This window comes from Plecotus auritus, assembly GCF_963455305.1.
Source record: "Plecotus auritus genome assembly, chromosome: 5".
In the NCBI taxonomy this organism is placed as follows: domain Eukaryota; kingdom Metazoa; phylum Chordata; class Mammalia; order Chiroptera; family Vespertilionidae; genus Plecotus; species Plecotus auritus.
In genome coordinates, this window is record NC_137776.1 from 143,866,683 (window position 1) to 143,938,771 (window position 72,089).

Sequence of the window (72,089 nt, forward strand, 5' to 3'; positions counted from 1 at the left end):
TTATAACAGATATAAGCATTAGGCACAAGGGATGAGAAGGGGCAGTCACTCAGTTGTTTTGTGTGTGGGGGTCAATGCATTTAATTTGTTTTCGTTGTTCGGACTTGGGGACATGTTTGGCCTACATGACCGTAATTTCAACCTCTACTTTCGATGTCTAAATATGGTAACTCAAAGCAATGACTATCTATGTGAAGAAATTAAACTACATCCAAACATAAAATCTACACTTTTATTTCATGGTCAAAGAAGAGCTGAGCATTAAGTGAACAGGAGACAAATGAGAACATTATTTCTCTTACATGTCACATTTTTACCAGAAAAAAACAACAACAGCAATAGTTTTTGTGTTTCAAATGGGGCTTTAAATTATTACAGCTATTACTGTAAGAACCAGAAAATGCTTGGATCTAATGTAAAATTAACATAATTATAGGGTTTACAAAACATATAATTTTAAAATCCTATTGAATTTAGTAGTTTTGATACTAATATAAATTCCCTAAGACAGGAAATATTTAGTATTTGAGGTGACAAATTATCAATACCTCCTCTCCTGGCTTCATTTTGTACTGACTGAGGAGTAGACCAGAGATCAATAAGACAGAAAAATGCCAGCATGAACATTGATGGAGATTTTTGACAGCATATCTTATATGGATGGAAATGATGAGCAGCCTTGTTACTTTCAAAGATGTTATTGAAGATTTTAAGTATCAGATGAAAGTATAGACCAGACAAATTTAATATTTCTTCCAAAAATGTGAATGACCTATTCTAACCCCAATATATTCACTGGATTATTTGATACTATTCATATTCATGAATCAATTAACATGATTTCACTGAATCCCTAGGCATTTAGTAAAATGAAAAATCATAAAGAATATATAAAAAATACTTAATTTTTTGGCATAAATACTGGGTTGAACAAAAGTAGGTTTACATTTGTGAGTATGCAAAATAGTTTTTCTTGTATTATTTATCAACTATATTATTTTCCATATGAGCAACTGTAAACCTACTTTTGTTCCACCTTGTATAATTCCTACAATCAAGTAGTTTTCATTTAAGTTGTGAAGAGTAACATATTAAACAAGTAGTTAAAAATATTAGCTTCCATCAAATGTACTGACTTGACAACAGAATATTATTTAAGATATAAATTATGGTGGACTGCAGTAAAGGGAGAGTCCTCATATTGGGTTTGACCTAAGGGATAGTGAAGGTCTGTGAAAGACTAGAGAATCCTAACAGAATAAGAAAACAAGTGCACATACATACACATAGTAGGTGCTCATTGTGTACTTGCTGAATGAGTCAAGTGATGTTTGCAAAGGAGAGGGAGTAATTTATGCTGGAAGAGAACACAAAAGGTGAGGATCAATAAGTGACCTGGACTATGAGGGGAAATAAATTTACAGGTGCTTGAATGGCAGAAAAAAATGCTCTTATGTTCCTGTCTTGGATCTTACATACAGACATTACTTTAACAATATTGTTCCTGAGGGGAGAAACTAGAGAAGGAATAAACAACAAAAAGGCTGTTACGGGAGTACAGGCATGAAATAATGAGGGCCTTGCTTAGTAGGACAGCAGTGTAGATAGAAAAGGGTGAACCTGAGAGACATTTATAGAGCCAAGATACTACAAAGGATCTAGTGCAGGGGTGGGCAAACTTTTTGACTCGAGGGCCACAATGGGTTCTTAAACTGGACCGGAGGGCCGGAACAAAAGCATGGATGGAGTGTTTGTGTGAACTAATATAAATTCAAAGTAAAGGAGCAGAGGGGAGAGCAAGAGAACCAGATAGAACAGCCGGATCCGGCCCGCGGACCGTAGTTTGCCCACGGCTGAAGTGGCTTATGCTTGTAGAAAATATTTTAACTACAAAGTGTTCTATCTAACCCAAGTCGAAAGCTCAGGGGTCAATAGATAATGTATGAATTTATAAGCAAGCTAGAGATGCAGTTCTGGATATTTTTCTAAGTTGTGAAGCATGAAATCTTATTCAGAGTGAGAGAGAAAATTCTCTGACCCAGCAACGGGACTTGTTTATTTTCTGATACTCCCCTCCCCGAATTAGTTTCAATCGAATGAGTGCAATTATAATAAAACAGAAGAGAGTTGCAGTGTGCCCAAATCCAGATTGAAAAGGACAGATCTAGGATTGCCAAAAGGTTCTAATTGGCTTTCAAGGTGGATGAAAGACTGCAGAATACATCCTTTGTAAACTAGGGTGCCTCTACTTATTCAGAGGATGGTTAGACTCTTCCAGTGGAGGAGCAAGTGTGGTAAGCAATAAGTGCCTTTGCATTTTAACTTAAATAAACCAAGTATAAATGGTGTCTGATTATTTATAATTATTTGTAAGTTCCTCCTCCTCATAATACCACATTGCTCCTCATCATGGAGTTTTATTTATGATACCAACCTATGTTATCAACACATGTATCTGACTCAAAATATTTACATCGGATCTAATTTTTTAAAAGTCTGCCAACAATATATTGCAAGTGACTCCCTCATTTTCTAAGTGCAACTTGAATGTATTTGCAAAGAAAAGATTCTATTTTGTTCTTGAGCAATCTTCATAAGTACCATCTAATTTATCATAATTCTCAGACACAAAGAGAATGCACCTGCAGAGCCATCCGCTTTAAAATAAAAGAAATAATGCTGCATTTCAACGCTACTCCGTTTTATAACATCTATGCTTGTGTTATATATTTCTGTGATTAATTTTAGCTTGAGACACTTTATGCATTCATTCACAATTGCCTGCATCAAGTTTTAAATACTTGTAACTTGTTAAAATGTGCTCTAAAAGCCAAGTGTGCCAAAGATTTTAATACTCTTAAGTTTTTATTAACAAAGTTTAAAATGGGGAAAAATGATTTTCAGTGCATATTTCGCTCCATTGTTATATCTACCGGCTGATTAAATTATGCTAATGAGACAGTAGCTCCTGTAAAACCAGCACTGGGCATCACTTTGCAATAAACGGAAACAAAAGTCTATCAATTTGGTACTTGTCAATTTGTGTTCTCATAAACAACAACAATAACAACAAAGGGTAGGAAGAGCAAAGGTGAAGAATTTGCAATTTCCAAATTGTCTGAGTCTGGGTGTTCTTTTGGAGCTCATGGGTAAGGTCAGCTGATGCAGGATTTCCAAGGCAATTAGAGTAAATCAAAAGGCAGAATGTCCCCCTGGGCTAGTTTGAAGATACCTTAAAAAAGGAAGCTCTTTTTTTTTTCCCTCTAACCCTGGTTGCTGCCACATCTAGCAGCTGCTTTCTTTTTGACAATTCGTCACTCCTGAAAAATGTTTGCAAGCAGTTTGGATAATTTCCAATTCATTCTTGCAGGAAATGAGGATTTGCTTCCTCACTTGGGATACCTGCTGCTAGGTTTATTCACTAATAAGCATGATAAATGTTTTAGCCTTTGATCAGTGCTAATTTAACAAGTAAGCTCCCCAGAAAAAAAGTCTTTGAGGCTCAGGGGCTCAAGACAGCCTATGAGTTGGAAATATGATTGATTGCGTTGCTGTGAGAAATTTCCATAAAAAACTTTTATCACACTGCTATGTTCTAAACAATTAAATCAGAAATGAAAGATAGTTACCCTCCAAAGAAGGACAGAGGCAGCCCAGCAAACTTCACAAGACTTTTTTTTTTTAAGTAGCTCAGACTAATTTTCCAGAGAATATCAGTCTTCTTATTATTACATTCTGTTCACATTACTATATCCACTTTTTTCCTCATTGAGACCCATCTTCCTCCATGATTCTTTTTCTCCCTCCTTGCTAGACCTGTAATTAATATTTCAAACAAACTTTAACATTAGTTATATCATGAAAACTGAGCAAGTCAAATGGAGGAGAAATTGGTGCCTGGGTGTTGTGTGTTAGAATCTCCTGCTGTCAAAGGGCTCAGACAAAATCTAATACCTAAATAATGGAATTTGCTGCCATTTGTTAATTGAAGATTAGTAGTCCACACATCCAATCACCGAAACTAGACACCAATAGTGATCAAAGGCAGACAATGCCAAGTTCCCTTGGTTCCAAATTTTGAATTCTCCCCAGCATGAGACTATAGAATTTTACCCACAGTACAAAGAAATTATGTCTGTAGTTTACTATGATGAAGAAATGCTGGACTGCCTACTTTAAATCAGTTCTTAGTACAGCAAAATTTCTACTATAAACTGCTCTTCAATCAACATTTCAAAATATTTAACTTTTAAAAATAAAAGGTATACAAACAAATGAGTCATTCCTTTGCCATTCAATACACTCAACAAAATACTCTCTATGAGAGAAATAGGCATACAGGTCAAGGTGTGCAGGTAGAATATAGTCGGCAGTAATCATAATAATTTTCTATTATAAAGGCTTACACTCTAGAGTGACAAAGTTAGGAATTAATTTCATTTTAAAAGAAGAATCTGGAAAGGAAAGTTGAGAAAGAAAACTGTGCAGCCATGATCCAAAGACATGCGGGTAGCTAAAATATTATGATAATACTGCTCCTTTTTACTATATGTGAACATATGTGTATGTAGTAAAAAAAATAACAATATAGAAAGGGTAGTGGTTACCTCAGGCAATAAAGGAGGGAAGGGGCAAATGTATCAGGAAGGATTATAAGGGGGGCTCCCCTTGTATTCATGTTGTTTTATTTTCAAAAAACAATCAGAACATTTGATAATAGTTAAACCTTGGTAGTTATAAAAGTATTCATTAAACTTTCTTCTGAGCTTTTCTGTAGATTTGAAATAATTCATAATAATACATATGAAATGTTACATTTATTATAGTTTATATAATGATTACTCTAAGTTGAAAAGAGAAATACTTGAAAACAGACTGAGGAAATACTCTGAATTTATTTCATTTTGTTGACTGATTTAACAATATTTAACTTTTCCTCATGGAAACGATGGAACAGCATGTATTGAAAATTTTTAAGTGAAGATATCTGTACTTTTTAATGATGAGATTGTCCTAAAAGTGTGTTTATTTCTATAACCTGTCAAAGGAATAGACAGAGGAATTTTACAGGCTCGATAACTAGACATGTGTAACTTAAATTATCAAAGGTAGTTTTAGGGGGATATCAGGTTTCTAAAAGCTGTCATGAAATGCATGAGGCTTCAACATGTGGAAGAGGAGTAGAATGAGCAAATCCTTAGTATAAAATTAGCATCAGTGGGGAAAGTTAAAATCAGATACATTTTGATTATTGGGTAAAACTGAAAGAACATTCTAGTTACATAAAAATAAGATATTTGTGCTTATGATTTGTGCTTATGATTTAGAGGCCTGGTGCACAAAATTTGTGCACTTGGGGGGCGGGGGGGTAGGGCCCTCAGCCTGGCCTGTGCCCTCTTGCAGTCTGGGAGCCTTCAGGAGATGTCCGACTGATGGCTTAGGCCCTAAGCTGTCAGTTGGACATCCTTAGCGCTGCCATGGAGGCAGGAGAGGCTCCCTCCACTGTCACTGCACTTACCAGCTATGAGCCTGGCTTCTGGCTGAGTGGCCCTCCCTCTGTGGGAGTGCACTGACCACCAGCGGGCAGCTCCAGCATTGAGCGTCTGCCCCCTGGTGGTCAGTGTGCAACATAGCGACTGGTCGTTCCACTGTTCAGTCAATTTGCATATTAGCCTTTTATTATATAAGATAAGTTGTTAGACATGTGCCAGAGTATAGCACTTTACATTCTAAGAGTCTAGTTAATGATAATATTCATTTATCTAGAAATGGATATATTATGTAGTCTTTATGATTTGATTATCATAAACTTGTAATTAGATAATTTGTTGTTTAAGATTATGGGCTAAATGTTCTTACACTTTCTACACACTCATTATCAACTTCCTAAGTAAAGTGGGCTGCTCAGAGCTAATGTGGAAGGGAAAGCCTGTGCAATACCGTTGAAAAGATATTTGCTAACTATCACTAATGAGATATAGAGAGATGAACAAATAGGAAAGAAGCATGACCCTGGCAGGGTAGCTTACTTGGTTATAAAGTTGTCTCATTATGCCAAGACTGTAGGTTCGATGCCCAGTCAGAGCACATCCAAGGAGCAACTAATGAATACATAAATAACTAGCAACAAATTAATCTCTCTCTCTCTCTTTCTCTTTCTCTCTCTCTCTCCCTTTCTTTCCCTCTCTCTCCCCTCTTTATTTCTAAAAAGTCAATACTTTTTATAAGGAATAAGAAAGTTATTTTTTTAAATAAATCTTTATTCAGATTATTACAATTATTTCTCCTTTTTCCCCCCATAGCTCCCCTCCACCCCTTTCCCACCCCACCTTCTGCCCTTACCTCCCCCCCACTGTCCTCATCCATAGGTGTATGATTTTTGTCCATTCTCTTCATGAACCCCCCATACTCCTTTCCCCCTGAGAATTAACAGTCCACTCCCTTTCTATGCCCCTGATTCTATTATATTCACCAGATTATTCTGCTCCTCAGGTTTTTAATTCACTTGATTTTTAGGTTCGCTTGTTGATAGATATGTATTTGTTGTTCATAATTTTTCTCTTTACTTTTTTCTTCTTCCTCTTCTTTAAGAATACCTTTCAGCATTTCATATAATACTGGTTTGGTGGTGATGAGCTCCTTCAGCTTTTTCTTATCTGTGAAGCTCTTTATCTGCCCTTCAATTCTGAATGATAGCTTTGCTGGGTAGAGTAATCTTGGTTGTAGATTCTTGCTATTCATCACATTGAAAATTTCTTGCCACTCCCGTCTGGCCTGCATAGTTTCTGTTGAGAAGTCAGCTGACAGTCGTATGGGTGCTCCCTTGTAGGTAATTAACTGTTCTTCTCTTGCCGCTTTTAATATTCTCTCTTTGTCTTTTGCTCTTGGCATTTTAATTATGATGTGTCTTGGTGTGGTCCTCTTTGGATTCCTTTTGTTTGGGGTTCTGTGGGCTTCCTGGACTTGTAAGTCTATTTCTTTCACCAGGTGGGGGAAGTTTTCGGTCATTATTTCTTCCAATAGGTTTTCAGTATCTTGCTCTCTCTCTTCTTCTGGCACCCCCATAATTCTGATGTTGGTACGCTTGAAGTGTAAAAATCAGGTCTTTTTGTTTGTGTTCAATGTTTCAATATTATATTAACAATGGCTATGTCTGTATGTCTACCTATTCACTATAAATTGATAACTATTATATTTTTGAAAACACATTTAATCTATTAATGTAAATTATTTTTAAACATGTAAATTAATACATATAGTTATACTCTATAGTGCATCTATTGGAATGAGAAGAATTTGACTTAATGAGAAGTTCTATTTATCACTTGTGTTTCCTACTGGGCCTTTCATCAAATTTAAACAGAGCTGTTGAACTCCTCAAGTCTAGGGTCATGGTACAGTCTTCTTGCTATCGAATAGTTGCATATATCCCATTCAGTTCTCTTAGAGAACTTATGGATTGCTGTTTTGTAGCAGTGATAATATCTAGTATCATAATCCACTATATGTTAACTTGTCAATTAAATGTATGTATACTGGTAACAATCAATAAGGAGCTTTAAGAAAGCTGATAAACAGACCTGTTATAATAAAATTCATGATAGAAAAATGATTTATTTGGGACACTATAACAACTGCTATTAATTACCAAATAGTTCTCATATATGTTGTTTATTATAATGGATGCCAATTTGTGAGTTCTGGGACATATGAAAAACTATCTTCCTTGGAAAAAAACACCTATATTTTTTCTTAAGATAATCTGTAATTCAAGAGATTTTTCAGAAATAAACAACCTTTTGAGGTAGGAGAAAAATGCGTAGTCTAATAGTATTGACTGAAGTTTTTCAGGGACACTGGGGATATCTGCTTAATAACTTTGGCTTTGAGTCTTGAATTTCAACCACAATCATCATATCCTTGTGTTTTTATTTTTTCATTTGAAAATAATTTAAATTTGCTGCAAAATCTTAGAAATGAGAATAGCACAAAGACACTTGTACCCAGTCACCTATTATAAACATTTTATTCCATTTGCTTTGTTATTTGCACTTTTGAGAGAGTAAAATTGCATACAACATGGCCCTTTACCCCTAAGTATCTCAGGGGCATTTCTTAAGAACAGGGACATTCTCTTACATTACCACAATATAGTGATCAACTTCAGTAAATTTAAAATTGATGTTACAGTTACCTAATTTACCATTTTTATTGCAATTTTCTCAACTGGCCCAAATAATGTTCTTTATAATATTTTTTACATACAATAAATTTCATACCAACAATTGCATTGAGTTGTAATGTCTCTGATCCTTATGAATTTTATATATTGTAGCAACTTAATGTTTAAATATATCCTAAATGTCATAGCAGTAAAATAACTGTTACAATATTATTAAGTAAAGATAAATTTTAAAACCCCACAAAATCTCTTCCAGCCCTAGCCAGTTCCATAGCATTATTCTTTCATCTTTTCTTTTCCCCTTGCTCAACCAAACTTCTTAAAAGTATTTTCTACTAGAGGCCCAGTGCACAAAATTCGTGCATGGGTAGGGTCCCTAGCGGCTGCCAGCTGCCGGCTTGGGCCTTCCTTCATTTCGAGCTCCCCCCCGGTGGTCAGCGCACGTAATAGCGAGCGATTAAACTCCCAGTCAGTCGAACTACTGAGGGGACGCTTTGCATATTAGGCTTTTATATAGAGGCCGGTGCACGAAATGCATGCATGGGGGGGGGGGGTGTCCCTCAGCCCAGCCTGCACCCTCTCCAATCTGGGACCCCTCAAGGGATGTCTGACTGCCCGTTTAAGCCCGATCCTGGTGGGATCGGGCCTAAACGGGCAGTCGGACATCCCTCTCACAATCCAGGACTGCTGGCTCCCAACTGCTCACCTGCCTGCCTTCCTAATTGCCCCTAACTGCTCCCCTGCCAGCTTTTTTCCCCTAACTGCCCTCCCCTGATGGCCTGGTCACCCCTAACTGCCCTCCCCTGAATGCCTGGTCATCTCTAACGGCCCTCCCCTGCATGCCTGGTTCCCCCCAACTGCTCTCCCCTGCAGGCCTGGGTCCCCCCAAACTGCGCTCCCCTGCAGGCCTGGTCGCCCCCAACTGCCCTCCTCTGCTGGCTTGGTCACCCCTAACTGCCCTCCCCTGAAGGCTTGATCGCCCCTAACTGCCCTCCCTTGCAGGCCTGGTCCCTCCCAACTTCCCTCCCCTGCTGGCCATCATGTGGTGGCCATCTTGTGTCCACATGGGGGAAGAATCTTTGACCACATGGGGGCAGCCATCTTGTGTGTTGGAGTGATCGTCAATCTGCATATTACTCTTTTATTAGATAGGATAGAGGCCTGGTGCATGGGTGGGGGCCAGCTGGTTTTCCCTGAAGGGTGTCCCGGATCAGGGTGGGGGTTCCCTTGGGGTGTGGGGTGGCCTGGGCGAGGGACCTGTGGTGGTTTGCAGGCTGGCCACGCCCCCCGGTGACCCAAGCGGAGGCCCTGGTATCTTGGGTTTATTTATCTTCTACAATTGAAACTTTGTAGCCTGGAACAGAGCCAAGCCTTCTGCTTGCTCTGTGGCAGCAGCCATTTCTGTTGGGATTTATGTGTCTTCTATAATTGAAACTTTGTAGCCTTAAGTGGAGGCCTGGGCTGGCCAGGGTGTGCAGAAAGCTTGGCTTCCTCCATTGCTGGGGGCAACCCTAGCCTCCTGATCTCTCTAGCTCTGTGGCTGCCGCCGTTTCTGTTTGGGTTTATGTATCTTCTATCATTGAAACTTTGTAGCCTTGAGTGGAGTCCTAGGCCGGCAAGGGCAGGTGGAAAGCTTGGCTTCCTCCATTGCCGGAGAAACCCAAGCCTCCCTCCTGTTCTCTGTGGCCATAGCCATCTTGGTTGGGTTTATTTGCATATTCGCTCCTGATTGACTTGTGGGCATGGCTTGTGGGCGTGGCTTGTAGCGGAGTGATGGTTAATTTGCATATTACTCTTTTATTAGATAGGATATACTCCCTCTTTTTACCTACAGATAGCTTAATGTTCTGTCATCTGGCTTCTGGCTTCACCTATGTGAAAATTTGTTGAAATTTGGCAATGACTTCAGAAACCCAATGATCTTGTACTTTAACTCCTCCTGATCATATCTTCAACAATTTTTTTTTACTACTTACTATCTCCTTGATACTGGATGCCACTGTAACTCCCTCGACTGTAACTGTGTATCTGCTGTTTCTCTCGAAAGTCTAGGAGGTCCTCCAGGGCATTGGTTTGATCCTTTTTTTTTTTTTCAGCTTTCATCCATCTCATTTAATGCTTCTTCAGTCTCTTAAAAACAAAATCTTTTTAAATCTCTGTCTTGGTACTCTGGCAAACCCATGAACTCAACAATTATCATCATTTATGCAAAAGTTAAACAGATAACACAAATCTAATCCATGCTGATTTTCAGCCTTCTACTTTCAATTTGTCATCCCATCAGCACTTCAAATTCATTGCCCAAATGTTGCTCACAGCCTGCCCTCTCAAGCTGACTCCAGCCTTGCTCTACTTATTTTACTGTTTCACTTAACTTTCAGAATACCTGGGGCTCTCCCATCTCTTTTGCCCATAACAACACCCAAGTTTTCTATTTCTACCCTTCTTATCTTATTCATATCTCTAACATTCTTACCTCTTAAACCACTATTACCCAAGTTCAAGGCCTTTTTATCTTTAAACTTCTTTAACTTATTTCCATGAATCTATTTGCATCTTCATTGTAAATAGAAAAAAAATTCTCCATTCTCATGACAAAATTAATTCATAATATTATTGAAGAATATTTCTGATCAAGTTAATTCCTATTGAAAAAATTAATGTCACTTTCCTGCATAGAGAATACAGTACAAAGTCTTTTACCTGATCATTAAGTCTTTCAATAATATTGTCCCATATATTTTGTCAAATTCTTTTTAGTGGTGTTTTTGCTTCTTGGTCTCATTTCATGTTTTATTTTTCTCTTTCTCCACATTATCTATAATTCAGAATCCAAAACAAATGCCTCCTTAGTCAAGAAGTTTCCTTGAAATAAATTTTATAATAGCAGAATGTCCTTGGTATTCTTCTTTTTTACATCATAAAATCTCTTGCACACAGTAGCTGTTTGATAAATATTTGTTTCTTAATGTATTAATAAAGTGAATAAAATACCAATCAGACTGCAAACTTTTAGATTGAAAAATATTTACTCTACAGGACTTTTAGTTTAAAAATGATTTATGGTAATAAGATTTGAGATTTCTAATAAGTATCTTTACAATTTTATCTCCAAATTATAATAACTTTCTAATTGCTAGAGGGCTGGAACGTATTTAACCTAACAGACCCTTCAGTATCAGTCCCCTGCACTTTCAGTGAGCAGAAATAGAAAGGGACTAGAGGGTCTTAATATGAACCCTTTCATACATGTCCTGGAATCCTCCTGAGAAGTTGAGTGGCGAGATGGCTAATCCTCTTGTAAGAGCTCATTGACACCAGATGCTGCAATTGAGATGAGTTTCCAAAGGTTAATGAATTATATGCATAACTATAAATAGCATGTTCTCCTTCAGCAACCGGTTTTTCTCTAGCAGTGAGACTTTGGATCAGTACTTTCCAGTGCTGTTCCTCTGTGAAGTAACTTTCCCTAAGAGTTCACCTCTAGGGAGGCTTTTGAGTCAACAAGCATTTGATGAGAAGTGAGTGCAATGCAATGACTATAAATTACTGACGGTGACAGTGATAAAGATTTCATATCTGAGATCTTTATTTGTCTTGGAAATACTTAGATGGTTTACCTTACAGAGCTTAAGTCCTTCTATTTTTTTTAAAATATATTTTATTGACTTTTGACAGAGAGGAAGGGAGAAGGATAGAGAGTTAGAAACATTGATGAGAGAGAAACATCAATCAGCTGCCTCCTGCACACTTCCTACTGGGGACGTGCCCGCAACCAAGGTACATGCCCTTGACCATAATCAAACCTGGGACCTTTCAGTCCACAGGTCGACGATCTATCCACAGAGCCAAACCGGTTAGGGCTTAAGTCCTCCTATTATACCTTTACCATCTCGTAGTTTATTTCATGCCGAGCATAAAGTGTGAGATACTGTAATTTAGCAATTCTCAAACTTTAGAGTGCCTCAGTGTCTCTCAAAGGACTTGTTAAAGCTCTGCAGGGGAGAGAGTGAGATGGGTTGCCCTTGGAGTTTTAGATTCAGCAGGTTGGTGGGTATAAGAACTTGCATTTGGTGGGATTTGATAATTTGCATTTTTAGCATTCTCTTACACAATATCGCCACTGCTGTACAAGAACCTCACTTTGAGAACCACTGTTCCAGTTACCTGATTCTCAACTCAACCACATATTAAAACTGCCTAGAGAGCTTTTAACATTCACCACCCCTTAACTCCCCTTCCCCCTCCACTGCAAGCTCCTAAGATTCTGAATGACATAGGATATGGCCTGGTAATGGGGATCTATAATGGAGTTGATCACAGTTGCAGGTGTGATCCACTGCAGTAGCATCTGATTGGTTATTTTAGATTGAGATTAGGAAGTCATTCTCCAGAGTTGAACCACAGGGACAGGAAATGACTCAGGAAAGTCAAGAGAAGGTTATAGTGGCAGCTTATTGCTATTCCACACCAGTAAAGCCCTTTGTGGGGCAATAAATACTCCCCAAATAAAATCACATTATCCATATAGAATAGGTACTGTTTACATTTTTTCTTCTTACATCATCTATTAAAATTAAATATACAATCATTATCTGGAAGGAATTCATAGATCCAAGCTTCTTTAGGTCAATAGTTCTCTCACCTAGAGGTGCTGTTAAAACAGAGTTGCTAGGTCCTGTCCCCACAGTTCCAGGGGACCATGAATTTCATTTATATTTCTAAGAAATTCCTTGGTCATGCTGAGGCTGCTGGTTAGGTACTATACTCTGAGACAAATTACTCTGGAAATGAGAAGTTCCACAAGACCTTCAATATAAAGGCAGTTCTTTATATGTCAAACAACCAGACTAGTTATCCTGGAGATCTCACCCAACTGGTTCCACATTAACCAAGAATCAGTAGTGAAGGTCACAGAAGTGTATGTAGATAAGTGAGAAATATTATATACTAATTAATTCTGTATTGTGTCAGCACATTAAAAGCTTAGTGTTATATATTACATACTAAATTTTCTTTAAAATTATTGGAACAAAAGAGTGCTAAACACATCATACACATTGAAGGAGTTGATGAATTCTATTTTTGTCTAGATCCCTTTATTAACTCGTTAGTAATGTTCTGAGCTAATAGGCAAAGGAAGGAAAGATGCCTACTACCTCTTTGTCTTTACTGCTGTCATACTACCCAACCAGCAGTAGATCTTTTTGCATATCTAAAATTGACTTATATTTTTCAATCAATATATGCTGAAATGTTTGAGAAGCCCTAAATTTGAGAATTGCTCTTTGGCACATAATTCACCTATTCATGAATCAAGAACCAGACATTCTGCTAAGCATTAATGATAAAACAGTCAATTAAAAATAAAATATATTATGCCTGTCTTCATGGAAGTTAATGGGGAAGATAGGCATTAATCAACTAATTCACTAAGTATATCATTACAAACTGTGATATTGCAATGAGAAAAGTTTATAAATGATTTATATGTTATTGGGAGTGTTTGAATACTCACAACACCACCCTGTGCTATCAAGCTGAGAACATTAACGAGATAACACACACTCTGAGAGTCACACTCTCTGCCTGAGTAACTGGCACAATAGGCCAAGAGGGTTTGAATCTGTGCCTCAACAAAATTACAAATCAATATGTGCCATTGGTTTTCAGGAAATATTCCTAGTGATTGTAACTACCAGTGTTAAACCCACATATGCCAAAGGTCTACCCTGCTCGGGCAAGCTGACTTTTAAGGAGATATTTGCAGTCTTGATTAAAACTGCTTTTAATCAGTGTCAAATTGCAGGCCATTTTTAAAAATCAAAACCAATACATATGATAGTGACATTTTAGCAACAACAATAATGAATTTAGGTTAAATAGTTTTAATCCAATAGGTTATACTCATATTTGTACTCAAAATAGAGGCAGGAATCCCTGAAAACAAGTAATTTATTATTGTATATAGCAGCAGCTCTATGAATAGGTAATATGTAATAATAATGGTTTATAGTTCTACATTTTTATCCTCCTTTCTCCATTTCCTACTTCATATTTGTGAAATTTTCATTAAAGTATAAAACAGACTGAGAATAGTATAAAACATTCATGTATAGGGCAATAAATTTTACTAAATAAACAGCCATTTCAAGAGGTTTAGAAGATACCGAAGTCTTTCCATTTAGTTGTGCTAAATTACACTCCACCCAGCAATAGAGAGTGTCTCAGTAGCTTCATATAACTTCTAATTCTTGATATTTTCTTCCATTTCAATCATTCCGGTGAAGTATAATAGCACTGAATTGTGGTTTTAAATTGTTATTTGCCTTTGGATGTTCTCTTTTTGCGAGCTATTAACTCTTGTGGTTTTTGTCTTTTACTTTTTGATTGGCAAGTTGTTAATGTATAGTTTGGTACAAGTACGTAATATATACTTTGGTACAAGTACTTTGTCACCTATATGTATTGCAAATATTTTCTCCCATTCTGTGGGGTCTTTTCACTATAGCGACTTTACCTTCCCAGCACTTTATCTTCTATTCTGCTATCCAAATATTTAGTGGCTACATTTTCTAAGTTCCTATTTTATGCAAATTCAAAATCTGACAAGGGCATTAAGGGCAAAATGCTACCATTTGTTTGAGCCACCTACGTCACCAATTTTGTCACTAGAGCCCCATGAACATTCCAACATTTTGTAGTACCTTCACCCCATGACCTCCAGCAGTAACCTTGAGCATATCTTTGATGCCATTAATCTTCTAAAAAGTTCCCCCAGCTTTTCCTTTTGTTCTCAATGGAACTGTCAAGCTTTCAGAGGCTACACTACACTACCTGAAAGTGGATGTCTATACCATATGTCAAATCTTACTCATAAAGCACCTCAAATACTGGGTGAAATAAGTAAATATGAATATGTGAGAGACTAGGATTACCAACTCATTTTCTGAGTTGAAAATGAGGAAGAAATCATGGGCTAAACTAGATAGTAGTATTCAGGAATAAAGAGGGTAATTTGAAAAGGAAACTAGTAGGGATTAATTTATCATTTGAACTATTTATTTTGGTGTCTGTTTCTGTTTATGATTTGCTGTGTTTTTGAGAGGGAATAAAACATAACAGCCTCCACGAAGCCAAGAGACTCAGTTTTTAGAGCTTGCCCTGTTAATAAAACTGTCATTTCATCTCTTGGGACATCTTTTTGATCTCTAAAATGAGAACTTTAAGCTAAATCATCTGGAGGGCCTTTTTTTTTTTTTTTTACCTTCAAAAATTGTTTCTGCAATATTTCCACATGTTTCTCATTTACAACTTATTTTTGACTCTAGATAACTACATTTCAATATTAGATGTCACTGGGCAAAAGAAGCAAGCAAAAAGGGAGTAATTTATTGCTAGCGTGAGATGACTGATAGTGTGGCATATTTATTGGGGACATTTTAAGTATAAAGGGTAGTATAGTACAATAATTAAGAGCAACAACTGTGAAGCCAGACTGCTCAGATTCAAATCCCAGCTTTAACACCTACTAGATGTGGGACCAGGGCCAGTTGCTGAACTGCTTTATGAACATTTAATATGAACATTTCATGAATCAACATGTAAAATGCTCAGAATTGTGTCAGGCAAATGTAAGTTAATATAAAGTTTGTTTAAAAAAGAAATAATATTGCCCTGACTGGTTTGGCTCAGTGCATAGAGCGTCAGCCTTCGGACTGAAAGGTCCCAGGTTCGATTCTGGTCACCGGCATGTACCTTGGCTGCGGGCACATCCCCTGTAGGAGTTGTGCAGGAGGCGGCTGATCGATGTTTCTCTCTCATCGATGTTTCTAACTCTCTGTCCCTCTCCCTTCCTCTCTGTAAAAAATCAATAAAATATATTCAAAAAAAAGAAATAATATTATACGTTTTAGAAGATATAATTCACCTGACACTTGACAATTAGTAAATAATATTTTTTTGTGGAAAATTCCTTTTTTTATTAAGAAAATTAAACATAGCCATGCAAATGCATTGTTACTCAAAGGAGCTTCACTCAACATGTCTGGGGTCATATTTCATTAATCATCAATAAGTAGGCTTTTGTTTTCTTAGTTCAGAATGTGTCTGCATTGTAGTCACAATGTCAAGAAAAAGAAGAAAGCAAAATAGAAGTCATTCTCTGAATCTTCTGCTCTTAATATTATGTAATCCTGAAATACTTTTTGCACCTCAGGGGAGAATAAAAAGTTTAGAGAGCTACTTACATTATTTTTTTCACATCTGTATTTCTATTTTTTTTCTTTTTCAAGTATCAGTCAGACTCCTAAACTAAAATCCAGAAATACACCTAGAAAGGTAGATCTGATGTTGGGAACAAGCAGCTCTAAATCCTTAGACCTACCCTCCCTCAAAATCCCCTGCAATGTTTCCCTTATTACCTGGCCTTCTTTAGTCCTTGGAACACTTGGCATCACAGTCTGAAGAATGACAGAAAAGGAACTGAGAAAGTTTTAGGTAGAACGCAATCCCACTGTATATTGTCTGAAGTGACGTATTGGACTTTATTTGGAACTGTCATGTTTAACATTTTTTTTAAAGCAGCAAATTAGTAGCAAATGTGGTTTTGTTTGTTTGTTTTCAGTTTCTGGATTTATTTTAAAATGTTCCATAAGCAGTCTTGGGAAGGTAGATCAAAACTTCATTTATGTGAACCTTGTGATCATGGGAGTTAAAATGGCTTGTCAGACCATTTGTTTCCCAGTTTTCCTTTCTTCCTTCCTTTCTTTCTTTCTTTCTTTCTTTCTTTCTTTCTTTCTTTCTTTCTTTCTTTCTTTCTTTCTTTCTTTCTTTTCTTTCTTATCCTCACCTGAGGATATTTTTCCCATTGCTTTTTGCAGAGTGGAAGGGAGGGGAGAGAGAGAGAGAGAGAGAGAGAGAGAGAGAGAGAGAGAGAGAGAGAAACATCAATGTGAGAGAGACATATCAATTGGTTGCCTCCCACATGAGACCTGACCAGAGCCAAGGATCAAGCCTGCAACTCAGGTACATGCCCTTGACTTGGAATTAAACCCAAGACCCCTTGGTGAGTGGTCAATGCTCTAACCACTGAGAAACACTGGCCAGGGCTGTGTTTCTTTTTGATTAAAAATTATACTCTAAGAAACTGAAGCTCCTGCAGAGGAGGGTGTGTAGCATGAAGTAAATACATAATGTGAAACAGTTAGGAGTCCAGAATGTACAGCCCATGAAGAATATTCAAGAGCAGAATCCTAGATAACAAAAGCCTAATATGCAAATCAATCGAACGGCAGAACGACCAGTTGCTATGATGAGCACTGACCACCAGGGGGCAGACGCTCAATGCAGGAGCTGCTCCCAGCCCGCAGGCCCCAGGCTGGCCAAGGCAGGTGCCAGCAGGGGCCCTTTGATGGCCTTGCCGGTCACTCCACAGAGGGAGGCAACTGGCAGCGGCGGCATGGGGCGGGGCCAGTGAGTGGGCAGCGCCAGGCTAGCCAAGGTGGTTGCCAACGGGGACCCCCTGATCACCCCACTGGTCACCCCACAGATCGGCCCTGATCACCAGCCAGGCCTAGAGACCCTACCCGTGTACAAATTCCGTGCACCAGGCCTCTAGTATAATAATATTGATACTTGACCTAGATCCCCTCATATTATTTTTTTGGTTCACTCCTACCCCTCAATTTCTGTGTGCTATTGCTTGGAACAACCAACACCTGTGGCTTTCCTTCAGCCAATGGACCTCAAACAACTGGACCCAAGTTGCCCTTTGCTCTCTATGCATAGAGGAATGGACTTGTCTGGAAATCTATTGTCCCCAAGTGTGTTGGCTCTTAACCAATTACTGACACAGCAGAGTCATGGTAACTCAGCTCTCTCGCTTTGTGATGGATTACTCCTAACATGACTTACTGTAGACATGCACTGTAGGAAGCTTTCCCGACCTTCCTCAAATCTCACCCTTAATTTGCTTCCTACCACCCTGTCCAACTTCTCTCACTCTTATCATTTTCCCCTGGATTATCCCCTTAACAAATCACTTGCAAACACACTTTCAAGTACTGCTTCTGGCTTATCCTACCTAAGACACAGGACAAGATACTCTTAAACTATTAAGTCATTCACACATATCCATTTAACTGATACCTATGTACCAGGCATGGTGCTAATGGTGATAAAGTGTTGAAGAAGACATCAAGCTGGAGGAGATAGACATTATATCAATAACTTCTCATGTAATTACTTAGTTGCTAATTATGATAAGTGCTAAGAAAGAGAAAAACATGTGGCTTTCTAAATGGAGGTCATCAGAGGAAAATGATTTACACCTATTCTGAGAGGTTTTAATTGAACAGATCTGAGTAAAATGTATAGAAGTTATAAGAAGACAGATTTTTAACAGAATATAATAAAGTTTTAGCAATAAACCCTGTGCAGAGTTGGAAAAGGGTAATATAAGAGTTGAGGCTACCTTATAAGTGGAGTTGTTTATAGTTAAGCTTCAACATCACTCATTATCATGTCCATGAGAACCAAACCTCTGCTGGTCTGGATGAACTAGATGAAACCTCAGAGACGATGACTCTACTCATCGTGGTGGCACTGGGTAGTGAATCAGAGAAAACAAGAGAATGGCTCAGAAGGTACCAAAGGATTTCAGTTTGGAGTGTAGAAGTAAATGAGGGGGGAATGCAGTGAAAGAGCTGGTTGTGAGAAAAGATAAAACAGTCTCATCTTATAATCTTTGATAGATTCAAAAAATAAAAATAAAATCTATACTTATTTGTAGAGTTGGTTTTCCTACATTCAAAATAAGGATATAATACTAGCTGATAAGACCCTGATAGAAATAAGGCCAGCCTGAAATCTGAAAGGGCACTGCTCTTATAAACCCAATCCACATAAATCACCACCTTCTGTTGGAATTCCATGGTACATAATTTGTATGTACTGTGACATGTCTTAAGTGCTACAGGGCAGATGACCACTCTGGGTTTTCAATACAATAAGCATATTTAATCTAGAAATAACCTAATATATACCCACATTACATACAATATACATAGCAACAATATATGAAATGAATAAATTATTTTAAATAATAAATTTATGTAAATGTTCCCTTTTGTTAGGATGTCAGTTCTTGAGGAAGAAAACGTGTCTGCATTGTCTTTTACTAAATCTTCAACACCTAGAATAGCCTCTATCACAAAGTAAATAACAATTATTTGGGAATTAATACAAGATAAAAATTTATGAATAAAGTTGTCATATTAATGTATGTACATATATAGTATACATAAAAGAGGTGTTCTTGCAAGTGGCAGCTCTTCATTATGACTTAGTTTTGTTTATTTATATTAAGAGTAATTATTTCTTCTAAATTAGCAAAGACTACTTTATGCAAGAAAACTAATGTAAGCTTCCTATGACTGATCATTGATGCTTCACTTTCAGCTTAAATCACAGGAAGTAAAAACAATCTTTTTTTCACATTGTCTTGTATTTTTAAAAACTCTATTAGTACAAAGTTTTAGATGCTATAGAGAATTTTTTAAAAAGCTATTGAATAAGTAATTGAAAAATTTTAACTAAATGGTTGTTCTGCCTAAAAGTCATAATGAGATCATTTCTGCATTAATGAGTTTTAGGTATGCTTCATATCTTTGATCCCCAGTGTCTTGCTACCCCATCCTTTGTCACCCCCTCTGGAGTCAACATGTTTTTGCTCTAGTATAAATCATCCTCATTAGGTGAGCTGGATTATATTGATGAGTTCAGCTTGAGCTAGATTTACGAAGTGACACAAAGTTTGAAATCTCAATTTATTCCAGTCCTATGTATCATTTCCTGTGAGCGGTTTTATGATGTGGTAATTGGGCAGTAGTTCAGCATTCTGATAGCCCCAGGAGATTCAATTTTACTGTAGTAACAAAGTCTAACCATTTTATTAAAGAGTACCCTGAATACCAATATATTTATTTTACTTTCTTTTAATCTGAGAGATACTTCAATGCCTATTTTTTTTCTTTTTATTCAATATTGTTCAAGCTTGGGACACTGACTCACCAAAGGGTGATCTAGAAGGCGTCAAGCTCCATCGGACTCGATAAGTTCTGTCCATCACTGATTACCACCCTGATGACTTTTTTATTTAGGCCCGGAAGTCAAATTTGCTTCTTTGTAAAGAAACTACAGGACTGACAGTACACAATGAATCATGCCTAACAACATGCTGACAAGCTGGCAGAGACAGCCTGTACAGTGACAAATACAGCTGACAACAAGTGTACACATCTGTTTGCTAGGATTTATGAGAAAGGAATACAAACAAGGAGGAGATGGGTTCTTTGGCTTTATAAGAGAATTTAGAGGCTCTTTTCTTTCCATCTAAATAACAGCAACATAAGGAATACATATTATCCCTCAAGATATATTTATTACAAGCACAACCAGATTACAAATGGTCTCTGCAGATTAGCATTTTGATTATCAAACTGCTGTTCCAAATATCTGATGAACAGATATTAGAATAGTTCTTAAACATACTGATTAAACACACATTGATGCTGCTATTTTTAATGCTTGCTTGCATTCAGGTGTAAATCAGTTTCCATATCCTTCCTTTAAGCTTCAAGTGAAAAGAATATAAAATGTATATAACCCACCAGACTTTTCTCAGGGAGACAAAGACCCAAGCCCTCATTTTTAGTTGGATTTTTGGGATTAAATAAATACATTTTCGAAGTAGGTCAATTAATTCAAATGCCCATAAAAAGTATTCAATTAATTTATGCAATAATCAAGGTGCTCCCACAAAACTTATTTCACAACCAGCCTTCTATCTCCCACATTTGCCTTTGTCTGTAATATAAATGTTCTGCCTTCAACACAATTAGTCCAAAGCACACAATTTTCTCAGTACTGGAGCAAGCTCTCATTAAAAAATTGTATCCAATAAATGATAACAACAAATAATAATAGTAATTATAAATCTGTTAATGAATACTGGGAACCACCATCACCCTCACCCTTGCAGGAGATTATGTATCAAACTGCAAATGACTACAGCACAGGTAAACTTTTACAGATGGTAATGTGTTGCATTGTTTAGATGATTTAGAAGGAAAAAAACACTTAGAAGATTTGTTTTTTAGCAATTTAATTTTACCATCCTTATGGGTCTTGATCTGAGCTACTTATTCTTATAATTGTAGGTGTTGATTTTTTCCTCTTTTGTCAGTATTATCCTGGAAGGTCTTTGAGGGTAGAGCTTCTACTTTTCACATAGTAAATTCATAGTAGTGAATTGTTCAAATAAAATTAAACACTAGACTATAGTAGGTTGAGCTGCGTGGTGTGGCTCTATCCTGAATGACCACAACTCTGAACTTGTTTGCTGATGAAGCTTCTTTGTGAGTATCCTCAGAGAATACAACTCAGACCAGAAAGAGGTTCTGAATATCCTGACCTATCAACAATAGAACTTATGGCCTTTTCCTTTTCCTCATTATTATTTTAATCTCCAAATTTTGAAAATGGATGAAATATTATTCAAGAAGCTTGGAAGACATATAAATATGTTGGGTGATGTTAGCCACCTGAGACCCAAGCAGTTTGCTTCTATCCGAGGTGGAGATAGAGTAAACAGGTGGACCGGTTACCAGGGAAAGAGGAATGTGTGAGAGGATATCCTCCCTGTCTTTCCAGATGTCCAATTTTAACAGTCTAGTCATTGCTACTGGTTGAGACTAAAAACTGGTACACTCTCATTGATATTTATATTTAAGTTTGCTTAGAATAGTTAACTATAATAGTTGCTTCCATGAAATATTTCCAGAAGCTGTGAGAAAAAAAATCTTCCTAAACAAAAATAAGTACCTCAACTTCAAATAGATTGCAAACAGCTCTCTGCTCTATTGTTAAATTTTAGAATTAGAGAATTTTGGAGCAAAAATAGAGTGGGGAGATCATTTATTTAAGACTTTTCATTTTCCTTGCTTATTTATTTTATTGGCACATGGTTCTATCATCTAGTTCATTCTGCTTTTATTGAATGAATTTCAAAGTAATATTTTATCAAATGTCATGTATTTTTATAATTAGCATAATTATACAAAAGTGCATAATTAGTGTAAATACATGTAACTACATTATTATAGTACTAGAATTCGTGCACGGGTGGGGTCCCTAGGCCTGGCCAGTGATCAGGGCCAATCGGGGCCTGCTGGCCAGGGGGACGGGGGAGAGGCAGGAAGAGGTACTGTGGGAGGTTGGCTGGCTGTGGGGAGGAACTGCGGGAGGTTGGCCGGCCTTGGGAGGTTGGCTCCTGCATTAAGTAAGCGTCTGCTCCCTGGTGGTCACTGAGCATCATAGTGACTGGTCGACTGGTCATTCTGGTCGTTCCAGTGGTTCGGTTGTAATGGTTGCTTAGGCTTTTATATAGTATATAGATAGATGCAATAATCTTGTAAAAAAAGTCTTTTCTAACTTTACAAACTAAAACAAATGCATTGTGCAAGCATACTGGATAATTTTTGATATTCAGTAATATTTTGCTCTTCTTAATTGATTTAACCAAATGCCAAATTTTAATATGTGTATTTGAAAGATAATGTTATATTTATTTATGTTAGTTGTTTGATAATTTTTTTAAAGAAAAAACAGACCCTGAAAAAGAAAACATTTTTTCTCTACCTTTTTAGTTTAGGTTACATATAGAACAACCAATCAATCTTTAAATTCAAATGAAAAACAAATTTATATGCAAATTTCATTCGCACCAAAATTAATAAAGCTGTGAACTCTGTCACTTGGCAAATATTAGGTTATTAATTAAAAGGTTGGATGAATGTCACCTTTACTATATCAGTGCTCCTTGTGCACCTGATAAAAACATTCAAATAATTTTAAATATTGAACCAAAGTGAAATGGCCAGTAAATAGAGAAGCCCACACCTGAAACACTATAACCTCTTTCTGCCAGTCTCTATAAACAGTGCTAAATATGCCATGAAAATCATATTATTCCTCTACCAATACTCCAGAAGGATACCCATATCAAACATGCCTCTGAAATTAAAACTTGAATTTTTTTCTTATTAATACCAAAATTCTCAGCCCATCACCTCATACCTGGATGAGGATAGTGTACAGAGTTGTCTATAGTGGTTTTTAAATGTCTCCCCTTGGTATTGACATTTGATAGAAAGAAGACAAGATAACATTGTAGAGATACCATCCTTATTTCATTCTCTTGAAAAATCCTATGAAATATATAAAATGTAAAGTAGAAAATATATTTAATCACAAATCATCATAATATATAAAATTGAAAAAAGAAGGTAAAATAGAAAACTCAAGAAAAAAATAATTATTTAATCTTGATGCTCCAAGTCAGGTGGGTACTGATAAGATATAGGCTACTTTGTCCATAAAAATTCCTCAAGAATCTAGTTGCATAACCAACAGAGGAAAGGGTAAGGCAGATGAGTGAAAACAAGGAGAGGATTAGTATTAAATTAAATTAATATCTGCAACATCATTAATTAACCTCCAGGTCCCCACATACCAGCTTATGTGGTTGGAGAATTGTTCATGCCCAACATAGTTTGGAGGTCTGAGGTATAATTATCTTTGTTGAAATGAAATCAAAAGATTCTGAAGGCACAGAGGTGGCTGAGGGTGAGGTACTGTACAAAAAAAGACAAGAGGAGCCCAGCCAGTGTTGCTCAGTGGTTGAGCCTCGATGTACAAACTGGTTCGATTCCTGGTCAGGGCACATGCTTGGGTTGCAGGCTCTATCGCCAGTGGGGAGCATACAGGAGGCAGCCAATCAATTCTCATCATTGATGTTTTTCTCTCTCTCCTGTGCCGCGCCAGCACAGCCAAGGGTTCGGCGAGCCTAAGGGAGGGCCGGCGAAGGACAAAGAAAAGACAAAGAAAATAAGCTGGGTCTAGGTGGATCTTCTGTGTGTGACTGAGACCATAGAACAGATCCAGACTGCAAGCTCCTGCTTTATTTTATAGTCAGAGGTAAACAAGGTAATTTACAATGTTCTTGTAAGTTTCACTTGTTTTGACAGCACTTGCTGCACCTCCCACAGCACATTAGCTACCCAGGAAAGATCTAGGGAGCAATCACAAGATCAAGCTTAATTATGCTAAGAGGGCTGTGCCCTCTAAGCTGGGACTTATTTGGGCTTTGCCAGCAGGTCAGTCCAAGGCTTAACCCTATAACTGCTCCCAACACTCTCCCTTCCTCTCTGAAATCAATTATACATATACTAGAGGCCCGGTGCGCGAAATTCATGCACAGGGAGGGGGGTGTCCCTAGCCCAGCCTGCACCCTCTCCAATCTGGGACCCCTCAAGAGATGTCCGACTGCTGGTGGGATCGGGCCTAAACGGGCAGTCGAACATCCCTCTCACAATCCAGGACTGCTGGATCCCAACTGCTCACCTGCCTGCCTTCCTGATTGCCCCTAACTGCTTCTGCCTACCAGGCTGATCACTCCCTAACCACTCCCCTACCAGCCTGAATGATGCCTAACTTCTCCCCTGCCAGCCTGATTGCCCCTAACTGCCCTCCCCTGCAGGCCTGGTCTCCCTTAACTGCCCTCCCCTGCAGGCCTGGTCACCCCTAACTGCCCTCCCCTGCAGGCCTGGTCACCCCTAACTGCCCTCCCCTGAAGGCTTGATTGCCCCCAACTACCCTCCCTTGCAGGCCTGGTCCCTCCCAACTGCCCTCTCCTGCTGGCCATCTTGTGGTGGCCATCTTGTGTCCACATGGGGGCAGCCATCTTTGACCACATGGGGGCAGCCATCTTGTGTGTTGGATGGTCAATCTGTATATTACTTTTTTATTAGATAGGATAGAGGCCTGGTGCACGGGTGGGGGCCAGCTGGTTTGCCCTGAAGGGTGTCCCAGATCAGGGTGGGGGTTCCCTTGGGGTGAGGGGTCTGTGGTGGTTTGCAGGCTGGCCACACCACCCAGTGACCCAAGCAGAGGCCCTGGTATCTGGGATTTATTTATCTTCTACAATTGAAACTTTGTAGCCTGGAGTGGAGCCAAGCCTTCTGCTCACTCCGTGGCTGCCGCCATTTTTATTGGGATTTATTTATCTTCTATAATTGAAACTTTGTAGCCTTCAGCGGAGGCCTGGGCTGGCCAGGGTGTGTGGAAAGCTTGGCTTCCTCCATTGCCGGGGAAACCCAAGCCTCCCTCCTGCTCTCTCCATGGCCGCGGCCATCTTGGTTGGGTTAATTTGCATACTTGCTCCTGATTTGCTGGTGGGCGTGGCTTGTGGGCATGGCTTGTGGGTGTAGCGGAGTGATGGTTAATTTGCATATTGCTCTTTTATTATATAGGATACACACACACACACACACACACACACACACATGGTGAGAGAGAGAGAGAGAGAAGGGAAATTCTACACATTAAATCATGCAACATCTAGTTCTCTTCCTTTATAAAGCTCCAAAACACTTCCTGAGGCAGAAAACAGGTGAATGCTCCAGAAAAAAAGGAAATCACCTCAGAGAGAAAATCTAAAATTCTGACATTTGTGATTTCTTAATCAGATAGCTGGCCATCCAGTCAAACTTCAAACGGCTGAGTATGTCAGTCAGCAAGCCATTGTCCCAACTCTGTCCTAATACAAGCAGAATTTGTTATACCACTCTGAAATGTCAATGAAGAGCTACATAACACATTGAGAAAAGCTTTTAACATGAAGGTAAAGAAAACCCTACTGCACTAGTGGAAAAAAAAAAAAAAAGAAAGTAAGTGAAAAGATAAAACAATTCTGGAAGCATAAAATTGTTCTAAAACTTTAAATAATATACTCAAGGAGCTAGAGAAGATATTGCATATTGTATCTATGAAACAAGAACAGGACACCATACAAAAAGGAACATCAGAGAAAAACAGAGCTATTGAGAAAAAATCCACAGCAAGACACAACAACATCAAAATACTAAAATACCAGTGATAAAGAGAAACAATTGGTGATGAACAAAGGATAAGAACCAGCCATACTGAATTTCTCAAAAACAAAAATAAGATAGGAGGTAATAAGCAATATCTTTTAAATGTTGAGTCAAAATAATGATACCTATAGAGAATTTCTGTCCAGATAATCAACCAAGTGTGAGGCTAAGATTAGGACATTTTAATTTATGCAAAGACTCAAAAAAAGACACTTCTTAGTCATATATTTTCAGAGACCTTCTGGGAAATATATATCCAGAAACAAGGGCAAAAAACAAAAAAAGAAGAAGACATAGGATCCAAGAAGGAAAAAAGCAGAGGATTTACCAGGGCAAAAAGGAGGAGGAATATCAAGAAACACCACATAAAGTCCTAGGATAACAGCTGTACAATTGCTGAACAGATCAATTGGGCCACATTAAAGTAAGCCACTAGAGGACTCCAGCAGGGTTACAGGTCCAGGTTTGGACATGTAAAATTTTGTATTAAGAGATGTTTAACCAAATTGTTAGAGTATTTAATTAGGCATTAATATTTTTATAGATAAAATAATGAAGCATTTATTAGCTTCAAGAAAAAGTAAAGGTTGTAAAAGAAAATATAAATATGGTATAAAATTACATATAGCTCAAAAGTAATCAATTCTATCTGTGTTCTGAAATTGAAATGAGCCAATAGGAAAACATAACCAAAATATCAGTACATAGTCATATTGGCAGGTAAGAAAATAAAAGGGGTGTAAGTAAGCTAAAAATCCCCATATAGGTAATGTCTATAACTAAGAAATCTATGGGTAAAACTATACTCATATAGAAATATGTAGGTAAAATCCAGAAATAATAACTAAAATATTTGTAACTGGTTGCCACTGGGAAATGTGGATATATTTATTTATAAGCATTTTTATATTTGACTCTTTAAATTATTTACATAAAATACTTTTATAAAAATGTAAAGTAATTAATAAATTCATATTACACTAAAAATAAAGTGAATAACATTTTTGAGAGTGTGATAAATTTACATTAGAAATGTTTAGCTTATTAATGGCAAATTAAATTAAATTTTGATCAGTTGTTAAGAAGAGACCTTGGAAATTGAAAGGAGTTTGATATCCCTGGCCAGGTAGTTCAGCTGGTTGGAGTGTCATCCCGTGCACCAAAAGGTTTTGGGTTTGATTCCCAGTCAGGACACATACCTAGGTTTCAGGTTCAACCCGTCAGGACATGTACGGAAGGCAACTGATCAACGTTTCTCTCTCACATTGAGGTTTCTTTCTCCCTTCCTCTTTCTCCAAAATCAATTAAACACACACACACACAAAACACAACACATATCCTCAGTTGAGAATTAAATAACAACAACAAAAAAAGAATATAATCGTCATAGTAAAAAATTAAGTAGTAATGATGGAATATAAAGGCACTGTCACTGGGAGCAAGAAAAAGACAAGGATTAACGTATTATTACCTAAACCTCCTAATATATTTTGGCATCCACCATCACATCCAACTATTCACTCTCCATAGCAAAGAAGACTCCTTTAAAGTGTCTCTCATAAGTCCCTTCTAGTTTCCTATCCTCTTACAATTAGCAGATAAACTTTTATCTTTCACAGAGAATAGAAAATTCACAAATGTGGTCTCTCTCTACTTCCACTTCCACTTAACAAATAGCACCCCCTTCACTCACTTTCCTTTCCCTCTCAGAGGAATGGACATTGTTTCTCTCTAACCTTAAACATTTCATTTGGGCACAGGATACCAGTCCTTACTGTACTTCAGGTTCTTCTTCCACTCAGTTGTCTTTTCCTCTCTTTGCAGACATTGCCATGTGTCCTCGTTTGGGTTCCCCCAGAAGCAGACACTGGAATGAAGACTCAAGTGCACGTAATTTATTTGGGAGGTGATGCCAAGAAACATCAGTAGGAGAGTGGAGTTAGGCAGGAAAGGGAATAAAGCCAATAAAGGGCTTGCTATCTAGCCAGTTACCATTGTGGATGACTGAAGTTCAGTGTCTCACATGCCAGAGAGCTATTACAGCAAGGCATGAAGAAATGGGGATACTTATTTGCCAACTAACTCCTTTATTGACATTGGTTGAAAGCTGTTTCTTGAGGCTCTGGCACTTCCAACTTTCTCTCAAAGTGGGACAGACATGGTCCTTCTTGCATTCAGATGGAAGAACACAGACAGGATTGCAGGTGTCCTAGGAGGTTCCTTCAATGTATAGGGGTGGATGCCAAAAGGATCTGGGTGAGCCTCTAACACCATGGACTAAGCTAAAAACCATAGAGCTATTCTAGGCTGTCTTCTTCTCACCTTCTGTAATGAGACAGCCAAGAAATCCCATTAATTAATTCTCCTCTAAAATATCTTCAATCTCCCTCACCCATATTCTTAATTTCTTCATTAGTACATCAGATCTTCTTTGATTTATTGCAATAGCCTGCTCAGTAATTTCTTTAACTTTTTATTGCTGTCATTTTTATAACACAACATAATTCACTTTTAATTTCTTACTGTAACGTCCCATCTCCCACAGGACCCATGGGAGTTGGACTATTCTAAAAATAAGAATGCTGGCATAATATAGAACTAGATTTGAATCCTGTCTTTGTTCTTTACTAGCTTTATGATGTTTGGCATGCAAGTTATATTCTCTGAATCTCATTTTCCTCATTGGTATATTAGAGATATTTATAATTATCTTACAGAATTATTTACAATATGAGAAATAATATGTTTAATAGGTTTTATTTTTGGGAACTCATTAAATGGTAACTGACTTTATTACTATGATCAGGGTTAGCTAGTCACACAAAGCCCTCAATTGCATTGCTCCTACTTCTATGTCTAGATCCCGTTTCACTTTCTAATACACTACATATTTAAAGACTCTAAACTTCTCTATAACTTGGCCAAGTCCTTTCTTCCAGGTCTAGTCTTGCTTGTATTACTGAAATACCCTAGAAAACTCCTACTCAGACTTAAAGAGCCAGCTCCAATGCCTTGTCCTTTGTGAAATGTTTTCTCATTTCTAGGCAGAGTTAGTCACTCCTTATGCTACCACAGAACTAGGTTCAAAATGTTACTTTTTTTATGTTGGTGGTTTCAGAAGTAATTTTTTAAGTTTTATTTTATTGTTTACAGTATCCTATTTAATAAAAGAGTAATATGCAAATCAACCATCACTCTGCTACACCCACAAGCCATGTCCACCAGCCAATCAGGAGCGAGTATGCAAATTAACCCAACCAAGATGGCTGCAGCCACGGAGCGAGTAGGAGGCTTGGGTTTCCACGGCAATGGAGGAAGCCAAGCTTTCTGTACACCCTGGCAGGCCCAGGCCTCCACTCAAGGCTACAAAGATTCAATTATAGAAGATAAATAAATCCCAGATACCAGGGCCTCCGCTTGGGTCGCCAGGGGGCATGGCTGGCCTGCGAACCACCACAGGCCCCTCGCCCAGGCCACCCCATGCCCCAGGGGAACCCCCACCCTGATCCGGGACACCCTTCAGGGCAACCAGCTGGCCCCAACCCATGCACCAGGTCTCTATCCTATCTAATAATTCTAATAAAAGAGTAATATGCAAATTGACCATCACTCCAACACACAAGATGGCTGCCCCCATGTGGACACAAGATGGCCACTACAAGATGGCCAGCAGGGGAGGGCAGTTGGGAGGGACCAGGCCTGCAAGGGAGGGCAGTTGTGGGCGATCAGGCCAGCAGGGGAGGGCAGTTGAGAAGGACCAGGCCTGCAAGGGAGAGCAGTTGGGGGGCACCAGGCCTGCAGGGGAGGGCAGTTAGGGATGACCAGACCTGCAGGGGAGGGCAGTTAAGGGTGACCAGGCCTGTAGGGAGGGCAGTTAGGGGCAATCAGGCTGGCAGGGGAGCAGTTAGGCATCAATCAGGCTGGCAGGGGAGTGGTTAGGGGGTGATCAGGCTGGCAGACAGAATTGGTTAGGGTCAATCAGGAAGGCAGGCAGGCGAGCAGTTGGGATCCAGCAGTCCTGGATTGTGAGAGGGATGTCTGACTGCCCATTTAGGCCCGATCCCGGTAGGATTGGGCCTAAATGGGCAGTTGGACATCCCTCGAGGGGTCCCAGATTGGAGAGGGTGCAGGCTGGGCTGATGGAACGCCCCCCCCCCCCCATGCATGAATTTCATGCACCAGGCCTCTAGTTATAAATAGTAATACATATTCTCCTTTTTTCCCCATTGACCTCTCCCCGGCCTCTATCCCCCGGCACATGCCCTCACCACAACCCCACCCCCACCCCACCAGTGTCTTGCATCCATTGGTTATGCTTATATGCATGCATACAAGTCCTTTGATTGATCTCTTACCCTCTTACATTTTTCTACATGTGTTTCCCTGATTAGACTATAAGCTTCTTAAGAAATAACAAAATGTTGTTTACTTTTATATCCCAAGCACCAGATATAATGCCTCCACAATAGTGTGGCATAGGCTTGGGAGGGGTGAGTGCGGGGAGTAGGGGAAAAAAAACACACACACACACACAAAACAAAGGGGACATACTTTGAACAAAGGGGTAATACTTTCAACAATAAAGATAAATTTTTTAAAATGTTTGTTAAATGAAGAAATGAATAAATAGCTGGATAAATAGATGATTAATAGGAGATAAATGGATGATCTTTTTACTGTGGACTACATAGTTAAGATACTATAACTAGTGCTTGTTCTAATACAAAGCTGAATTGAATATTGATTTTCTAAGGCAGGTTTTTAAAGCAAAATGAAGACTTTTCAATGTCTACATTTATGGCAGGTTATATGTGAAGTATTTTTAAAATAGGAATATGATTGAGTTGGCTTAGTTACATATGTGTAATTAGTTTCTACTCTCAAATATGTCAAATTATTCAGTGATTGCCAAGATCACACTTAGTAACATGCCCTATAGTAAAGATTAAGAACTCTTACAACATTCATTCCTCTAGAGCCAACGTGTATGGCAGTGCAAAGTTAAATTCCATGTGTGCATCCAGGAAGAGAATGGCATAAGGGCAATGCTAATTACTTCAGAACCCAACCAAGGATGTATAAATACACCCTAGCTAAGATCTCACATATATGAAAATTTGAAAGTTTTGACCTTTACTAATCTGAAAGTTTAGCTAAAAGGAAACTCTCAGAAATCGTTTAGAGACTTGTAAAAGCAAACGACCTATTAAAACTGACCAGTGTATTTATATCTGGTAGGAATACACCACTTTTAATGAACTTAGCACAGAAATATTTAGAAGTTTCTATAGGAAAGTTTGGAGAGATGGTAGTACAAACACTTCATCTAGGAAACAAATTCTCTGCAAATCCCACAGAATAGTCTTGTTTTGTACAGTCTTGTTCTGTGAGATAATCTAGATGTCTAGATTCCTGACCATCAAGAACTTGCTGGTGGATTTAGAGGCTGAGAGCCAAGTAGGCTCATCTGAGGAAGGAAAAAAATTTTGTTTGTGTTGTGGGTGTTTTAAAATGAAACAAAATTAAAACGAACTTTCTCTGTCTTAAGTGTCACTTATATTTAGTAGCAAGAAACAGTTTTTAAAACCACTTGTTCATCATATGAAAGTATCATCAACACAGGAATTGCCATTTAGAGTGATAATGAAGACTCTGTTTTCACACAATGGGAGTTATTTTTGTATTCTTCCCTCGGCTGCTCACTGTTTCTGGCAGTTCGCATTGTCAGCAAAGTTAATGTTGGATATTGAATCTTATTCTTGCTTTTAGAATCAAGTTCATAAACAGACAAATGACATAAAGATAAGAAAAAATCTGTCCTTGCTCAGAAAACGGGGAACTATGACTTCTCCAATAAAATTTTTAAAAAATCTTAAAGGCAATTTGATCATTTAAAATGCTCCTTGTCATCAATCCAACTTTTCTCTGATCTTGTATACACTTTTCAAATACAGAGCAAAATGTCCATTAATAATTTTTTAATTGATTTCAGAGAGTGGAATGGAGAGGGAGAGAGAGATAGAAACATCAATGATGACAATCATTGATTGGCTGCCACCTGCATGCCCCCAAGGGGGGATCCAGCCTGCAACCTGGGCGTGGAATCCAACTGTGACCTCCTGAGTCACACCAACCAAGTTATCCATTAATAATTTAAGTCATAAAATCACCTCACACTAAATCCAAAGGAAAATTATACTTTCACATCCAAGGTTAGAACAATGACAGTAGGAAAAAATGATTTTTGTGCCCATGTCCTTCTCCATTTGTGATAATGGCTGATTTAAACAGTTTGTTTCTGTATTTAAAGATATAGTATAGTAATGACAATACCCTCTCTCATTGCATCATACACACCTACATACTAATTCAATTAAAAAATAAATACTTTATTGATTTCAGAGAGGAAGGGAGAGAGATAGAAACATAAATGATGAGAGAAAATTACTGACTGGCTGCTTCCTGCATGTCACTCACTGGGTATGGAGCCCACAACCCCAGGCATGTGCCCTGACCAGGAATGGAACCATGACCTCCTTGTTCATAGGTCTACTCAAACACTAAGCCACGCTGGCTGGGCAATAATTCAATTTTTAAAGGAGTAACTAGCAATAGGAATTGTGATTTTGAAATAACAACATCAAATTTTGCTTTACCAAATGCCCCTTAGATTCTACAGTGAATATGCTCACCTTCAAAACAACACTACCGCTATTATTATGATTTTTTTTAAAGAGGGAGCATCTTTTGAAACTTGTTTTTAAGAAAGTTTAAAAGACATTCACAATTTAGCCTCACTACATTAAAGAACTACTTTCCTTTGGAGCCAAAGTCATGTTACTTGAATTTTTATCCACTTTATTCAGGAAACTTGGCTCGCAATGGCTAATGTCTGTTTCTAAAAACCAAATCCAACTTTAAATCATGATTTTTCCATCAATCTGAGATATCCAAAAAATGCACCATGGAATTTTGAAGAAATTAACATAAAAGATTCGTCTCAAAATGTTTAGCATTGAGAAAACCATTGAAATGATTACCCACATTCTAAAATACTATCTTAATAAGGTCAATCTTTATTAGAAAATCTATAATCTGATACATTTGAAAAATAGCTGCATTATGTAATAGTCACAAACTCATGTGAATTACTGTCTTTCCTTTGTTCACTTACTCTGAACATTTTAAAATCCAAATTCTTTACTATGGTCTAGAATACCAGATCACTGGGTCTGGCCACAGTGTCCTTCTCTGACCTCCACTAACTCCCTCTATGCCAGATACAATGGCCATCTTCAAAACCACATCAAACACACTGTTTTCTCTCAACAGAAGTTCTCAAAGCTTGATTTCATACTATACTCAGGTCATTAATCCACTGTCACCATGTTAGAGAGGCCTCCAATGGTCATCCACCTAAATACCTGTGTCCCATTATCTATCTTTATTTTCTTCTTATTGCCACATGAATTTACACTATTTATTTGACTCCTACACAGGAATGTAAAGTCCATGAGGGAAAGGAATTCATGTTTCATTTACCACTAAATTCACAGTGCCCAAAAGAGTAAATAGCATACAGTACTATAAATGCTTAAGAGATGTCAAATACTAGTGATGAACATTCTATTCAATCAGTGCCTACCCACTGTCTGCTTCCACATGCCAAAACAATTCTCCTTAAATGTCAAAAGAGTCAAGTCTCAAGGGGGAAGAGATCTCAGGTACTAGAGAAGAATATAGAGATGTTATATAAAATTTTGTCTCAAGTTAGCTTTTAGGCTAGGCACAAGAGAAAAATTACTTATTCATCAAGCATTTTGAGGCTTTAAAAATAAATGTTTTATGCTAACAATGATATTAAACATTGCCAATATTTATTATTAAGGTTATACATAACTAATTTGGCAAAAAAAAATAATAGGTCATATTCTATTTCTCTTAATTTTGGTTAAAAACATATTGGTTTATAATCCTTGGTGCAACTCACAAAGATTTGTAGGAGAAAACAAAAACTTATCTTGAAACCAGCTAATAACTGTATGGTGTTTAAAATCTGGAACTTCAAACAGCTTTCAATATATTTTTCTTAAAAATAGGTTGTGTTTATTTAGTTAATACAGAAAACAGAGAAGAATGAAAATACCTATAAATTGGTTTAGTGGTGCAATTTTTCTTAGAAATAGAAATATTCTTCATAGCATCTTTTAAATAATTTCCCAACTATATGATATACAATAGCATTATAACTGGGTTAAACAAGTTAAAACATTGACAAACTTCTTTATGACAAATGTGCTCCAGGTAGAATCATTGATTAGGACTATGAAGTGCAGAATAAAACTGACTTTTTAACACACTGAGGTTTTGTTCAGAAGTATAGGCTATCTAAATAGACAAAATTATACATTTTGTGAATATAGTCTCATTGATGAATAAATAGTTTAAAAATAAAAATTATAAGACAAATTTGTTTTAGCTTTACTGTTGGTGATAAATAGTAAAAAATAATTGTTTTTAGTTGCTCCTTTTATCAATTTTCTTATCTATAAAAACTTAATGAAAAAATTGTCAAAAATTGTTCTTAATTAAAATCATTATTGCATTATATTAGTATATGTTTTATGTAGAATCAATTGTGCCCATCCTTATGAGAGCTTTTCAATTCTGGAGAAAAATGTGTTCTACATAACAGTATGAATAGTGCATGAATTTGTGCTGCTTACTTACCTATAATTTCCTTAAAGGCAGACATATTGAACATATGCAGCGTCTGGCATATATTTGTTACGTTGTAAACAGTTAAAAAAAGAAAAGTAAATATATGCCTATCGTGTTATTACAGAGAGTAAAATGCCTTTAAGAAGAAAATGCTCCTGTAGAGGAACTGATTACAAGAACAATTTTATATTATGTCTGGAAAAATGAAAATAATGTGAGTAGAATGTTAAAAATGTTCATAAATCACTTACTTTGTGTATAAAATAAGATCAAACTTATACTTATTATTTTGTTTTAGTGTGAATATACTGAGCAAGATAAAGCAGTTGAACTAATACAAACCAGTTAACATCTTATAAAGAGCCACAGTTAGTCATAAATAAGACAAATAGAAATGAGGCTTCACTTTGTGAAGTGAAGACAATGGATCACTGTTTAAAAGCTTCTTACTTGTAAAAAAATAAAAAAAGAAGAAAAAGAAGAAGAAAAAGAAGAGGGATGACAATCATGGGAGTGACAAGAGGAAACTCTTAAAACACTAAAACGTGGTCTCTACCTGGTACTATAAGGGCACGTATCCTGCTAATTCAGATGGTGCTTTACCAGTAGATTTGATCCCCATCTTCATGAACAAGTCCCTGACTTCAACAAACCAGGACTTGACAGACCATTTTCTAAGAGAAGTTACTAATATTTTATCCATCACCAGCCTCAGTTATGCCAAGGAAGAACAGTCATTCTGTAGGTATCTACTTCCTGTAACAAAGGTTATAAATGGACATAGGCAGCTATTGCTCATTTTTTCCTCTTTATATATTGTACTAGAGGACCGGTGCATGAAATTTGTGCATGGTGGGGGGTGGCTGTCCTTCAGCCCAGCCTGCACCCTCTCCAATCTAGGACCCCTCGGGGGATGTCCAATGGCCAGGACTGCTGATTCCCAACTGCTTGCCTGCCTCTGCCTGATTGCCCCTAACCTCTTCTGCCTGCCAGCCTGATCACCCCCTAACCACTCCACTACCAGCCTTATCGACACCAAACAGCTCCTTGGTTGGCCTGATTGCCCCCAACTGTCCTCCCCTGCTGGCCTGGTCACCCCTAACTGCCCTCCCGTGCTGGCCTGGGCACCCCTAACTGCCCTCCCTGCTTGCCTGGTCCCCCCCAACTGCCCTGCCCTGCAGACTTGGTCCCCCACAACTGCCCTCCCCTGCAGGCCTGGGTGGCCCCAACTGTCCTCCACTGCAGACCCGTCCCCCCCTCAACTGCCCTCCACTGTAGGCCTGGTCAACCCCAACTGCCCCAACTGCCCACATGGGGGCAGCCATCTTTGACCACATGGGGGTAACCATCTTGTGTCTTAGAGTGACAGTCAATTTGCATATTACTCTTTTATTAGATTAGATTTTTTCTATCTGACATTGTGACTACCTACCTTGCTCTGTCCCTTCAACTTCTGACAATGTCCTAATTCTTAATTAATTTCACAGAATTTAATCCTCTAATTCGCCGCCCCTCTCTGGATTGTTTTTGGTTTGCCTCCACAATCTCTAACTCATTACTATATTCACATCTTCCTCATTCAACCCTTCAATACCCTGTAAGTAAGCAGGACTTAATGAATATTTCCCAATATTAGATCAAACTGTTGTTGATGATCATTTAGAAATCACACCTAATATAAAATGTGAAACTCAAAAGTAAACCTGTTGAAGGCCTTATTCACTCCAGCTTTTTATGTTCATGGTATCTTTTGGTGGTTAACCTCTCAAATGAATCTGTCCCATCAAGGTATGCTTATGCCCATTGGCTATGCCATCTAACACATGATCCCCAACACGTGGGTGCCTGACCCAAAAGTACCATTCCTAACCTGGCTAGTGGCTTATTATAGGTTTTGGCTCAAGAAATATGGCCCCCAAATTGATAGTGGTTTACTTTTCTTCTTTAATGTATCTTTATTATTGAAAGTATTACAGATGTCCCCTTTCCCTTCCCCCCATTAACCTCCTCCTCCCTACCAACCTCTCTCCCTGCAGCCTAAATAGAAATAGATTTATGGATGTAAGTAACTCATATTAATGATTAAGCATTTGAGAGAAAATTCACTAAATCCTGTGTTGAAGTTTATGGAGCTCAAGTTCAACTAGGACCTGCCCTAATTTCAGGGAGACCCTTCCCTGTTGTTTAGATTTTCTGGAGATTCTGTACTCTCTACCCTTTCACATGTATCTTTTCCCAAAATCCTCTTTTAACTTATCTGAGCTGATTGGGCTTCTGCCTCTTTCAAGCAAACAAGCCTTAATGAAACATTTCTGAAATGAGGATTCATAGTATATTAAAGACCTCACTATGACTTTAATTGGAAAAGGATATTTAAATTAACAAAAATCCTGGTTGTGGTAGCCATGAATATCAAACCAAGTTCATGATAATAACTTGTTCTGGACTTTGTGGCAGTAAATCAACATATCGTTTTCTTAATTACACTATTGTACAATGAATGCTAACTGCCACCTTTAAACTGTCTAGTCTATGTGCATGTTCTCTAGGCTTTATTTTTCACTTTTCTTATTATAAATGTCTGTTGAATTGCTCTGAATATAAATGGATTGTCCATAGTACCATATGAACAGCTGCTCTTCCCTCACAAACCATGATGAACAAGAAAACTTCAGAATCTAGACCAGCTGTGGGCAAACTATGGCCCGCGGGCCGGATCTGGCCCGTTCGGCTATTCTATCCGGCCCGCGGAGCCGAAAGAGCGGAGGGTTCTCTTGCTCTCCCCTCCGCTCCTTTACTTTTAATTTATATTAGTTCACACAGACACTCCATCCATGCTTTTGTTCCAGCCCTCCGGTCCAGTTTAAGAACCCATTGTGGCCCTCGAGTTTGCCCACCCCTGATTCTAGACAGTATTGACTGTCACCAGCATTTGTCCAGAGCTAATCTTTCACGGGCTCTAAGTCAGTCACTTTCCAAAGGTGACGCCCTGTTTTTTGGTCTCTAATGAAAATGTGTGGCTTGCTGTACTTACTAGTAGCTATATTCTTCAGTTTTATATCATGTGTCACTTTATTTTCTGGCCTAGTTTCCACTTGAATGTCAACTCTGCCATTTCCATAATTTTAATGTGATGTGTAACTTGGGGCAAAAGACGCTTGGTCTGGCAGGAATGGCACCGAGGTCCTTTCTCAGACAAGACTAGCACTTACTACCCTCATCACTAGGGACATGGATTTAGCAATTTCCTACGTACTAAATAAACTATATAAAAAATGTCGACCGAATTGGTAAATAAATTGTGGTACTCAGCAATACAAATGAATCGACCATTGATACATGTAACAACACAGATAAATATCAAAAAGAGTTTGCTATATTAAGGAAACCAATGCCAATGGTTCCATTAATATGAAAGTCTAGATCAGGTAAAATAAATCTATGGTCAGATATATAAAAATTGCCTTTGGTAATGATGGAGAAAGGGGACTGGAAATTACTGAATATGGCATGAGAAAAAACTGTGGAATAAAGGAATGTGCTATATCTTGATGAGTGTAGGTTAACAATGAATGTATATTTGTCAAAATTAATAAAATAGTATATGTAAAATCTGTGCATTTTGTTGAATTTAAGTTGCATCTCAATAATGCAACAAAATAATCTATTTTAATAAATTCTACTGCCATGGCTGGTTTGGCTCAGTGGATAGAGCTTTGGCCTACAGATTGAAGGGTCCCAGGTTCAATTCCAGTCAAGGGTACATGCCTGGGTTGCGGGCTCGACCCCCAGTGTGGGGCATGCAGGAGGCATCAGATCAGTGATTCTCTCTCATCATTGATGTTTCTATCTCTCTCTCTCTTCCTTCCTCTCTGAAATCAATAAAAATATATTTATAAAAATAAAAAATAATAAAAATAAATAAATAAATTCTGCTGTTTTACAATATGTCTAGCCCATTTACCAAAATAGGGTAGTGTCAATCATTCCTATTTGAAAAAAAGTATTTTTCCAGGTGTATTTCAGGAGATACATCCTTTACATAATTTTTTGCAGTGATATATATCATAAGGTATATATTTAGCAGAACTCTCTGTTCTTAAACTTTATATTATTATGTGTTCATTATTAAATCATCAATTTTAGTTATTACAATGGCTTATCCAGTCAATAAGCATACTATATCTGATTTACATTTCATTCAGAAACTTCTTTAAAGGCTTTTCTTTAAGACAAAGAAGAATTTTATCATAGAAGTTTTCATACTGAGAGATTTATTGAGACAGATCAGACTACAAAATAATGTTTTAATTTAGAAGACTGAGACTTTTTTAAACCAGTCACTTCAAAGTTAGACCCTTTTCTTGCTTCAAAGCAGTGTTAATAAGGGATGTATCAAAGCAGGTGGGGAGCAGTAATAGGCATGTTTTCAAATGACTTCTTTAATCCCTGCATATGACTTACTTTAGCTGTTGGAAGAATTAGCACAGTACTAAGCTATAATTCAATAGGCACTTCCACTGGAAGTCTAGGCCTTTAAAAAAATAATGAATAATCATTTCTCTTTTCCGATTTGCATGTAACAAGTCACTGATTATATGTGGATGACTGGTCATGATGGAAACTAGTCACATTATATAATAATAAAATATTTATATCACTGCAAGGCAAAAATAGCTTTTAAAACTGCTTTATTGTTCAATAACAATTGAAAAGGAGGCTGTATATTGCTCTCTAGAGTATCCATGCATGACATCAGTCTTTAGATTATTAGCAGCATATATCATTAGCCCTTAAGATGGTGATATTACAGTTGTTCAAATGCCAAAATGAGATTGGCAATACAAACTTATTATTCTAACAGACTGAGTCCAGTATGACCTTTAGGCTTTTTATAAATTTAAGTAAAAAATGCCTATCTATGTTTATTCAAATCTTTTAGTCAATGGTTCTCTTCTGGGCATTTTTGCATTTACATGAAAAATCTTTTAATTTGACCTGTATGATAGAGAGGGCAAGTGATGTGACTACTGGAGATTTGTGCTTACCCTTGCCAGTGCTAAATGACCTCTGTATATAAAAATACTGGAAAAATGACCACTTTCTCTTATCTCCCTTCTATAAACACTCAGAGAGCTGTCTTAACCCCAACTTTAGAAATTATACCGTATTATTATCATCTACATTTTGAATTTTCCTCAGTTAGACTTTTAAACTTTTACTAGAGGCCTGGAGCATGAATTTGTGCACCGGTGGGGTCCCTTGGTCTGGCCTGCACCCTCTCACAATCTGGGACCCCACAGGGGATGTCAGAGAGCTGGTTTCAGCCCCATCCCCACAGGCCAGGCCGAGGGACCCCACCGGTGCACAAATCCATGCACCGGGCCTCTAGTATGCATATAAGATCTTTAGTTAATCTCTTCCCGCCCTCTCTCCATCTCCCTCCCCTCTGAGATTCATCAGTCTGTTTCATGTTTCCATGCCTATGGTTTCCGCTCCTGTGTTGAGTGTCTGCCCCTTGGTGGTCAGTGTGCATCATAGCTACCAGCCGGTCAGCCAGTCAGCCTGTTGGCCTGTTGCTTAGGCTTTTATATATATAGATACCTTCTGAGGTCAGTGTCAATATCATTTTAATATTATTTTAATCCAATATGTCTCAGTTCTCTTCCTTTTCTGGCCTCACATAAGGACTATGCATGAGATTATGAAATAATCTAAATACTTTTAATTTAATGCAGCATTTATTAAAATGTGGAGGCACACTGGAGTTCCATGTGCCAGGGGATTCTTAGGCTGCCTTGGGGCATGTAGAGGGAGATGCTATGGATGGTCTCTGGATCAACAAAAGCTCCATGTCTTATATTTCTCATATAGAGAGTATCCAGTGATATTTCAGTTAAAAAGCATTTCCACTAATGAAATTTATTTGAAACCACTGCTGTAAACAATATAGCAGGAGTTCTTAAAGTTTGGGGAATTGTAATTTAATTCTCCAAAGTTATCATGCGTATCCCCTGTATTAGTTTCTTCTGGCTGCTCTAGCAATTTATTACAAACTCGGTGCCTAAAACAAGACAAATTTATTTTCTTACAATTCTAGAGGCCAGAAATCCGAAGTTATTTTCACAGGGCTAAAGTTAAGATAACAGCAGGGCTGTTTCCCTCTGGTAGGGCAGATTCTATTCTTTGCTTCTCCCAACGACTGGTGGCTGCTGGCATTCCTTGGCTTATGTCTTATCATTCCAATTCCTGCCTCCCTGGTCACATTGCCTTCTCCTCTTATGTGTCAAATATTACTCTGTGTTCTTACAATGACATTGTGATTACATTTAGGGTCCAGTGGGATGACCCAATATAACCTTCCCATTTTAGGATCCTTAACTTAAACCACATCTGCAAAGTCCCTTTTGCTATATATATTGTAACATTCACAAATTTTAGGGATTAAAATGCAGATATCTTTAGGGACTATTATTCAACCTATCATATTCTACCAATGCTAGTTAATTTTCTTAAACATAACCCAGAATACAATTAGGAAATGAAAAGGGGTTGCTGAAGGTAAAGGCAGCAGTAGAAATAGTAATAGTGATAATTGTAACAAAAATCATAGTGGCTGTACCAATAGTAGCAATGGTAGCAGTAGAGCTGATGCAGCTGCCACCATTATTGAGCACCTGTAAAATGCCATGCTCCTTACAAACTCCTTAAACATGTACGTCACTTAATATTCAACGTAGTCCTAGGAAAAAGGTACTGTATTATTATCCCCATTGTCCAGATAAGGAAACTGAAGCTGAGGTCATTAAACAGGTTTCACAAAATCACACTCAGAGTTTAACAGAACCTAAACTTAAAATAAAAAAATACAGGATCTTGAAATCCAGGCAATCCATTGCATCCTTCTGACACATTGCAGCGATAATAGCATGTCTCCTAGCATAATCTGGACTCCATTATTTCTAATCGTGAAAGGGAAATTTGACAGCTTTGGTATGTTAAAAAGAGAACTTTTTGAATGATAAATATCTCCATAAACAAAATAAAAAGCAATAAATAGGCCAGGCGAAACTATTTCCCTCCAAATCAAGATTTAATAATTTTTATATTAAAAAAAACTACAAATTAAGAAGAGGAAAAACCAATAACCATTGAAAAGTTATCCTGCATATCTTAAACTTTATACCGTTTGATAGCAACTCCCTATTTCTCTCTCCTCAGGCCCCTGGCAAACACCATTCTATTTTCTGTTTCTATAATTTGGCTATTCTAAGTATCTCACATAAATGGAATCATACAGTATGTGTCTTTTTGTGATTAGCTTAACGAGTGTTGGTGAAGTTGTAAAGAAATTGAAAACCTCACACATTGCTGGTGGAAATGTTTAATGGTGCAGCTACTCTGGAAAAACGTTGCACAACTCCTCAAAAAGCAAAACACAAGACTTCCGATATGACATAGTATATTTTCAAGGTCAACACAACCTTAAGAATATATTAAGAACCACTAATTATACACTTCTGAAGTATGGCATTGTGGTATGTGAACTACATAGTCACCTTAGTCTCCAAAGATTCACATTCAAGTTGAAAATGATGTCCCCCATACCTTTTAATTATAAAATATTTAATTATATAGAAAAGTTAAAAAAAACAGTTTAAAAATCAAATACCATATATATCCTTCACTAGATTCAACAATTACTGTATTTTACTTTGGCTGAACCAAAATAGGAGGGACATAAAAGGAGTAAGATAATAAGAAAGAGGGGAAATGACGACCATATGCTTTCCTGTGTATGGCAGCAGAAGGAATCTATTGTAAAGAATGGCAGAAGCACATTTAATGCTGGGATAGAGCTGTCAATAGTTCTGCATGTTCTTGCTGCTGAGCCCATCACGTGCTTGCTGGCTGTGAGTTGGTAGAGAGAGTCCAGTAATATGGTCTCTTCTTGAATAGTTAGAAGTAGCATGTGTGAATAGTCAGAGAGGCCTGTGTTTGAGATCCAACTCTGTTTTATAGTGTGTCTGTGAATAATCACTTACCAGTTCCCATTTCTGTAAAATAGGAAGAAACATGCCTGACTTGAATGTTTCCCCTGAAGATTCAGAGTGATATCCCTAAGTGCCCAACACAGTGCCTGGGATATAGTAGTGTGATTTGTAATATCCACAACAAATACTAAAAGGAAAGATGGCATTGAGAAGGACGAATTGTGTACCTTTTAGTGAAGTCATATCTAAAACAAGTAGGACTGATTTAAAGTCAAGTTTAAGAATCAACTCAGATTCCCTCTCCTTTGATGACTTAGCCATCAGTCCAATCAGATGACTTTAGGACAGATCTGGAGAAGGAATAGCCTGTATCAGAGCCAGCAGGAGCCAGACCCAGCCACAGATGTTTCTTGCTGAAGGACAATCCAAAAGGGCACTATCAGGCAAGGGTGCCAAGTCCCCTCTCTGGCCACTCAAACAGAAAGAAAAGGGGGAAGAGAGCTTGGTGACAGAAGGACCCAGGTGCCACTTAGTGTGAATGTGAGGGGGTGGTGGTGCCTAAAAAGCCACCTGAGTCCTCAGGCTTCCTCGTCCTGACCCTGTGGCTGGAGTAGCTATGTTTCCAGGACAAAAGCTGATGAAAAGGGAAGCTGAGGGAGACCATGTGCCTGGGGATAATTCATAACAAAATTCAGTGCCAAGTGAGACACGTGCAGCTGTTTGAGAATTGTTTTGTCCCTTAAAAATCAAACTTGGGTTGATTAAAACCAAAACTTATATTTACCTAAATGTCACTCATCTTTCTGTAAAACAAAGCTGGGTTGTCAAACTAAGATCTTGATTGCTCAAAGGTGTGACTTTTAGGATGTTTTATTGGTTTTTGTAAAGTGGTAAAATGTTAAACTAATAGATAAACGCAACATTGCATATAAAATAAGCAAAAATCCCACCATGAGAGTCCACACCAGGGAACATATATTCTTGTTCCTAACTTTCCTGTAAAACCCACTGATGATGACAACTTGGATGAAAATCTCACTTTAAGAAAATATTCATTATATAAATTTTTTCTTCCAAAACCAGTATCATCATGCTGCCAACTATAATGTATAAATCCCAAGTGGCTAAAAAGACCTCTCTTTAGCTGCCTTTCCTATTCCCACTTACTTCCACAGAACTTTCAGGCAGATCACATCCTTTTGTATGAGTAAAACACAAATTTTGAAACCAGGGCAGTAGTTATTATTTTGCAGTTGTCTTATGCTTTTAGTCTCAAAAAAGTTGCTTTTAAGATGCATCAAGTTATTTAGAAAAGCATTATTTGTCACCTCCACATAGGTAACTTTAATTATGATATATGCAAACTTGAAGACTTTATATGAATTGGTGAAAATGCTTTTAGGTTACCCTTCATAAAGCATGCATTGTGCAACTCAGAGAATATGCTACAATGTCAAAATTGTATGCAAATATCCTCATATTGCATATGTTAGTAAATTTTATGTTTTTCTTTTGGCAACTACAATATTACTTAAATATTGTGCCTTGTAAAATATATGTACATGTTCTCACCTGAACAGGGTCAGAAATGAGTTTCCAGGTAAAACATTCTGAGCCAAAGTGTCCTACTAACCAAGCTATTTTCTCAAATTTCATTAAGCATCCAAAGAAGTCGCTGACTCTAGATGGAGCAAAACCTCTAAGCATAGACTTCTTTACAAAGATAATTTATAGCCCTAACTGGTTTGGCTCAGTGGATAGAGCGTTGGCCTGCGGACTGAAGGGTCCCGGGTTCGATTCCGGTCAAGGGCATGTACCTTGGTTGCGGGCACATCCCCAGTGAGGGGTGTGCAGGAGGCAGCTGATCGATGTTTCTCTCTCATCGATGTTTCTAACTCTCTATCCCTCTCCCTTCCTCTCTATAAAAAATCAATAAAATATATTTAAAAAATAGCTTTAAAAAAAAAGATAATTTATATAAGCTATTTACATATTTAAGTGCTAATTCTTTTATTGAAATACGTTTGAAGGCACATATGTGCAAAAATAGATCAAGAAGTGCTAACATAATTTAATTTTGAATCATTAAAAAGGGGGACCCCTTTCCCAAGTGGATCCTAATGCCTAACACCTTTCCTTCCTTCCACTAAACAGTTCTGAACTCATCCTCCTGTCATGTACCAGTTCAGTGTATAACATAATTAGCTTAATCCAAGATTTCTTTCCCTAAATAAAAGTGACACCAACTTTGTAGATACTGACTTTGAGGATTAAAGAGAAAATTTCACTTTATTCTTGGATTTTTCAAGTAGTAAACACAGGCTTACTCAATACAAGAAACCTCTAAATTTTTAAAAATAAACTTGATGGCAAATATACCAACCTAGTTGACAAAAAGCAACAAGGCATAGAGGCTTGTTACTTGATATAAGAAATACAACATTCCCTCTTTTCAGTTCCCTGGTAAAAGATCTTATTTTTGGCTGTTTCATTAGTCCATTTCTTACTTTTTCCCCAATTTCACATTTCCTCTTTTCAGTGCTAAGTCTTAATATTCCATTTCCATTGAAGTCTAAGGAGGCTGCACAGGGGTTATTGCAACTATACCCCATCGCAATGTTCAACATTTCTTCTCCTCTCACATCTTAGACAAAGGCTCTGCTGGTATATTCTGTGAACCTTCAAGATCCTTTCCAGTAAAATCAATTACAGAGCTCCATGCCAACTTCACAAAGCTTTATAGGTTTTAAAAATTACAGTTTGCGTTAAACATTATTTTGTATTAGTTTCAGGTGTACAGATTGTGGTTAGACAATCATCTACTTTACAAAGTGTTCCCTATAGTGTTTTATTTTGTTACATGAATGATATAAATTTTAAAATTTTTGAGCTTTGTTGCTGTGCTAATCCTCTTGTTCAGCTTTAAACATCACAGTAAAAGCTTTCAGCTCAAGGTGCATGGGTTACCTGAAAATCATTGCTTCCCTTAGCTTATTGTTTCCATTTTTACAAAAGATCTTAACAAACTGGTCAACTTGGTTTAAGTCTCTTCGTTTTTCTAGAACTCAGTACTTCAATTCTAAAGTAGAAATAAATTAAACCTTACCTTAACATGAGAGAAAAAAATCCTAGGTTGAAATTATAGCCCATAATAATGTGTGAGGAGAAATGCTGTGGGGATTATTTCTTGTCCTGGGTGACAGGGCTCTTTACATTCAGTCCCTGAAAGTTTAAGGCCTACCAAATCAGTTACAGAATTCAAAAGTCCCCCTAACTCTAAAACCAGTGTAATGAACTTTTTGACCACTATAACTCAATTGTAGGCCATGCATGTCCACAACTCAGATAATAGGAAAATGGTTCAAGTCATGTTGTTCTTGTCTTTACCATTCTGACCAATCAAGGGAAGCCATGAAATTTTTTTCATGAGTTACAAATGGACAGGCATCAATTACTTTTACAGGGAAGTTGAATTGTTCCTTATAGCTTCTTTATAAAATATTTATTTAGCATGACTAATTGCTGACTGAAAATACTTCTATAAAAAAGCAGTTGCTTATCCTGGAATGCACAGGAAATAAAGCCAGTAGCTTATATTTTGTCAATTTCTTATACTTATAAGTTAAGTGGTTATTTGCTTACTTAACAAGGCCAATGTAACTAAGATGAAATATGCTTGCCCTTTGGGGAATTATGGTTTTACAAAGAAATATCAAAGAAATTTAAATGTGGTCTCAATTAAATGCACTGGCCCAGATTCCAGGGCTGAACTGAATTTCTCACGTCATAGTTTAAATGCTTTCATCTTCCCATGATGCTTATTGTTCTGTAGGAGAATGGGCTAGGAGAAACTCCAACACTGGTGGACTTTAAGGATGTGGTAATAACTCCAAATGGTCATCATAAGAGACAATGGTTTGAGGTGCAAAAGGAATTTGACTTACACTGCTTTAATATGCACAGGTCAGAGAATTTTGCATAGGTTCCTTTAAGAGAAACATCCCAAAGGAATTATTATTATCCTATATTATAAAAAGCTAGTATGCAAATGGTCATCACAACCTCACGACCTCACGCCTTAATGGCACAGACACTCATCACTAGGGAGAGAGGAATGGGGACCAGCCAGACACAAATGAGCTTGTGAGAGAGGAATGGGGACCAGCCAGGCACAAATGAGCTTGTGAGAGAGGAATGGGGACCAGCCAGGCACAAATGAGCTTGTGAGAGAGGAATGGGGACCAGGCAGGCTGCGACCTGGGAGAGGGACAAACCATGCGCCCTGCGGTCCTTGGCACCTGCGGCTGCGGCCCGGAAAAGCCACCCGCCCATAGTCCTCTGCAGCTGCGGCCGGCCCGGGTGAAGCTGGTGCAGGTCCTGGGTGCCTGCGGCCGGCCAGAGGGTGGGAAGCCCGGGTACTGGGTGCCTGCGACTGGCCAGAGGAGGGAATCCTGAGTCCCAGGTGCAAGGTGAGACAGAGGCAGTTAGGGGCAATCAGGCCAGCAGGGGAGCAGTTAGGGGTGATCAGGCAGGCAGAGGTGGTTAGGGGCAATCAGGCAGGCAGGCAGAGGGGTTAGGGGCAATCAGGCAGGCAGGCAGGCAAGCAGTTAGGAGCTAGCAGTCCCGAATTGTGAGAGGCAGTCGGACATCCCCCAAAGGGTCCTAGATTGGAGAGGGTGCAGGCTGGGCTGAGGGACACCCCCACCCACCCGCCATGCGTGAATTTCATGCACCAGGCCTCTAGTAAATACATAAGAATGCTGGCTGATACATTTCACCCAGTAAGTACTATGAAGTTAAAACCCAAAGTGACTAGTAAGGTTTTCCTCATTTTGATTAAAATAGCAGCCTTTAATAAACATCACACCTATCTTAAGCCACTGGTCATTATCCTTAATTAGTATTGTTTTTATATTTTTAATTCACTGTGATTATTATGCTTTGCCTTTTCCCCGAACATTGCCACTTTTCTGAGTCACAAAAGCCAATGCAGCTTCCCTCATTATTCCAGGTAGTGTTATTTAATTTCAACTTCTAAAATGGATACACACAGGAAAGAAATATTCCTGCTGTGTCTATCCTGGTTCCATAGCATTGCAATGTTGATTTGTATGGTAATCTAAACCATAAGAATAACATTTCAGTGAGAGAAAGATGCAGAAAAATCATTATTGATGAGTAGAAGGCCAGGTCATTGCGTTCTCATTCATTCTACTGCAAATGAAATTTACATTTACAAAACAAACCCTATAAATTCAGCCATGAGGATGGTTAAGCAGATTCTGGTAGCCCCTGTGGGTGGGGCAGATATTTGAATTCCTGAGTTGTTTTCTGCTGACAGAGATAGTAGAGATAATGTTTAATTATTTCTCATAATGCCAGCTGTCTGAATGTCACACTTCTACACATTATGGTAAGTTCTGGAGCATATCATATGTGTGTGGTTAGATGAGCCATGTGTTCCCGGGCAGATATAAGCAGCAGGCAGGTTAATACTTCTCTATCTGTCATTCACAGGGGGGAAAAAATCATCAGTGGTAGCAAAGTTTCTCTGTGTTTTATGCTTCCACATAACTATTAACATACATTTTGAGGGCCTTTAGCGGAAGTGCTTTTTTCTGCAATGTGATGGTATGTAGGCTAATTTGTGATTGTGCAATTTGGTTGCAATTCCTCTTTAAAATGGACTAAAACACAGCTATTACCCGTAAGGAAGGCTATTAAAAGGCAGACATTTCTAGAATGTAAGCTAATGGGAGGATTAATAGAAAAAAGGGAAAAATTCTTTGTACATGTTTATCTTGCACTAATGTGAGAAACATGGGTATGCACTTGATCTTTTCAAAACTTCACATTACTTCATATAGTTACATGCTATAATTGTAAATATCTTCATTATGGTTGAAAACCTCTTAGCAAACAGTAAATTATGTTTGAGGTGAACATGCTTCTTTCTTTTCTCAGTTTGTAATTTTGAATATTTGTCATCAGTGAGGTTAATTTCCTTAAAGTACTCACACCTTGAAAATTCTGTTCTAATGCTGTTACCCCCCCCAATAAATTATTTTTTTATGAAATGAATGTCTATAGAACTCTGCTCTACCAGTTGAACTATTGAAGGGATCTTGAGAATATCATGCTAAGCAAAATAAGTCAGTCAGAAATGCTAAGAACCATATGTTCTTCCTCATATGTGGGATATAAAACTAAAACTGAAAGGCACAGACAACAGTAATGTGATTACCAAAAAAAGGGGGTTGAGGGTAGTAAATAGGAAAGGGGGCCAAATATATGTGATAGAAAATGATTTGACTTTGGGTAGTGGGCATGCAATGCAATATAAAGATCATGTATCATTGAAATGTAATCTTATTAACCAATGTCACCCCAATTAATAAAAAAAGAAAACATACTGAAAAAGATCCCAATAGTTTAGCAGGAAAATTTAGATAAATATAATAGAACAGTATATAAACTTTGCTTGCTTCATTTTCTAATGTGAAAAAAAAAACAATACGTAAGGTTTTTCAGATAAAATAATTTCATGAGTTTCATCTTTCTATATGAGTCTTTCAATTTTTATTGTATCTTGATGATGTGCCTACCTATTAACTGTATCTTACCTAAAATAGGTACTTGATATATTTTTATTAACAAAACACTTAAAGAGCAAAAAAAGAGATGAATATCTAAAAAGAAATCACTCTAGCATAACACTAGATTTTCATTGTGATATGAAATCTCCATTTTCCAAAAGCACACCCATGCCATTCAAATCAATATTTTCCCCGTCTTTTCAACATCTTAGAAGGTAACCATAAGAGGTAAGAAGCAATAAAGTGAAAGTAGCTTCAGGACTAAGAAGTGTCACTTGGGGTTTATTATTTCACTAAGGGTCAGCCTTATATTTTCCTAGTTAAGTAGCATGCAAATATAAGCAAGCTTAATAGTCTTACATGGCACTTTATGAAATTTAGGCTATTACTCTCACCCTAGGTATGTAAGCCAATCCACCATGATAAGAAGGCATTCATGGAGGCAAATAAATTTCCAAAATCAATAGGATATACCCAATCTTGTTAGAGAAACAGAAGATAAACTTTATTCAATGTTGGATTGATTAATTAGACAAGAATAGGATTGCCATTTACTTCACTTGTCATATAGGCCTCCTATCTAATATGGCAATATTTCTTGACATATGGAAATTAGAGAGTCTCCAATTTATTTTCCAAGAGGAAAAAACAAAAAGAAATTTTGTGTATTTACTGAGTAATTGTAATTTGGAAGATATCATGTTCAGTTGCACTTGAGAAAATATGAGCTCCCAAGTATTGAGAGCTATGAGGGGAAGAATGCTCTTCTAAATTCCTAAGGATGCAGAAGATAAAGTATTGAAAAATGTAACAAAAAAGAAAAAAGGATATTAATTTACACAGATTGTAAGTTGGTGCTTTCCAACTGAATTTTCTGGGATGGTGAAAATGTTTGATATTTGCATCCTCCTTTGTTATATATTGCCACCTGTAGCTATTGAGCACTTTAAATGTAACTGGTGCAACTGAAGAGCTAATTTTTTATTTCATTTTACTAATATTTAAGTAGCCACACATGGCTAATGACTGCCATAGTAAACAGTGAAGTTCTAAGTATTTCAGGAGTAGATAGAATAATTTTCATGGAGGAAGGTTTGGGAGAGCACTACAGAGGAAGTTTTTTTCTACATAAGCACAAAGTGAGACCAAGGAAACAGAGAAATAGCCAACATGAATAGACCAAACATTACACGCACAAAAAGTTTCAGAGGAAGAAGAAAAAAAGAAAAACCAGGGAGTAGTGGTCTAAAGTACAATCTGACTGTAGATTTTTCAAGCAGCTTGTTAATTTCCAGATGGAGGTTTGACCAGTTCCATCAAACCCCCAAGCTCCCATCACTAGGCCCTTCTAACTTTACATGGTTAATAAGAAATATGCACCAGTCTTTAGTATGTCTTAGTTTATAATTTCAATATATATTTGCTATTCAATATTATTCAAATTTTAATGTTTAAAACACATATATGTAATTGAAAGAAAGTTTTAAATAAATTTGCATAAATCAAAAGGAAGATTAACAATTGAAGCCTTCGGCTTTCAAAATATCCAATGATGAGTGCTCTAAAGGAAATGAATAGTTTTTGAAATATCCTAATTCAAGAATTCTTCATTGTTGAAATATAGTTCATTGTATTACTTTTAATGCAACAGACCTGTGCAAACAGGGTTGTCACACAACATTAAAATGGAAAGAAATCATACCAAAAGATTCAATATTCTACCTACCATGAAAACAATCTAATTCAGTAAAATTATTCATAGTATTAACTATAAAAGAAATGACTCAAAAATACTGGATCTCATTAAAATGTCTTTTGTATTATGTTTCCTATCAACATATAAAATGAACTATTTTACTTTATTTTGTCCATTTCATTCATAATAAAAATGAAAATTGTTCTAATTGATTTTATAATGTTTATTAACAAGCATATAAAGTGGGATTCTGTCGTTTCTTATAACAAATAATTCATCTGTGAGATCATTTATGTTGTCCATTTTAATCCAAATGGACATTACATCTCATGAGCTTTGTTTGATAGCCTGCCAATGTTTTATCGTGTTCTGCAGCCAAACTAGCTTAGGAAATGATTCCCCACAGCATGAGGCCTGAGGCATAGTTAGCGAATTTTGGACACATGTTTGGTCACCACAAAACAGCATTGGAATAACTGAGGTAGAGAATTTTCTTAGTACTCAGCGTTTGGTATCCAAAACATAAAAAAAATGCAGACATATCATTATAATACACTTGCATAATGGTGTGCAGACAGATGTATAAAAATATTCAAACCAAGGAATTAAATAACATTACATTATTTTTAATATATATGCATTGAGGGGGTATAGGCAACAGTGAATTAACTGCAATAAAGAATATAAATTACAATTTTGATAAATCTAGACCTACAGAAAAGCTAAGACTTACTGGAAGTTGTTTATATAAATAAATATATTTAATGGCTAAAATAACAATGTTGCACTTAATTTTAGTCACTATGCCAGGGATATATGAACTTTCCCAAAGATCAGCACTTAAGTCACATGGGAAATTGTTAAATGCACATTTTTAAGTAACACCCAGATTTACTGAATAAGAAAGTCTGAGGATGGTGCCTCACAATGTGTGTTATAATGAACCTTCCAGCTGATTTCGATGCATGAACACCACTGACCTAGCTCATCATTCTAATCTCTCAGGTGAGGACATTTGGGAGGTGACTGGGGGGTATGGATTGAAACTAAGGTTTGCTAACCACCAGTCTCCACTACACCAATAATTCTGCTTGGACCCCTCTCCTGAGCACATTTGTTTGCCTCTCCAGCATTAATTTCCTTATTTTTATTCCTATCAGGTTAATGGTTATGTTAAAGGATCCACTGTATATTTATATGGATCGAAGAAAAAACGAACTTCTTCTCGTAGTTTTTCTGAAAACATCATGTTAATATTGTTTTTGCTTGATTGCTACAGAAAAAGGTATATGGCCAAATTCTGGCCAATGAGATAAAAGGAAAATTTTGGGAAAAGATGTTCTCACTCCTGAGAAGAAATTATGAGAAGATAAAGTATCTCTTCTTAGGGCACTGTCATTTTTGTATAGAATGTCTGGGACTCCCATAGCCATTTTGTAACTGGTTAGGTCCTGAGAGCAAATCCAAAATACTTAGTATGTTCCAATAATTAAATGTAAAGAAATCATAACCTCCATGATATCATGATATCACTGAGCTGCTGAAACAATCAGCAATAGCCAACCAACCTATATAAGGTTCCTTTCTGGCTATCCCTCCTCCCTGGAAACTTTGAGTAATTTGAGATAATATACGTATTTATGGTTTAAGACATTATGAGTCAAACTTCCAGTTACTTACATTTGAAAACATCTTTGACACAAAACTTTTATTATCTGTTTACACCCCCATATTTACACATCATAACAGAAGTAATATATGTATTTTTTAAAAAGGTAAAGAATAAAATCTTCCTTTTCACCCTACTTCCTTTACTATTCTTGAGATGTAACCACTTCCAACTCTTTCTGATTTAATTTTTGATGATTATTACATAATTGTAAATAATATTCTTAGCATTTATGGACTGATTGATAAATTTTAGTTATCTTTGGATTTCTAACTATAAACTATAATTATATCCCCCTTACACACTTTCAATTTTCCTTTGACTCATCTACATCAAGATTTCTAAATTGCATTATAATTTTAGTTATTTTAGTAGTTAGCATTACAATTTTAACTTGTAAAATGTATTCTCTAGTTTTGATCCAACAAATTTCAATAAAGTATTTTGATTTCCCAGAACATTAGATGAAAAGGTGATTATACTTTTCTACTACGACTTCTCTCCTCACTCTCAATTTCTAAGAGCTCTAATTTTTATCTTGCCATAGTTCAAAATAGGTAATATTAAATCTTCTGGAATTTGTATGAAGTAATTTGAAAACATTGAAAACCTTTAGTCATTTACATTTTGATGATATAAAAGTTGATCACTAAAGAGTTTATTAGAATGAGTAGGCTCAGAAAATGAGACATAATTATAAGTTCATAAATCTGTGCCACTTAACATAGATTCTTCCAAGCATTAAGATCCAATAGATTCCTTTTCCTTATATACCATCACATCACATTTTAGTTTGCTTCATATTTGAATCATCATTTTCTCATTTTTCTTTTCCTAGAAATCCAATTACTTTTGCATTTCCTCTGGACAGAAGAGAATTACAGCATCATTTTATTTTTTGAGGGCTTTTAAGTCTCCTGATTCATCTCCTCCACTGGGGTTCAAAACTGGTATCCTTTAAAAAGCCCTTTCTACTTCATGGGCTAAATGAATAGCTGAAAGTGTATGCAGTTGCACCACTACCTTTCTGAATTTTTTCTTACAATTAAAATTATGGCTTTATTTTTTGTTTTAGATCTAATACTTTTCTTTTTGTTGGGTTTCTCTTATTGTTTTGATGGACCAGAACATTAAGTTATGTTTTAAAGATGTGTACATAACTAAAAAAAAAAATACTTACTTTTGGTCTCATATAACTACCATATTTAAACTGAGTACTTGCCTTGATTCACTAATTTTTAGAATTTGGTACCACTCTTAGAAGTCCGATGCCACTGTAAAACTTTTGTCTCTTTAGGTATCTGGATTTCTCATCTAGAAGATTTTGGAATATCTTTTTATACTTGATGGTCATAAATTTCAGAATACTGTATCTAATTTTGGAATTCTTCATATATTCAGTTATGTCTCTCTTCTTTTGTTCTGTCATAGACCTCAGTGTCTATTATGTCAGTCAGACTGTCTACTTAGTTTTCATTTGTTTTGGCAATCATAATTTTAATTAGCAAAAAAATGTTTCTTCTTGTTGTACATTTGCATCTTATTCATAGTAGCCTGGTCTTGTATTATGGGTGTAATATTCTTTTAATTATCTCAAAGAATGAATATTAATTGTAATTGGTAATATGTTTTCTTAATTTCATTCACTTCCTGTATTTCCTCCAGTCAATTGTTTTATTTTCTCATATTTACTTATTTCAACTCTTTTTTACTCAAAATATCTTTCCATCAAATTGAAGGCATAAAAGTGGGCCATGAGATGTGCGATTCCTACTTTGACTTTTGCTTCCCTGAATGGAGCATGGGTTGAGAGAAGGCAGGGTCTATAGGCTCAGTCTTCCATAGTTCCCAAAGTTAAGGAGGACTTCACCCCAGGGAGAGTAACTTTGCTGTGCTTTACCCCTCAGTGAGCTGTGGAGTTACCTTTATTGACTTATTTTTCTATGTTGAATACTGCTGCTCTTCTTCCTCCAAGCCCAACATCCATATCACATATCTACCATTCTAGAAAGCAGCTTTCTGCTGACAAGTGTTGCAGCCAGAGCTCTGTAAATATGGATAATGGAGAGGAAAATGAGAGGATTTACCTTCCCAGTATCCCTTCTGTCTTGGGCAGCCCTCCAATTAGCTGTGCTAGTTGCTGCCATCCAGACAACTCTTATTATTACTCTGGTAGAACCTGCTCACTTTGAACTTGAAGTGCATTTCAGAACCAATGCTCTTACCTCTGTTCAAGCTTTTTCACCTGGGTGTTTAATTTGTGCTCTCACATAATCTGTGGAAGGAGCATGTTATTTTGTATGCATTAAGTTCAATCCCAAGAAAGATCATCAATGTTTTCTTTACAACTCTTTTTTCCTATTTAGAAAAAAAAATTCAAAATTCTCTAAATTAAAAATATATAAATATGGTAGAAAAGAAGCCAGTTAAGTCCTTCCTGTCTAGAAATTAAAGTACTACATGCAGTTGTACAGAACTGTGTGTACATGAAGGTTTTGTTCCTGTGAGAATATGAAGAGAACACCAGGAGCTGTGGCCGACCTAAAAAATGGTGCAGGGCAATTTTCATCAACTGTTTTGGTGTCACTGGTCATTGAACATTTTATAGAGTAAATTAGTCACAAAAGTTTATTTAATATGCTGAATGGCAGCAGATAAGAAATTTGAAGTGAGTCCATACTATTATCTGCTTAACTAGGGATTGAAAGCTCTCATAAAAGGCAACAAAATTCTGCAGACCATATATCTCTGGAGATACAGAGCAAATATTTAGATACAAACTTGAAGCCTTTTTGCTAACAGCTCTCACAAAGCCATACAGACTGGAAGGGTGTCCTTATGGTTTTCTCATGGGTCCCCTCCAGAGACTTAAATAGATGGATATATTTGCACATGGTTACATAAAGTAGCTTTCACTTACAGTAACTGGTGGTCATTTTGAGTCAATTTTCAAGATTATGCATTATTATTATCTATACTAATAAAAGGGTAACATGCAAATGGTCGGGATGCCCTCACACATAATGACCACTCAGCAGGCTGCAAGCACAGAAGGTGCAGGTGGGCAGGGACTTGCAGCATCGGAGACTTGTGTCACACTGTCACAATCCATCACCAGGAGGCCTGGGGCCCAGTGGAGGCTTTTGCGCAGTCCGGCCAGGAGCGGCCCAGTGCAATGTGGCCCGGCCCAGGGGCAGCCCAGCGGGGCCCGGCGGAGGCTTCCACGTGGCTCCGCCGGGGGTTCAGAGGCCTCCACGTGGCCCGGCCTGGGAGCGGGGCCCGGCAGAGGCCTCTGCCTGCCTGCACCGGGGGGTTTGGAGGCCTCTGTGCGGCCTGATCCGGAGGCAGGGTCTGGCAGAGGTCTCCACGCAGTGAGACTTGGGGGTACCGCGGCTCTGCACGGCGCAGAGGTGAAACACCTGGCTCCAGCCTACCTCTTTGGGGCAATCCATAGAGGAGCCCCAGATGGGTGGGCAGGGCCTACCTCTTTGGGGTGATGGATCATGGGGCTCCTGCACTGTGACAGGGCACAGGCCAGGCTGGGGGACTGCCCCCCTCCGCCCCCAAGTGCACAAATTTCATGCACCGGGCCACTAGTTATTCTATAACTTAAATTACATATTTTTCTTTTGTTCTTTTTTTAAAAATATATTTTAATTGATTTTTACAGAGAGGAAGGGAGAGGGATAGAGAGTTAGAAACATCAATGAGAGAGGAACATCGATCAGCTGCCTCCTGCACACCCCCTACTGGGGATGTGCCCGCAACCAAGGTATATGCCCTTGACCGGAATCGAACCTAGGACCCTTCAGTCCGCAGGCCGATGCTCTATCCACTGAGCCAAACCAGTTGGGCTCATTTTTCTTTTGTTTTTAAAAAGTCATACCTATAACTAAGGTCACCCTACTTGCCCTACTAAAACATCCTTAAGTCAAGAAATTTGAAAAAAAAAATAAAAAATAAAAAATGATTGGTGTGAAAAGGCCAGCGGTACCTGATAATTTATACTGGCATGTATGTAAAACTGAGGACTTATTTTTCCTGAATATTTCCTTTTATTTTTTAATATTTCAAGTCATTCTATTATTTAAATTATATGTCAAGTGGACACTAGGAGCCAGGTTTCATATTAAAACAAAAGAATAGTTCTCAGCTTTTCATGACTTTCAATAACCCATTCATTACAGACAACACTAGATTTATAGGAACTGGGAGATATTTTTTCTTTTCCCATATTCCTCCCATAAGATAAGAACTTGCCAAACTTTCATCCTGTCAGGGAAGTACTAGGGAGGAGACTTGCACTATTTTCTCCATCTTTCTGACTCTCTCCTCCCCACGGGAAGAGTGACTTTTCTAATTGGCACACTGTGGCAAAGGTTACAGCTCAGAGGTGACCCGCATTCTCTGCCCAGCTTTCTTTCTTTCTCTGTCAGTTTTTCTACCAGTGAGGTGTGTTCTTGCCCTCCACTCCTGTTTATATGCACGAAGCCCCATGAATTTGAATAAGGTCAAGACTCTCTTAGCTCTAGCTTGCTCTGTTTAGAAAGATCACTGTTCTCCATTTTGGTTACTAGGAAACTCTCTGTTCAAAATATCCAACACTCCCAAATAAATAGGTCTCAAGGACTAGTTGGGAAAGCAGAATGAAATAGGAAGTCTCACTTTGTTCTCAAAGTCCAAATTTCTTCACCTAATAAAATATTAATAGTGTTAAGGTGGTATTATATTTTAATTCTCATCTCATTATTTTATAGTTATCTTGAATTTGGATAGCATTCAGAAAGAGTAGGGATAAATATGAGCACCTTACCAATTTCTAATAAGCAGAAAAATCATTTTAAATAATCAGCATTGACAAAGATCCTTTGCAAACTCTCTAAGAAAAAAAACTGTCTTATACAACTAAAAGGCCTGTGTAATTTCAATAATCAAACACCTCTATTCAATTTTAATTTTCAGAATATATTGATAAAATTACAGTTGCTTATGTTTCAAAGAGTCATCGAGTGTCAGAACTGTCTCTTATTTAAATTATTAAAAGCAAATAAGATCACCCGTTTGCAGATGCGTTAGAGGAAACTACTTGACTTAGAAGTATAATTACATTTTCCTTTGGGGGGATCAAAGGTGCTGCTTACAACACTCTGAAGGTTATAACACTTGAATGCTCATTTCGCTGTGCAAGCTGAAGCCTCTGCAGACCCTCTGCCCATAGGCCAGTATTTGACAGAAACCTTGTGCTTTAGGGAATTTTTAATGTCTCCAGTAACTTTCTGCAATTATCCCTTGTTGAATTAGCAGAATCAATAGGACACCCAAAGAGGCCCCTGTGAATTTCTGCTTACTACCTCGGGGGTGTTTTTTTTTAGTTTCTTAAACCTTCCAGGGTTGTTAGTCCTGCAATTTTAAAGCTAAAATGGCTGCTATGTGTAATGCAATGTCGCTCAAAGCTTTCAAGTCTCCGATAACTAACTTCTGCAATGTCCTCTGTGCTATTAGCCAGACCACTGGGGCTATCTCACATCCTCCCTATGTTTGGTATGCTTTCCCTGTAGGCTCAGAGGCAGTCATTTAAGACATTCTTAAACATTTCAATTACATACAAGACCTACTTTAACTCTGAGATTTCAGGACCATCAGCCTTTCCAAAAGTTGACAAACCTAGAGACCAATCAGAAAGTCACAGGAGATAATAGCTGAGGGTCTCTAATTCAGCAATAAACAACTGTACAAAACTGGGAGATAATTTCCAAATAGACTAGTCACCTCCTTCCACTGCCTTGAATTATATACCTTTCCCCTTACCTACACATGTTTAATTTAGTGGCCTGTGTCAGTTTTCTAAGCATTAATTTATGATGTAGTAAATATTATGGACCAAAAAAAATCTTAGAATTTATACATTTACAAAAAGATTCTGCTACTTTGTCAGGAAATTTATGAAGTTTCATTTTAAATGTCCATTCTATTAATCCTTTAGTTTTTTCTGGATTTCCAAACAAGTATATAGAAAATAATCTGATAATTGCAATGTATTCATTCAGTGCTGAAGCAGAGAATGATGGGAGGACGCTTTAATAGCATACATTTCTCTCTAATGTACTTTATTTGCTCTGATTCTAAGAAGCTGCACCTGTGAGTCAGAAGGTATGAAGGGGAAAATTATTACTCTAAGAATTTGCTTTTATAAATAATTTCCTACAGAGAAAGCACTATGAAGAGAGAGCATTCTCCAGGATACTTCATACTCATCTCTTAAGTTAGAAAAAATATATTTGAATGATTAGTTGCTAGTGAAAATATATTAAGAAGGGAAACACTTTCCATTTACTAGTAGCTCTCTGCACCCATGGCAACCCAGTGCTTTTTCCGAAACTTATTTCCAAACTTCAGGGAAACAAAAGTAACGATAAGCCATTATTAACATAATTTTACTCTAACTTATATTCGTTTAGAGCGATAAAAGCTGAAATACAATAGCCATGTTTTACGTTCTGCATACCCTCTGAGACTTTCAGGACTCATTGAATCAATGTGTAAAGCATGTAAATGCATTCGAGGTGACACTGAGAGGTTTGCTCTTCTAAGTAATCAGGGATGTCTCTGGTTGATGTAACTTTGCATCTATGACATTTTCTTTTTCTTGGTATTATTCTGGCTAATTTTGAATGTGTGTGTGCCCACCCTACAGTTGGTACTGGGACACAATTAACTTTGTAATTATGTTGAAGTTTCAATAAATAAAGTATGAGAAAAACAAAGATTTTTGGAGCAGATATGATTTTTAATGTCATGATACGTCCTTTAGGATCATTTTCTCAAGTTTCTTTCTATAAAATAAATTAGTCACTAGAACCAAAACACCTTTTGCAGAGCTTTACAATGTGCAAAATCCAAAGTACCATATTAGTTTCTTTGGAATATCTCAAACATGTCCTGGGACCACTAAAATAATAATGGATTTGCCACTTAAGAGCAAATCTGCCCTGCCATCACAGCAATTTTTTCTATATTTGTTAGCACTTTTTTGTTACTTTGTTTTGTAATTATCTTTTTACATACCTGTCTCACCCATTAGACTCAGAGATCAGACTTAAAAGGCTTAGCACACAATAGGCTTTCAAGGATTTCTTTGGTTAATGAATAAAATATATGCATAATTTTATTTCATATTCAAATAAAATTTATATTTATTGCATATGGTATTTATTTCCATATTGTATTTTTTATATTGAAGTACAATTTGTATTTCCTCCACTAGTGACTTCTTGAAAGAAAGCATACATATTCTGAGATGATAAGATTATTTGGCAAAGTGCTTTGCAGCTGATGTCTTACCCAATACTTGACCCTTCACTTTTCTCCTACTTCATTTTTGGTCTCATCACACATTTGCTCTTCGCCATAGAACTTGCTCCCACAATTCTGGAGTAAAGAGAGCCTTTCCTGGTCCATACCTTTCACAAATAACTCAATGATTACACTTAAAAAATGTATTCCAAGAATACCTTGTCAGCAAATTCTTCCTTATTTCTCTCTTTGAATTTTAATATTAAAAAATCATACGAAGGTTTTTGTGTTAACTCTTGAGCTCATGACTTTTAGTTAATCTATTAATATTCTCTATCCATTCCTTTCAAACATCTCCAAATTCATGGGAAATCATTATAATTTTATATATAACAGCACTACTTTGCTGTTCTAAATAATATATCCATGATTATAAAAATTGTTGATGCCTTAAGCATAGAGGACATAAGACAGATATATTTCCAAAGACTAGTTTATATACTGGCAGAATAACAGTTAATTCTCTATGAACATGGTTCTGTCCTCTCAAACTTTAGGAATTCTGAGAAGTTCAATAAGGATGTATACAACAACCCTTCTATTTTCCTGATCATCATTTATTTTTAAAAAGAAAGTATAAAAATTATTTTGAATTCCATTATCTAGGTCATCACAGATGTTAAGCTTTATAAAATTATCTTGTACAGTCACAACACATCCCCACTCTTATGTAAAGCTTTACAATTTACTTAAGGAAGCTGACTCTATTTTGATAATAGCCTTTCAATTGATTTTGAAAAGAAATTACAATTTAGCTTAATTTAAATAATTTTTCTATCTAATAGTTAACAGAAGTCTAAACCTTTATATTGGTGGGCTATATCTGTACATCCACATAAATTTCAGTTTTTTTGTAATTAAATTCTACAAAAACAATAGTCTAAACTATAACACCATTTGCTATTGATGGAATGGAGGCTACATTCTCATATACCTTCCAATGAAGATTCCAACTTGAGGAGAAGAGAATCATGTCATACACAACCACACACACAAACCATTAATTTATCATATCATCTATTTAAGAATAAGTGAATCTATAAATATAAAAACAAAAATCATTTAGAATGGGAGGTATTTTTTTTTAATATAACTTTCTCTGTTGGTACATTTTTGTCTATGAAATCTATATTCTAAACAATTTCAAAAAAAGATATGCCAAGAAGATGACAAGAATGTTAGAATTCTATCCTGCATGAGATTATTTAATCTAAGCCACCTCAACTGTGAAACTGTAGATGCAACTCTGAGAAAACATTTTGAATGTGACAGCAAAATTACTTTGTGATGTTTATACATTTTTCATAATGTTGTTCCCAGTAGAACTGATTTCTATATTTCTTACAGCAATGCTATGAAGAATCAGCCTTTTAAAAGGATGAGGATTTGCTGATGCTGCTGTTGGAGTGCCTTGTTAGCTGAGAGACAATGCTGTGGTTAAATACAGCATAGAGATAACTTTGAGGAATTAAGAGGTATCAAGAAAGGGAGTTGTATGGCCCCATGTGTTCACATTTATGTGGTAGAAAAGAGAGAAAGGAGAAAGAGGAAAACAATGAGGTAGACAGAAATGAAATGAGACAGCCAGAGCAGAGGACTCAAACAATGTGTCACTGAGTTCGATAAATCTATACTTATTTTTCACATCCTGCAAGGTCATAGATGACGCTGACATTGGTCTCCTAGCAACCCACTCTACTAACCTATTTTTGTCCCAATCACTGGAGAATGGGTTTGGTACTTTGAGTTGTGTTTCAACATGAAGAGGAAAGAATCAAAGTGATGCTAGGTAACTAGTGATGATAAAATAATAAACGTGTGCACACACACAGATACCTACCACTTCAGGATGTTTTCCTATCTATGTCTACAAAGTTCAGAGTGTTTTTTCACAAATTTCCAGAATTGCAAATAAAAAGTCTCATTGTCACAGAACCACTGCATTTTTTAAAATCCAAAATAATAATTATGATGTACCACACATAACTTTAAGACATTAATATGTGAGGAATATAAAGAAAAATATATACCAATGTAACTACAACCAAGATGTAACAGTAAAACTGAATTAAGCAAAATAAAATAAATTCTAATATAGACCTAATATTTAAGTTTGATGTTGTAAAGTAAGTATTTTACAAATATAATTATAAATTGCCAACTTATCACATTTTGTCCTTCCATTTCAGAGAAAATATTTCAAAATTGGCTTCTTTGAGTAAATTTTACAGGCCATATTTTTTCCTTTTTTAAATTTATATTTTTATATAATCCTTTGCTTCCATGAATCTGTTTTCACATCACTTTACTATCTCTATAATTTTATTGTCATCTTTCTTAATTTTCTTGAAGGTCTTCCTAGCTCTATGAAATATGATGCAAATAATTTTCTATTTTGAAATATGTAATCCTATTTGAAATATTTTATTTCATCATATGATGAAAATATTTTACCTGATTTCGTCCATTTAAGTTAGGAGGGCAAATGACATCAATTAGAATTTCTTGGGGGGAGAAAAATGGTGGCGGAATAGACAGACATGTTCCGAGCCTTGTCCCGGAGCAGAAAGAAAGAACAGCTGAGGGTCGCACTAGGAGTGTTTGTTGGCAAGTTGGGGGACAGCTGAACTCCAGAAGAAGGTGGGAGACTGCTAGACGGGGTTCCCCTGACCTGGCAGCTCCCACTGCGGCTGGGTCCCCTCCCGGAGCTGCGGGCTTGGACGCGGAGTCGCCGCCATCTGGAACCGGAAAGTGGAGCTTATCGGAAGCCTGAGAATCCACAACTGCGGCACCCACGGAACAGCTGCGAGCCCCAGAACAACGCTCCCCAACTGGCGCAAACACACGGGTTCAGAGGAGCTCTACACTCCACCACGGAAAGGTCAGATTTCGCCTAGGATAAGGTGAGGTCTCTGGTCCCAGCGCGAGAGAGGAACGCGCGTTTTGCGGGAGCTGGAGGACCAGGGAAGTCTGTGCCTAGAAAAATCGGTGGCTGCTGGGGCTGGCGTGATCTGTGAATGTGGAAGGGGGTCCTCAGAGCTGCTAACAGAAGGGCTCTCTAAAAAGCAACCCATTTTGATCTGAAGTGCAGGGACACCCTAGGGGTGTGCTAGACTTACGCGCAGCCACGGAGTGCGCACACTTGGGCTTTTTCCTCTTGAAATTCTTGCTTCTGATTACTAAGCCCAATTCATAGGTTCACCCAGTTGGGGACACCCTGGGAGACTGCAGGGGAAAGTTGTTTTTCTGGAACCTGGGGATCGGAGCGGGGAGTGACCATCCGAGAGCCAGCTCTGAGGCAGCCCACTCCCACAAACCGGTAGTGAGTGCCACAGGGAAAGAAGGCTCTAACACTCCCTAGAGAGACCATAGATAAACCTGGAAGTCAATCCAGAAACACTGCCACCCAGGGGCTGAATCACAAATTGACTCTTGTGTAATCAAAAATAAAGGAATACGAATTAAGACACACCGCCTGCTTAAAATCAGGACTGGCTTACATCACTGAAGAGCAGTGGAACGCAGGGAACTGCAATACTGTCTGGACTGAGAAACAGGTGTGCCAAACAGAACAACAGAGGAAGTGAATGACCTTCACTACTCCACATTTTATTTTTATTTTTTATTTTCATTTTTTGCATCTTTTACTCAAGAAACTAATTTTTTTCCTCACTTGATTTTACCTTTTTAATTATTACATTTTTATTTTCAATCCGTATTATTACTACTGCTATTTTATCTTTTTTTTTTTTTAAGTGTCATTTTATTTTCTCTTCATTTTGTTTTGGGATTAATGTTCTACATTCTATTTTTATCTTTCCTTTAGCATCATTTTACTCTATCTCAAATCTACCTTTATGCCATCACTCTCTTCCTCACTTTTCCCTTTTCAGTGTCCTGTTTATCTTACCCCTTTCCTGCTTTAGATTTTCCCTATTCTTTCTGTTTACCCCCTTTTAAAATTTCACCCTACTTATATATCTAATCTCCAATCCCCTGCTCCAAGTCCATACACACCTCTCTCTTCGCTGTCTAACTATCCAAAAAATTGTTCTTCTCTCTGTCCTTTTGTTGTTGTTCATTTGAATGTAGATTATATCGAATTTTTATGCTTTTTTGTGAGATTGTTTTGCTTATTCTTCTTTTGTTTATTTTTTTTGTTTGTTTAGTGCTTCTGTTTTCCCTTGCCTCACTGAATATTAGTTGGTATTGTAGTTTGTATTAATCCCCAGGTACTTGTTGCTGGCATCTGCTGGGATAAGTGATTGTTCTATTGGAGTTTTATCCCCAATATATATAGTCTGTTTCCCTTTCTCTCTTAGTCTCTTTCTTGTCTCCCTTACTTTTTTTTCTTCTTTTTTTCCCTTTTCCCAATTTCATTTTGACACCCCCTTTTTTTTTTCTTCTTTCTTTCTTTTTCCTCTTCTCCTTTCTCTACTATCCCCTGATTTGCCTTTCTCTGGTGGTCACCTTTATTGGAGGTTGTTAATATCGTGAATACATTTCCGTTCAGTGCCTTGTGTGTTGTACCTGGTATTGCTGTATTTTGTGCCTTTAAATCGACGCAGGAGAGAGAGAACTACATAACCAGACACCCAGAGAAGAGAGACCATGGGGAGACAAAGACACAGCCCGCATATGAAAGAAAAGCAGGCATCACCAGAAAAGGAAGTAAACGAAATGGAAGCAAGCAACCTTCCAGAAAAAGAATTCAGAGAAATGGTCATAAGGTGGCTGAAAAGAATGGAAGACAAATTCGACAATATGAGCAAGAACCAAGAGGAAATGAAGAAGAACCAAGAAGAAATGAAAAATGACATCACTGCTGTAAAGAACTCAATAGAAAGCATCAAGAGTAGACTAGAAGAAGCAGAGGACCGCATCAGTGAGCTAGAAGACAAGATGGGAAAAAATACCCAAGTAGAGCAACTTCTAGAAAAAAAAAATTAAAAGGCAGGAGGAGAGCCTAAGGGAACTTTGGGACAACACGAAACAAAACAACATCCACATAATAGGGGTTCCAGAAGGAAAGGAAGCTGAGCAAGGAATAGAAAACCTATTTGAAGAAATAATGACAGAAAATTTCCCTGATATAGAGAAGAAAAAACCCACACAAATCCAAGAAGCTCACAGAGTCCCAAGCAAAATGAACCCCAAAAGACCGACGCCAAGGCACATTATAATTAAATTGGCAAACACCAACGACAAAGTAAGAATCTTAAAAGCGGCCAGAGAGAGACAGAAAGTTACATACAAAGGAACCCCCATCAGACTAGCAACTGATTTCTCAACAGAAACTCATCAGGCCAGAAGGGAATGGAATGAAATATACAAAGTCATGCAAAGGAAGGGTCTGAATCCAAGAATACTGTACCCAGCAAGGCTGTCAATCAAAATTGAAGGTGAAATCAGGAGCTTCACAGACAAAAAAGGACTAAGGGAATTTATTACCACCAAACCAGCAATGCAAGAAATGCTAAAGGGTCTGCTGTAAAAAAAAAAAAAAAGAAATAGGAAGCGAAGAAGGAACACAGGTGTAAAGAATAGGAATGGCGACAAATAAGTACCTATCAATAATAACTTTAAATGTAAACGGATTAAATGCCCCAATCAAAAGACATAGGGTAATGGATTGGATAAGAAAACATGACCCATATATCTGCTGTCTACAAGAAACCCACCTCAGAAAAAAAGACGCACACAGACTGAGGGTGAAGGGATGGAAAAGGTTTTCCAGGCAAATGGAACTGAAAAAAAAGCTGGGGTAGCAATACCTATATCTGACAAATTAGATCTCAAACTGAAGGACATAACAAGAGATAAGGAAGGCCACTTCATAATACTAAAGGGAGCAATCCAACAAGAAGAAATAACTCTGGTAAACATATATGCACCCAATACAGGAGCACCCAAATACATAAAAAAACTCCTGGAGGATATCAAGGGAGGGATTGACAGCAATACAATCATAGTAGGAGACTTTAATACCCCACTATCACCATTGGACAAATCCTCTAAACAAAAAATCAGCAAAGAAACATCAATCCTAAATGACTCACTAGACCAGATGGAATTAATTGACATCTTCAGAACATTTCACCCCAAAGCCACAGAATATACATTCTTCTCAAGTGCACATGGGTCATTTTCAAAGATAGACCATATGTTGGGACATAGGCAAAGTCTCTTCAAATTCAAGAAGATAGAAATCATATCAAGCATCTTCTCAGACCACAGTGGCATAAAACTGGAAATCAACTACAATAAAAACAACCCAAAGAAATCAAACACATGGAGACTAAACAGCATGCTATTAACCATGACTGGGTTACCAGAGAGATCAAAGAAGAAATAAAAAACATCATGACAACAAATGACAATGAAAACACTACAATCCAAAATCTATGGGACACAGCGAAAGTAGTCTTGAGAGGGAAGTTCATAGCTCTACAAGCCTACTGCAAAAAACAAGAAACAGGGGTAATAAATTACCTAACACAACAACTCAAAGAGTTAGAAAAAGAGCAACAAGAAAAGCCCAGTGTAAGCAGAAGGAAGGAAATAATAAAGATCAGAGCACAGATAAACGACATAGAGACCAAAGAAACAATACAAAAGATCAACAAAACCAAGAGCTGGTTCTTTGAAAGGATAAACAAGATTGATGAACCTCTAGCCAGGCTCACCAAGAAGCAAAGAGAGAGGACCCAAATAAACAAAATCAGAAATGAAAGAGGTGAAATAACAACAGATCCCGCCGAAATACAAAGGATTGTTAAAAAATACTACGAACAACTCTATTCCAACAAACTGGACAACCTGGAGGAAATGGACATATTCCTAGAAAAATATAACCTTCCAAAACTCAATCAGGAAGAATCTAAACAGCTCAATATGCCAGTAACTATGGAAGAAATTGAAGCAGTCATCAAAGAGCTTCCGGCAAACAAAAGCCTGGGGCCAGACGGCTTCACAGGAGAGTTTTACCAAACATTTAAGGAAGAACTAAAACCTATCCTCCTCAGACTATTCCAAAAAATTCAAGAGGAAGGAACACTTCCAAGCTCCTTCTATGAAGCCAGCATCACCCTAATACCAAAACCAGATAAAGACAACACAATGAAAGAGAATTACAGGCCAATATCCCTCATGAATGTAGATGCCAAAATCCTCAAGAAATTCTAGCAAATCGGATCCAGCAGTACATCAGAAAGATCATACACCATGACCAAGTAGGGTTTATCCCAGGAATGCAAGGATGGTTCAATATCCGAAAATCAATAAATGTGATACATCACATAAACAAATTGAAAGATAAAAATCACATAGTCATATCATTTGATGCAGAAAAAGCATTTGACAAAATCCAACACCCTTTCTTGATAAAAACTCTCAACAAGGTGGGAATAGAAGGATCATACCTCAACATAATAAAAGCTATATATGATAAACCCACAGCTAACATCATACTCAATGGGCAAAAACTAAAACCATTTCCCCTAAGAACAGGAACAAGACAAGGATGCCCACTCTCACCACTCCTGTTTGACATAGTACTGGAAGTATTAGCCATTGCAATTAGACAAGAAGAAGAAATAAAAGGCATCCAAATTGGAAAAGAAGAAGTAAAGCTGTCCTTATTTGCAGATGACATGATATTGTACATAAAAAACCCGAAAGACTCTATCAAAAAACTAACAGACTTAATAAATGAATTCGGCAAGGTAGCAGGATACAAAATTAACGCCAAGAAATCTATGGCATTTCTATACACCAACAGTGAACTTACAGAAAGAGAGACTAAAAAAGCAATCCCATTTTCCATCGCACCAAAAAAATTAAGATACTTAGGAATAAACCTAACCAAGGAGGTAAAAGACCTATATGCAGAAAACTACAGGACACTGAAAAAAGAGATAGAGGAAGATGTAAACAGATGGAAGAACATACCATGTTCATGGATTGGTAGAATCAACATCATCAAAATGTCCATACTACCCAAAGCAATCTATAGATTCAATGCACTCCCCATTAAAATACCAACAGCATATTTCACAGACCTAGAAAGAACTCTCCAAAAATTCATCTGGAATAAAAAAAGACCCCGAATAGCCACAGCAATCCTGAGAAAGAAGAATAAAGTAGGAGGGATCTCAATACCAGATTTCAAGCTGTATTACAAAGCCACTGTCCTCAAAACAGCCTGGTACTGGCACAAGAACAGACATATAGATCAATGGAATAGAATAGAGAATCCAGATATCGACCCAAACCAATATGCGCAATTAATATTTGACAAAGGAGGCATGAGCATACAATGGAGTCAAGACAGTCTCTTCAATAAATGGTGTTGGGAAAATTGGACAGATACATGCAAAAAAATGAAACTAGATCACCAACTTACACCATACACAAAAATAAACTCAAAATGGATACAGGACTTAAATATAAGATGGGAAACCATAAAAATACTAGAGGAATCCTCAGGCAGCAAAATCTCAGACATATGCCAAAAGAACTTTTTCAGTGATACTGCCCCTAGGGCAATGGAAGCTAAAGAGAAAATAAACAAATGGGACTACATCAAAATAAAAAGCTTTTGCACAGCAAAAGAAACCATCAACAAAACAACAAGAAACCCCACTGTATGGGAGAACATATTTGCAAATGGTATCACTGATAAAGGTTCAATTTCCAACATCTACAGGCAGCTTATACAACTTAATAAAAGGAAGATAAATGATCCAATAAAAAAATGGGCAACGGACCTAAATAGAATCTTTTCGAAAGAAGACAGAAGGAAGGCCAAGAGACACATGAAAACATGCTCAAAGTCACTTATTATCCGAGAGATGCAAATCAAAACGACAATGCGATACCATCTCACACCAGTCAGAATGGCTATCATCAACAAATCAACAAACGACAAGTGTTGGCGAGGATGCGGAGAAAAAGGAACCCTCGTGCACTGCTGGTGGGAATGCAGACTGGTGCAGCCACTGTGGAGAACAGTATGGAGTTTCCTCAAAAAACTGCAAATGGAACTCCCATTTGACCCAGTAATCCCACTCCTAGGAATATATCCTAAGAAACCAGAAACACCAATCAGAAAGGATATATGCACCCCTATGTTCATAGCAGCACAATTTACAATAGCTAAGATTTGGAAACAGCCTAAGTGCCCGTCAGCAGATGACTGGATCAGAAAACTATGGTACATCTACACAATGGAATACTATGCTGCCATAAAAAAGAAGGAGTTACTACCATTTGTAGACACCTGGATGGAATTAGAGAACATTATGCTAAGTGAAATAAGCCAGTCAATGAAAGAAAAATACCACATGATCTCACTCATTTAGGGATAATGAAAAACATTATAATCTGATGAACCAAAAGATAGTTACAGAGGCAGTAAAGCATCAAACAGAGTGTCTAATTACAGCGGTAAGGTTAGGGAGAAGTGGGGGAAATAAGAGATCAACTGAAGGACTTGTATGCATGCATATAAGAGTAACCAACGGATGCAAAACATTGGGGGGTGAGGGCAGGTATGAAAGTGGGGTGGGGGGGGGCAATGGTAAGATATGTACACATATAATACCTTAATAAAAATTTTGAAAAAAAAAATTAGTATTTCTTAGCCAGAGCTGATCTAGTTCAACATGAACTTCAATTCAGGAACCTCTTCTCCAAAGTCATTAAAGCTTAGATAGACTGTTTGCACTGAGGGACAGTTCATTCATGTTTTGCTTTATTTAACTTGATTTCTGCCTTTAGTATTACAGTTGTATGGTATGGGTTTTATACCTCCCATTCTTCTTACCCCTCCTGTCCTCAACTCTCAAAAATGCACTCAAGAAGACTTCCCACATTTGCTTAAAATGCAAATCTCAGAACTGAATTAAGTATTCCAGACATGGTCTTGCCACGTTCATATGGTTCTTAGGAAGGTTAGAGAGGGCTTGTGTAAATTGCTGATGACAGTGCAAATAGTAGGCACTCAATAAGTGGTGAACACTATGAAAATATTTTTCCTCCATTTGGTCCTAGAGTGCTGATTAGCTATGATGGCTCTAACTTAACAGTTTGATGATCATTATCTATATATATAAAAGCCTAAGTGACTGTTTGACCGTTCAACCGTTCGAGTGGTAGCTATGCGGTGCATTGACCACCAGGGGGCAAATGCTCAACACACAGGCATGGAAACTTGGAACAGACTGATGAATTTTAGAGGGAAGGGAAGAGGGGAGAGGGCGGGAAGAGATTAACCAAATTCGTGCACCAGTGGGGTCCCTCGGCCTGGCCTGCGGGGATCGGGCAGAAACTGGCCATCCAACATCCCCCGAGGGGTCCAGGATTGCAAGAGGGTGCAGGCCAGGCCAAGGGACCCCACCTATGCATAAATCCATGCACCAGTTCTCTAGTTTTCTATAAAATGTATACAAGCAAAGTAGGAGCAAGTAGTTCTGTTTGCCATCTCCCATAATCATTAAAATACCTCTTTGTCCTGAGCTGGATTACTACTCCTGTTTTCTTTTATTTTTTTTCGGATGGGTAGAGCTAAAACTGTTCTTATTACCTCTATTATTACTTGCAGTGTTCAACTGATAATGGACTCTTTCTTACTGAAACTATTTTAACAGCTCCTTTCCATTCTTTCTAAAGACTCCTCCCTCCCCGGCAAAATATGTCTCTCCCTTCTATCCTCCATGCCCTGCTTTATTCTGAGTTCCTCAGGAAATTACATTCACACTTTTAATACTTTGTTTGTTTTTAGAGATGTTTACTCTTTAAGATTAAATTTTACTCTATGTTTACATTTTTTATCTTCCTTGAAATTTAGAGTGATTATCAACCACACTCACAGGTTCTCAGAGCTTTCGGATATTTGCTTCCCTCTGATGTAGAATGCATATATCTAATGAGTATTCTTCCTTTTATTACTATGAATTCAATTTGACCAGCCCTTAGAAGGATTGGCCATATATGTCTTTTATGTAAAAATCTCCATATTGCTATAAAGAGAAGTGAAAAATGGTGAGGTTGTAGCATCATTCACATGACAGTTGTAGTCAGGAAAGCCTGAAAATACACCACATTGTGTGGACTCACTTATTATTTCTTTTAATTGGTTGTCTGTGGAATGTTACTTGGTGAGCCAAATGGAGAAACTCAGTCACAAAAAGATTTCACAAAATGAGAAGGTCCTCCTTGGTTCCTGAGTCAAGAGGTTATGACCTTGAGTGGAAAGTCACCCTCAGATGCTTTATCTTAAAGGGAACAATAGTGAAATTGGACAGGCTAAGAATGAGCAAGAAATGTAAATGAGCTTTATCTCTGGAAGTAGAATTGCCATTTATAAATGTGGAACCCAGTTTAGGTCATCACAATGGTTCACTAATCAGCTACAAGCCCTCCTTCCCTGGACAAGACACCAAATTAACAACAATGTATGAAACAGAAGACTTCTGTGGAACTCTAGAAACAAGTTCAGAAGCTACAGTACTCAGCCCACTGTCAAATCAAGATAAGACTCTAGCAAATAACAAAATGAAACAACAACAACAAACAGGGAAATTTGTAGTGTTCATTGTGCCTGCCCACAGTCCTCCCCTATGCAGCTCAACATGAAGCACTGAGAGAAAATCACCTATACCAGAGCATCTCTCTTAGGATTAAAGCAAAAGAATGGACCATGAGTCCAATGTTCTGGCTTGTATGGGGGCTGCCTAAGAGATTCAAGGATTCTGTAAGAGAATTTGCACTTATATTAGTGTAAAGGGCTTGAAACGGGGACATAGAAGAAACAGATGGAGAGGAGGCTACCCAAGTAGTCAGTGGAGATGGCAGAGCAGCAGAATGGAAATGTGAATATG